Genomic DNA, 72,089 nt, shown 5'->3' with positions numbered 1-72,089 from the left:
ATGATCCATCTATAGCATTCCTAGGCATATATCCTAAGGACTCTTCTCACTACCTTAGAGATACTTGCACTGCAATGTTTATTGCTGCTGTATTCACAATAGCTAGAAAATGGAACCAACCTAGATGTCCCTCAACAGATGAATGGATAATAAAGATGTGGAACATTTACACAATGGAGTTCTATTCAGTGGTAAAGAAAAATGAAATTATGAAATTTTCAGGGAAATGGATGGATCTGGAAAAAGCTTTTACTAAGTGAGATAACCCAGGCCCAGAAAGCCAAATGTCAAAATGTTCTCCCTCATATGTGAATACTAGCTACAAATATTTAGACTTGTGTGTGAGTTGGAACCAAAAATTGGTAACAGAGGCCAGTCAGCTAGTAAAAGGCTATAAGGAGGGTAAAGAGGGAAGGACTTAAGATGATGATATTGTATATATGTAAGTAGAAGAACAGATTACAGGGAGTGGAATGACCTAAAGAAGGCCAGGGGCACAGATTGAGGAAAAGAAGAGGAGAATCAATCAAAATTCAAAATATTCTGAATAAGATATACAAAAGCCTTTTTTTTTTTTTTTTTTGATAATGGCACACCCAGAAGCCAGAGTGTTACTAGAAAATTTTCAGTGCTAGGAATTGGATACCTTCCAGTTAGTTGTTCGCCAGGGAGTTCCCTGTTGCCTCTCTAAAACATTTCAGGCCATTGGTAGGGACCAATTCCCACCAGGAATAGATAGTAAAACCCTATTGCTGAAGACTCCACATGCCTAGGCAATAAATTCACTGAAAAATCAAGCTGGAGCTGACCTTTAAAACCTCCTCCATGTAGACTAGCTGATAGAAGGCTGGAAAAAGCCACACTGCATGCAGTTCAATGGAGAGAGAGAAATTACCAGGGAAGATACTCAACAGTGGACACTACAAGCCTTATATTTGGCCAGCCAGGCCAAATGAGCCAATGGGTACAGTAGTGGCATGTCTGTTATGGGGGAAACCAACTGCCCTCTAATTTGACTGGAGACCCACTCCATGGGAAGGAATACATCCCTGATACTGAAAACCCACATCAGGGCTAGTCATGAACCCTAGGGGTATAACATCTGCTGCTCTCTGTCTAAATGTATATACTATGCTCACCAAACTGCCAAGTAAGCACTTCTGTTAATGTTCATACCCACATATTAATGCTATTCTCACTTTTGATTAGAGAACCTTCTCTTTTCAGATGGCAGTGACCCTGGGATGACTCAGAAGACATCATGGTACTGAGAAGTGACAGAGGAGTTCTCAGCACTGAAATATCTCTATCACACCTTCCAAGGCTCAGGATCCATTGTGGAAGAGGTGGTGGAAAGAATATAAGAGCCAAAGGAAGGGCAGGATTCCTTACAATGTGCTCCTTCAGACACAAAATGGCCTGGATATGCATGACCTCACAGTGCCTGACACTACCTACACAAGACCATCATAATAGGAGGAAAAGATCATAACATCAAATTAAAAGGGAGACTGATTTAGAGGGGGGAGGGGATATGATGGAGATTGGAGTTTTAAAGAGGAAAGTGGGGGAGGGAGAGAATTACCATGGGATATTGTTTAAAATCATGGAAGTTGTCAATAAAAAAGGAAGAAAAAATTAAAATAAAATAAGGTGGAGAGTGATAGTAAAAGGTACCCAACCATCCTCTGGCCTTCACATGCACACACATGCACACTTACATGCACACATACACTTATGTGCACACTCTTGAACAGGTACACACATACAACATATGAAAAGAAAGAATCTGGGAGCCATATTACAGAAGGAATATGTTGCCGAATGTTAGTTTTGAGCTAATAGAACACCAAAACAACAGGCTTATAAGAAGCTTTACCAGTGGATTCAAGCTACAGATTTCAGTTCACTATAAGGGAATTGTTTTGTACTTTGAGTCTGTTCAACATGGAATGAGTTGCCCAAGAAACATTTCAAGAGGAATTCAAGCAGAGCCTATCTGCTTGCCTTTGATAGTTGTAATGGGTCATTTCCAGTGGGGCTAGAAATGTGTACTTGAAAAGACTTTAATAATGTAAAATGAGCTAAAATGCAAAAAGTCAATGATGAGTGGACATAGGCCCTATGGGGGTAGCTATGGCTGTTTTTCTAAAGAGACATGACGTGCCTGCCAAACTACCTTCTAAATATTTATGTTTATGTCCCTAGATTGGAGCTGCTGCCTGCTTTGGTCAGAGAAGCTTCTCTTTTTTTTTTTAATTTTTTTTATTTATTTATTTGAGAGAGACAGACACAGAGAGAAAGACAGATAGAGGAGAGAGAGAGAATGGGCGCACCAGGGCTTCCAGCCTCTGCAAACGAACTCCAGACATGTGCACCCCCTTGTGCATCTGGCTAACGTGGGACCTGGGGAACCGAGCCTCGAACTGGGGTCCTTAGGCTTCACAGGCAAGCGCTTAACTGCTAAGCCATCTCTCCAGCCCCAGAGAAGCTTCTCTTATGCAGGGGTAGGTGGTTACTACAGAGAACAAGTGGCTGCTGAATGATCACAGAGGACATCTATATTACCCACTTCCAAACTCAAGGCCCACCTCAACATTGTGAAAGAAGGGGTGGAAAGAACGTAAGAGCCCAAGGCAGAGGTGAAGTGATATAGAACACCTCTGGGCACTGGAGCTCTCAGCAACTGTGATTGCTTGCCCAAGACCTGCACCAACTAAGCCTGTCAACATTCTGTCATCGAGGGGAGGGTCTCACAAGGCCCCACCCACCTCTGAAGAACTATAGGCTCCAAATGGTTTCTGGAGAAGGAAGACGCATTGTAGTTTTGTTTTTTTTTTTTTTGAAAAAAGTAAACAGTAAGACAATTTAAAAAATTGTTCTTTGTATTTTTATTGTGTGAAATTCGTTGGCTTTCCATAAATTCTTGTCCTTTGTAGTACTTTTATTTTCTCATTGTAGGGACAAAATATTCAACCAGAAGCAGCTTATGGAAGGAAAGGGTTTATTTGGGCTACAGTCTCAAGTGGAAATGTTAACATGGTGGGAAAGCATGGCAACAGCAATGTGACAAGTCACGTCTTCATATCAGCAGGAAGGAAGTCAAGAGAGAAAGCTGAGTACAGCAAGCAGCGCTGGACTGTAGAATCCTCAGGGCACCTACACTGATGTACTTCCTCCAGCAAAGCATCTCTCTGGTATTTATAATACAAGACCACTAGGTTTGAGGTGGGTAGCTTACAAGGAAAGCTTAGCAACCCAGGGCCCCCACCTGCATTGTCCACACTCACACACCCTTCTCCAAACCAAATAGTCACTCTATCCTATAACCCTTTTAATTCCTTAGAAACATCCTTTTTGTGGTTAGGTTCCATTTGGACACAACCAGGAACTAGAGACAGGAGGCTTGATCTGGTCCAGACTTGTTTTAGATGCATGCACAGTAAGGTCAACTATGTCCTCAAAATGGATTTTTAGGGAAACCCCCTATTTATCATCGTATACCTATGCATATTTGGGTGTACATATAATTAAAATCATTCATGAATAAGGACATGCACAGTAAACAAAAGCTTACATAACCCAAAACTGTCAATTAAAACAAAATGAAAGAAAATGACTCATATCTCACTCCTAGCAACAAACTCCTTCTCCTCTTAGACCCATAAATAAACCCCTGAGGCTGGAGAGATGGCTTAGCAGTTAAGGCACTTTCTTGAGAAGCCTAAGGACCCAGGTTTGATTGCCCAGTACACACATAAAGCCAGATGTACAAAGTGGCACATGTGTCTGGAGTTCATTTGCAGCAGCAGGAGGCCCTGGCACACTCATTCATTCCCTGTCTCTCTCTCACCCTCTCTCTCTCTCTCTCTTTCTCTCTCTCTCTTTCTCTTTCCTTGCAAATAAATAAATAAAAATATTAAAAAGAAAGAAGAAAGAAGGAAGGAAGGAAGGAAGGAAGGAAGGAAGGAAGGAAGGAAGGAAGGAAGGAAGGAAGGAAGGAAGGAAGGAAAGGAGAAAAAGAAGCCAGCCCTGGCAGTAGGGTGACTCTCTTGAGCAATCTTGCTCAAGTAGCCCACTGCCCTCTCACAGGGTATCTTGTAATGTCACTTTAAATAAAACTTTCTGGTGCTTTGCTCTTTGTGTGCACTTTTCAATTCTCTGAATTTGTCAAGAACCTGGGAATACCTGGTTCAGATAAGACCACCAAGAACATACTCATTCCCTAACAGCCATGATTACAACAACCACTTTATTCCAGACTCCTTGGAACTTTTTTAGCTTAACTAACTTCTGTTTCTCCCTCCCTTGATCTGCCAGTAATCCACCCTCTACCTATTACTAACTACTACACCCTAAACACTTGTATTATCAGAGCCTGTGTGGGTCAAACTTGACTACAGCATGAAGCTGCTCTGGACTCACAGCCCAGCATGCCTGTCAAACACCCATCTCTATCTGAACCTAGGCTCAAGGCATGCCATATAATTCACATGAGCAACTTGTGTTATAAAAACTTTAAAATTTTTTTTATTCATTTTTATTTATTTGAGAGTGACAGACAGAGAGAAAGAGGCAGAGAGGGAGAGAGAGAGAGAATGAGAATGTCAGGGCTTCCAGCCACTGCAAACGAACTCCAGATGCATGTGCCCCCTTGTGCATCGGGCTAACGTGGGTCCTGGGGGATCGAGCCTCGAACCGGGGTCCTTAGGCTTCACAGGCAAGCACTTAACCACTAACCCATCTCTCCAGCCCCAAAACTTTTAATACTCATTATTAGGTAACTTAAAAATAGAATAATTGAGCTGACCTTGGAATGTCAGAGAGAACAAGACTGCTGGGATCAGGAAGTTACTTATTAACATCAAAATCTTCCTTCTTCTGCGGTCCTCATAAAATTATACACCTTGCTTCTCAATGCCTATGGAGCTGATACAAGAAGTTTTTGTTTTTGTTTTTGTTTTTGTTTTGCTTACAGCTATGATGGAGGGGGAAACTACAATTACGTGTGTCTACGGTGTTAACTTTTTCTTACTTCTAACCTTGTATGAATTGGTCAACTTTGAGGAAGCTGGGTCATCTGCAAAACTAAATGTAAAGGATTTTAGGACATGTTTGCAGAATTTAGTAAGATACCATGCCTAGCTCTCAGCCTCAGATGTGGAAATGAATTATGGGAAAGAACTATGAGAATATATCTTATGGACCTGGAAAAAACTTTTCTGAAAATATTTCTGTGAGATTCTTTTTCTGCTAAATTTTTGACTTGTAAATTTGCCCTGAAATTAATCTTACAGCCATGAAATCTTACAGCAGTGTGACTAGGTTCCCTCTGCCTTGATGTACCTTTGGCCTGAACAACCCAGATGACCAATATTGACAAGAAATATTTAGAGATGCTGACTGAAAAAAATGCTATGCTTTTGGCCCTACTTCCTCAGTGACCTGGCTGCACTCACCTCAGAAAAAGCATACTTGTGTGAGAAACGAAGACCACAGCATTGAAGACAATGTGGTCAGTAATGAATTGCCCACAGAATTGCCATAGATCTGTTGAAGGCAACAGGTGTGCTTAGTGTGCTTGTATGTGTGAACAGTGTGCGTTCTAGATCAGACGAGCCCAAAAGGCCATAGCCCTAAATCCCTTCCCTTAACAAATGGTTAAAGATCACCCAGAATGGTAAGTCTCCTTGACATTTGCCCATGTAATGTTCAACCTGTTCGTGTATTACTGTTCAATAAAAACCCCAATGAGTGCCTGCCAGTGGAGACTAGAGCTGTAGACATATGTTAGCAGCAATGACAGCAGATGCAGCAGTTCACCCTGATTCCCAGGGTCAGTTTTCTTTCCCTCAGGCTCTGCTCCTAGAAGCAGCTAGCCCACTCTTGGAAAATTGACTCCAAGGGTTGCATTTTTCTTCTTTCAGGTTTTGCTCTAAGAACCAGCTAGTCCGCTCTTGAATAAACAAACCCAGCAGGGAGCCAGCTCTTTCCTGTCTTCCGCATGTGTGCACACAGCCATCGTCCCCTCCACAGGATGCAGCAGCTAGGTGCTGTTTGGAAGCAGAGACTGAGCCCTTATCAAACGCTAAACCACAGGCCTCATGTTGGACTTCCCAGTCTCATTGCTATGAGCAGAAAACATATACTGCTTATAAATTATTCACTCTATGGTACTTTATTATAGAAGCAGAAATGAACCCTTTTAAAGAGTCCCAGGCAATTTAATGTTCAATTAGAGTGGGAACCCTTCATCTCATTCAGTAGACACCCCCTTTAGCCCCAGTATAGGCTACGCCAGGCAGAGACATAAGATTAAAGGCACCAGAAAGATAGATTCCAACAACAGAATGCCTTTGTGTCCAGAAAATTATGAGAGGTTTATTCAGTGAAGACTCACCAATGTGAGCCAGAGATAGTGGCATATACTTGTAATCCCAGCACCCGGGAGACTTAAGTCAGGATGATCATAAATACAAGGCTAGTCTAGACTGCAGAGTTCCAGGCCATTTGAGTGTGGCCTGCCCCAAAACAAAGCAAGCAGACTTCAAACCTCCTCAGTCCTCATCATATGTCTTTCCTTCTATGGAGGAAATGAAAACATGTATTCTGATTAAAGGAATTGAGTGAAATTAAAGGAATTGTGAAATACACTGGTTAAATTTGTAAAACAAAGCCTTCAAATGATTTCCTCTTTGCATTTTTACATCTGATGCACAAAACGTGTTAGGAAACAGTCTTCAGCCCCCACCAGGTTAATGCTATGGTGAACACAAATAGGCAGGCAATGCCATCTCTGTCTTTCAAGGTCGTATGGATTAAATATGTTCCCCCACATTCCCTATGGTACCATGATCAGCAAACTATGGTTCAGGTGTTAGATTAAGCCCACTTCTGATACAGAAATAAAATTTTACTTGACCATGCCCATTTTTTGAAGTATTGTCTACACTGCGCAGGCCCTACCACAGCAGGGCCAAGAAGCATTGACAGTGAACATGCCTGCAAAGCATAAATACTTAATACCCAAAGAACCGTCACAGGAGAGCTTTAGAGACCTCTGCTCTCACGCACTGACTGCTGAGCGAGTCTCCCACCAAACACTCATCTGATGGTACAGAATTGGGGTGATGTAGTAAGGAGCAGAAGAGGATTTACGGGGATGTAATACACAGGCCTGGTGGACAGATACTCCCCATCTTGATAATTAAAAGAAACAAAGACTACATCAAGTTCTGGGTTTGATTCCCAGTACTGCATAAACTGGGAGTTGTGGTGCATTGCTATAATCTCCGCACTCAGAAGGTGGAGGCAGGAGGATCAGATATTAAAGATTAGGGGGCTGGGGAGAGGGCTCAATGGATGAAGGACTTGCCAAATAAGTATGGGGACCTGAGCTTGGATTCCCAAGACCCCTGTAAGCCAGACACAGTAGTACAAGCATCTGCAATTCCAACACTTCTATAGCTAGTAAGAAAGTGAAGACAAAATCCCCTAGAAGCTTACAGGCCAAATAGCTGCAAACACAGCTGCAAATAAGAAACCTGGGTCAAAGAAGGTGGAAAGTGAGGACAACTCCAAAGGCTGTCTACTGAGCCCCGCATGTGTGCTGTGACATGCACACATGACCACATACACATATAAAGATACCATATAACAGCCGGGTGTGGTGGCACATACCTTTAACTCCAGCACTCGGGAGGCAAAGGTAGGAGGAACTCTGTGAGTTCAAGGCCACCCTAAGGATATACAGTGAATTCCAGGTCAGCCTGGGCTAGAGTGAGACCCTGCCTTGGAAAAAACAAAAATAAAAAAGTAATAAATACATAATGATATCATATACACAGAGAGACAAAGATTTGTAAAAAGACATTTAAGAATATCCTCAGGTACATAGTAAGCTCAAGAATAGTTGGGTTCAAGCCAGGCATGGTGGCGCACACCTTTAATCCCAGCACTCAGGAGGGAAGAAAAAGGATAGTTGGGTTCATAAAAAAGTAAAAATAGGGCTGCAGAGATGGCTTAGCAGTTAAGCGCTTGCCTGTGAAGCCTAAGGACCCTGGTTCTAGGCTCGATTCCCCAGGACCCACGTTAGCCAGATGCACAAGGGGGCATCCGGAATTCATCTGCAGTGGCTGGAAGCCCAGGTGCACCCATCTCTCTCTCTCTCTCTCTCTCTCTCTCTCTCTCTCTCTCTCTCTCTCTCTCTCCGCCTCTTTCTCTGTCTGTCACTCTCAAATAAATAAATAAAAATAAACCAAAAAAAAAAACATGGGTGTGCAAATAGCTTTGCAAGAGCTGTTTCATTTTTTAAAAAAGTAAAAATAAAAACCTCACTTCTTAATTATAACAGAGTTTCAAAACCCTCACTGTAAAGAGTTTCTGTACTTGTATACTAATCTCTAACTAAGACATTATAGACCATAAAATAGTAAGTAATCATTGAATGTAAGGAACAAAAGACAGGGGCTGGGATAAAGCACTTTCTGTGCAAGGGTGAGGACTAGAGTTAGATTCCCAGCAACCATGGAAAGTCTGCCATGGTGATCAGCCGGTAGTTTCAGTTCTCAGGAGGTGGACAGGGAATCCTGAGGCAAGCTGGCCAGCTAGCCGAAAGAGCAAGCTAAACAGAGTTAAACAGAGACTGACAGAAGAGGACAGCCAGCACCAACCTCTGACCTCCATATGCACATGTACCACAGTAACATGCCTACATGAGCACTTGCACATTGTGAGTGAGTTCCCACTCAGACCAAATGCACACAACTGCACAAGAGTGCACAGACACACACACACACACACACACACACACAGAGAGAGAGAGAGAGAGAGAGAGAGAGAAGAGGGAGAGATTGAAAGGGGTGAAATGACAATATATATTGGTTCAGTAGGATCAGGACAAATAAGTTCAAATTCTGGCTTTGCCTCTTTTGTACTTTAACAATAATAATAATAATAATTATGGCAATAATAACAAAGCAACTCCCTTTGCCTAAGTGACTCTACTTTATCTCTAAAACAAGAACAATAATATTTATCCTATTCAGTTTCTTAAATAGGTTCTAAGAGATCTTAAATGAGAAAAGATTTTTTTTCTAAATTAACATTTCTACTGAAAAAAGGGTATGGGCCAAGCACATATGAAATATCTCAGTAAGTGTACCTGAGCTAGAAGCTAATGACCAGAGAAGACTGATCCAAGGAAGCAGAGTTGGTGGGTAGAACTATTGGAAAGAAGACAGAAAGTGGAATGAGCAGGGCAGATTGCTGTTCTCCTGCTCTGTTGTCTGAGAAATACCTTACGTTATGCCTCATTACTCCAAGATGCTCTCTCTGAGAATCCAGACTTATAATAACCCTAGGATGACAAACAGTAGTTCTTCAAATATGATCCAAATGTGTTCCAAACCAGCAGCATCAGTATTTCCTGGGTACTTGTTAAAAATTCAAACCTGGGCTGGAGAGATAGCTTAGCGATTAAGGTGCTTGCCTGCAAAGCCAAAGGACCTTGGTTTGACTCCCCAGAACCCATGTAAGCCAGATGCATGAGGTGGCACATGCGTCTGGAGTTTGTTTGCAGTGGCTGGAGGCTTTGGCACACCTATTCTCTCTCTCTTACTCTGCCTCTTTTGTCTCTCTCAACCTCTCAAATGAATTAATCAATTAATTTAATTTTTTTTAATTCAATCCTTTTATGCTCCATACAACTACTGTGTTAAGTATCTATTGCCGTGTGAAAATTTACTCTCAAAATTTGATGGCTTAAAATGTTTTTACATTACATTGATGAGATGCCTCAGTGGGTAAGAACAATTAATGTGCAAGTATGAAGTCCCAAACAGTAGCTATACTTTAACAACAACAAAAAAAAAAAAAATAACAATGGGCATGGTTATGCTTGCCTGTAACTCCAGTGCTGACTGGGGGAAGAGACAGGAGGAGATCTGCGGCTCACTGGTCAGCCAATTTAACTCAAAATTTGGAAGTTTCATGTTCAGTTCTGTCTCAGGGCAATAAGGTAAAAGAATAGAGGATATCTGATACCTGACATCTTTCTCTGGCCTCCACACACATAGGAACAGGATATCTTCCTCTGACCTGCACACACACACCCATGCATATAACACACACACACACACACACACACACACACACACACACATACACACATACAAATGTTTTAAGCTCATAGTTCTTTGGGGGTCAGGAATATGGTGTGTCTCCACAGGATGCTGCTAGCTCAGGTTCTGTCACAGGTATGGGCTAATAGTCATCTCAAGAACCAAGCTCATTCACATAGCTGATTGCAAGTCCTCCTGTCCTTGCTGGCTTTCAGAGAGGGGCATCAGCTCCTGAGCATGTCATCTCTCCATAAAGTAGTTTACAAAAGGCAGCTGACTTCCCTCAAAGAAAGCAGTACAAGAAACATAGTCCTTGTCATTTAATCTCAGAAGGTACATTCAACCATGATTGTTATTTTCTATAAATCCTGTAAAATCAAAATGCAGGTTACATACTTCTAACACATACTGGCACAGAGCAAACCTTACTATTGAAAAAAAGAAGGTATAATGAGTGACTGGATCAATGTGAGATGAATAACCAGTAGAGAAAACATCAAATATCTGCAGTTCCATATGACATATGGGACCTGTGATGAAGTCTTTTGTCTCTAAGAGATTTCAGCAATGTTTCACCCCTTCACTCTCTCCTTGCTCTCTAAGCAGATCTACCTGAGCTTGAGCTGGCAATTTTCCTTGGTGGCCACCCCATAGTTTTAGTATCTCTAAATTCTGGGGCCTCCATTGTAACCTCTGGTTCATCTTCATAGCTCTATACAATGACCTTACTGGGTCTCCATATAGAGATTTCTAGCTTGCTTCATATTGCTGCATCTTAGTGGCTCCCAGAACCATGTACACTTCATGAACTGCCTTCATTCATGCTTCTAAAATCAGTACCAGGTGGGTGGCAGAGCCAAATTTTTAAATCCAGAGGGGTGGTAATAAAGCTTGACTTTGAAGAGCAGTATACTTCACCAGTCTTTCCTGAAGATCCCTCCTTGCAAAAAGAATTTGTATTCCTACTAGCTTGAGCTTTCTGTGGATTGGGTTTTAATCTCAGGGCATCTTTTCCATGCTACAGTATAAAATAGTTGACCAGCCTTTAGTGGCTATAATCTCTTTGACAAAATCACAGCTTAACTGGCCTAAAACCAGTCACTGTGCTAGTAATTTTAAACATGATTGCCTTGATTTTTGTGATAAACTGTACATCTTACATATCTGTCTGTTCATACTTCTACCAAGAACACTAGCCCATTACTTTTAAATTCAATTTTGTTCAAATTTTCAGGACATGGAGGACATGGGCAGAATGCATGCAGCCTTTCCACTAGTAGCCCAATTCCAACAAAGTTCTATTCTTCCCCTTTGAAGCTTTGTTGGACAAGCCTTCACAGTTCACAACTTTCTCTGCAATAATGATTTTCAAACTTTTACGGGCCAGCTCATAGCACTTCACGGCTCCTACTGTCCAACGTACCAAATACTTCTATATTTATTCCACAGACACATTTCAAAAGACCAAAAACTACATGGTCAGAGTCATCACAGCCAGATCCCATTTCTCAGTACCAATTTTTCTGTTGCAGTTACCTTCTGAACATTACTTTGACAAAAAAAAAAAAAAAAAAAAAAAAGCTGTTTATGGGAGGAAATGTTTATTTCAAGCTTACAGTTTCCAGGGGAAGCTTCATCATGGCAGAAGAAGCTGGCTCACTTCATCATACATCCACAGAAGAGAGCAAACAACCAGAGCTCAAGCTGGCTCTGAACACACAGTAGGCTGGACTCAAATCTGTCCCCAGGGACACACCTCCTCCAGAAGGACTCTGCCTGCTAGAAGCTTCTGAAATACCCAAGGCTATGGGGAACATTTACACTCAAACTACCACATACTTGTACTGGGCTGATGTATTTTAAGACATCCTCCACTTAGTCCTTCCAAGAGCCCAATAAGAAACATTCCTTTATTCTCATTTGGTGTATGAAGATGTCAAGGCTCAGGGAGTTACATAGACTATCCAGGATTCTACATATATATGATAGGTAGCCAAGTTACAATCAGGCCTCCCAACTGCAAACCAAATGAGTATCTAAATATATGCCCAAAAGCCAATGGCTAGGTAAATGGCACTTGTGTGTGTTTCTGTTAGTGGTATTTCTCTCTTGAGTACCACAAATAATCAAGTTTCAAACCTTGGCCTCAATCACTGGCAGACCTCAGAAGTCCTACCTGGCCAGTGAAAAAGAGCAAAAGTGCAAAGAATAAAATGGAAAACTGCAGGTCTCCAAATCTTGTTTCTCTTCTGGAGTTTTCCAGACCATGGGGACGTTTTGGGATGATTCCTTCTACTTTTATAAAGGGCAAAATTGGATCACATACTGAAAACAAACTTTTCTGCCTGAGTTTGTCACAGAAAACTCAAATAGGTTCCAGCACAAAGTCTTCAAATTCTCCCCCAGCATATACCCCAAGCCATGCTTATTCTCCCAGAGTCCTTGAGTCACCTGGGGACATTCAAACCCCTGGTGGTGACATAATTGCAGAGATCATGCTGTGATTATTCCTGTGAGGGGCAGCAGGCACTGTGCCCCAAGGAAGCTTCTTCCACAGGCATCCTGTGCCTGACTCCAAGACCCTGAGCCAGTGTTTCAGATGTTCTTCAGAGTTGCTACAGAGGGAATATGAAGTCCTTCGTTCTCCTAAAGCCCATCACCAAAGGGACAGAGAAGCAGAAACCAGAACGCATGGGTTCATCTACTCTTTCCGCAGCCCAAGTACTCCAGTGGAAAATAAACCAGCACTGCTGGTGCTAAGGTTTGGAGTAGTTTACCCCCAGGGGTTGTGTGCTGCATGTTTGGTCCTCAGTGAGGCCGGGCTGAGGTGGATCTGGAGTCCTGGGTCTTGCTGGGGATGCTACCTTATAAAGGGATTCAAGTAGTTCTCAGGAGGCTCTAAGTTAGTTCTTTCAAGAGGAAGTAGAACAAAGTAAAGCTGTCCCCTGAAGTACAAATTGGCTTTCTGTCAGGGCACACCTCTGCCACTGTGACTAACATTCACCATGAGTCTTGGGCAGGTCAAGCTGGTGCTTGACAACATGCCTCTGAACCTTTGAATAAGTAAATAAATAAAGTTACTCAGTCTCAGATATTGCAGCTAGCAATGAAAAATGAATTAATACAGCAAAATAAGCCCTAAGAATAACTACTTGGTAAAAATCACTGAATATGTACTGCACTAGTACATATTTTTTGGTTTTTGGCACTTCATGTTTTTTGGCACTTCTCTATGTGTCTGACACAACTGATAAATACACATGCTCCTATGATCTAAAAGCAGGGATGTGCCATGAAAACAATAATGATTAAAACAAGCAAAATAAACAAATAAAAACCAAATCATAACACAATGTGATTTTCATTCACTGAATTAGAAGGTCTGATTCATTCATTGATTCATGATTCAATGCAATAGGTAATGAGTCTGCAATGGCAAACGTAAGTGAGTAAAACACATTATTTCTACTTTCATACCCTAATAGCCTATAAAGAGCTGGACTGATGGCTTAGAGGTTAAGGCACTGGCCTACAAAGCCTAAGGACCTAGGTTGAATTCTCCAGTACCCACGTAAGCCAGCTGCACAAGGTGACTAATATGTCTAGAGCTTGTTTGAAATGGCTAGAGGCCCTGGAGCATCCATTTTCTCTCTCTCGCTCTCTTTCTCTCTCTCTCTCTCTATCTCTCTCTCTCTCTCTCTCTGCCTCCCCCTTCTCTCAAGTAAATTAATAAATAAAATATAAAAAATTAAAATACAGATTATTAAATATACATGGAAAAACTCTAAGCCAGAAATATGCGATAACTTTTAGCATAGAAATGAGCCAGCAATGGCTCTGGAAGAGAAATAATAATGTCAGACAAAGGGGTTCAAATCATGACTGCAGGTCTGAGAAGATGAACTGAAAAAATTAACCAAGAAGGCATTCCTCAGACTAAGTACATGTGCTAAGGTGAACAGGAAGAAGGCATGTGAAGTGTCCAGGAGGGGGAAAGAGGTTGGTGTGTTACAGAAAAGCTAAGGGAAGGTGAGTGAGCTGCTGTGTGTGAGGTAAGAGAGTGGGAGAAGCTAAAGGAATCTGAGAAATCTGAAAGTAGGTCTTTAGAACTGAGGCTTGAAATTCATCAATCAAAACAGGTCTCATGGAAATCAAAGAGAGATTTTAATGAAAACCCACTAAGGCAAGTCTAAGTTCTGTGATGCTTAGAGCTTATGAAGTTGTAAGGTAAGGAGCCCAGGTATTAAATTTCTGGGGGCACCTGTAAGTATCTTAGACGGTAAGGGTAAATAAGGGGTTGTGTTGCTGCTACCTTTTCATTGCAGGTACAAAACACCCAACCAAAAGCAGCTAAAGGGAGGAAAACTTAAGCCTAGGTGGCTTCCTGATGAATTTATGCAGCTTCCTCTATCCAAACTTCCTCTCTTCTGCTGTAAGTCTCATGGGAGTAACTAATGAGGTTACCTAATTAAGACTTACCATCCGATACCTCCAGTGAGTTGTTAGCCAGGGAGGTCCCTGATGCCCCCAAAACATTATAGGCCATTACTGAAGCCCTTGGCTTCCTACCAGGAATAGATAGTAAGACCCTATTGCTGAAGACTCCACATACTTGGTGTGCAAGGCCACTGAGAAATCCTGCTGGAACTGAGCTGATAACCTCCTCCATGTAGACCAGCTGACAGAAAGCTGGAAGAAGCCATTCTGCATGTAGTTCAATGGGAGAAAAAGATACCAGCAGTAAGGATACTCAACAGTGGACACTGCAAGCCTTATAATTGGCCAGCCAGGCCAAATAAGCCAACCGGTGCAATAGTGGCATGTCTGTCATGGTGGAAACCAACTGCACTCCAATTGGACTGGAGGCCTGCTCCATGGAGGGGAATATATCCCTGATACTGAAAACCTAAAACAGGGGTAGTCATGAGCCCTAGGGGTGTAACATCTGATGATGTCTGGAGAAATGTATATACTATGCTTATCAAACTGCCCAGTAAGCACTTCTCTTAATATTGATACCCTTATATTATTGCTCCTCTCACTTTGGGTAGAGAATCTTCTCTTTTCAGATGGCAGTGACCTTGGGATGACTCAGAAGGTATCATAGTGCAGGAAAGAAGTGACTGGAGTACTGAGTAACATCTCAATCACACTTTCCAAGGCTCAGGAATGCGGAAGAGGTAGTGGAAAGAATATAAGAGCCAAAGGAAGGGTATGACTCCTTACAACATGATCCTCCAGACACAAAATGGCCTACATATCCATGACCTCACCATGCTTGACATTACCTACACAAGACCATCATAATAGGAGGAAAAGATCATGACATCCAAATAAAAGAGACTGATTGAGATGGGGAGGGGATGTGATGGAGAATGGAGTTTCAAAGGGGAAAGTAGGGGCGGGTATTACCATGGGATATTTTTATAATCATGGAAAATGTTAATAAAAATTGAAAAAAAGACTTACCATTCATTTCATAACAACTTTATTCAGGCCATATCCTGGAGAAAACAATAATGTGGGATCCACTTAATCATTTACCAAATACATATAATTATTTGTTAGACTAAGCCTAAAATTTCACCGAGAATTACAGAGCTATGGGCATGAGCTTGGGGCATTTCACTGCTCTGTATACTAGGTAGAGAGCTGCATACTGGGTAGAAAGATCGGTATGTATGTTGTGATCTGAGCCTCTTCCCTCAATCGGTCTGACAATATTTGAGTAGGAGAAGGCTTTAGGGATTGCTCCATGGATAGTTTAGGCTAATGATCTGGTTATTACAGCTGACAACCTTATAGAGAGTTTGATCCTATAACAACAGGACAGCCTCAAAGAATTCCATGAAAAGACAGTCATATGTGTAAGGGAAATTATGAGCATGATCTTTAGTAGTCTCCTGCTTGATGTATCATGTATGGAATATATATGAATATATATGTATATAATGTCCAAAGATCTGCACGTAGGAAGTGCCAGGCATTGAGTCTATACATTGAGTTTGTTCCACTGGGTAGAAAGTATATTTCACTACTAGTCTAATTCTCTTTAGGTGGAGTTAAGAGTTGGGGAGGGGCCAGGCATGGTGGCACACGCCTTTAATCCCAGCACTTGCGAGGCACAGGTAAAAGGATCACTGTGAGTTCAAGGCCACCCTGAGACTACATAGTGAATTCCAGGTCAGCCTGGGCTAGAGTGGAACCCTACCTCAAAAAAAAAAAAAAAAAATTAAATTAAATTAAAAAGTCTGAGAGGAAAGGAGGAAAAGAGGGAAGGATAGAGAGAAGGAAAACAGGATAGACAGTTTCTGCAAGGCCTCTCATGTCCCTTAATGACCATATGACCTCTGTGGGTAGGTTTGTGTGTGTTGTTGATCTTTCCCAGCAGAGAAGGTTGAGGACAGGATTTGATTGTGACAATGAAGGCTAGGGTCCCAGGAGATAATTATAGCAACTGCAGTGAAGTAGCAGGTAAATGATTTTGAGAGAAGAGGGAAAATGTAAGATGACCCCTCACTTCCCCTCACTTTTCTACTTTAAAAAAGCATCTACAGGGAGACAATACCTCAACAATTACCATTATCAGATGCATAAAGGCTAATGTGAGTGCAGGTTGGAGGCTCAGTGGATTAACTTTGAATGTCCCTTCAGTGGGAACAAGTTGAAGAGTTTACAGGTTTCCATAACTTAGACGCATAATTTGGATCATCAAAATCTGTCTTCTTTTTCTTCCTTCCCCAGGACCTCAATTGGCATCTGTTCACTGACCTCTTAGAAGGGTGTAAATCAGAATTAGGCACTGAAGTTTCACCCAGAACAGTCCAATCACCATTGCCCCAACTGGATGAATTATATTCAACATACTCAGAATTCCTGGTGTTTGCTTCCAGTGTGAATTAACTTTATGGGGCATAATTGTTTAGTACAAGGTAAGAGCCTTTAATAAAATGTTCTGGTATGATCTGTTTTTGAGACTATTCCAACAGTCTTAGTATATGACTTTAGGTGACCGGGGGCCCCGTACCCTTATGTGTCACCTCCTAGCTATTAGATAAAACAGAAATATAAGGTAATTTGGAGTATATTAGGGACATAAAGAACCCAGGAAACCATACCTTAGAGACATCATCAAAATGAAGAATGCAAAAGGAAACTATTTTGCTGGGGTTTGGCTTTTTATTTCTGAACTTTGCACATAAAACAATTCCTCTGAGCCTTAGCAAGTGAGGTCTAAAAAGTATCATTTTCCTTTAATATTTATTGAACACCAAGTAGACATAGAGCATGACTCCAGGAGACATACAGACATAAAATGCAAGCTGTGCCCTTCAGAAATGAGCAGTCTGCTTAGGAAGCACAAGAAAGGGACAGGAAAGATAAATGACAAGACCAGCTGAACACCATGAGGATCACAGACAATGTGAGCCTAAAAGGTCAAACACAAAGCACCATCCCTAATAGCTTAGGGGCAGGTGACATGGGCAGAATACTAATGGAGAATGAGAAGCATTTGAGTGGAAATATAGGGCTGACTTAAACTTGTAAGATGGGTTTCAATCAAGTGGAGTGATCAAAGTAAAGGAGAGAAGATGTGTGGTAATCTCAGGGCTTGGTCAATGACAGGTCTTGGTGGTGATTTAGGATGGCTCTTTGTCCCATGGGGTACTTACTCTGATTCAGCACCACTTTTACTCATCCTTGGAATCCCCTCATCACAGGTGCCTTGTGACAGGAGCTACATCATCAAAATCATGTCTTAACCTTCCCCAGCTGCTAGGAATTTCCACCACAGAGAAGCTTTCAACTCCTTGTGACAAAATTAAAGTACTCAAATATTGAAACATCATTAATTCAACTGCTAAGACAATGCCTTCCTTTCCATATCAGAATACTAATGAACCAAAAAGTTATTAAAGCTAGGCTCCTTGATATGGATAAAAGCACAAGTTTTGACCTTTGCATTGTCCGTTCAATTGTCCCCTGGGCAGCAGCACAGCACACCCTACCCAGGCTTCTGATCATAAGCACTTTCAAGTCTACATTCAAATCAGGAAGAACTGACATCAAGGAGGCCCAGCGCTGAAGAGCTGTGATGGCATGCTTAGCAAAGTAAAATGATAATGGAACCATTGTTTCTTTTCCATGCCTCTCCTAAAGCTGACATGACCACCTGAGCTAAGCCATCTGTGTTCAGCTCATTAAGTGAGAAAAGCTGAGCTCCAAGCCACAAAGGCAAAAGGCAGGGTCCTAACTCCTGCCCAGCCCTATAGAGTTACTCCATCGTATGGCTACAGACCACACTTTATGTCTTGCTCTCAGGAAAACTTATTCTACTTCTAGAATATGTGACATTCCCAGGGGTGGGTCCTATCATATTCACACATTTGAATAACTGTACTCTGAAACTTATGACATCCCTAAGAATGCCCCTCCCCTTCACCTCTGAACTATTTTGGAGTAACAGGCTCATATGCCCCCTTCATGTGCCTTGCCAAGTGAGACATAGGTCTGGAGACTGGAAGAAATTACCTCAGTTCAAATTTCAGTTTTGCTGTCAACTCAATTGGGAGTTTAGGCTTCAGTTCCTTGGCTGTTAGCTGAAAATGAGGCAAGGTCAATCTTTTGTGTGCTTCTCCATTAAAGCCCCTCTGTTATCTGGGAAATGGGAACAAAGGCCATCTGGAAATGACAAAGAAAGTTGTATCTTTAGCCAATATTGTCAGTCTATAAGCCTCAAGTTTAAGCCTTTGTACTCTGAGATAGTGTTCCTTGAGGGGTGGAGGGGACTCATGAAGACCACTGAAAACTCAGCCTGTGGGCATCCTGGCCTCTGGAACTTACAACTATGCAAAGACACCTCCAGGGCACTTCAGAGTAACAGAGCATGAAACCTGGACTCTGGCACCATTGCACTGCCCAGGCTTGTGGCTTGTTCCTCTGATTTCTAAGCCCCTACCTGCTGAGCCCCAGGGTGATCCCCTGTAGCTGCCCCCTCACTCTCTTCAATAGTCCCTATGTTCATTTGCCCCATGGAATACTCAAGAAGCCAACTATAAACCCCCGAAAATGCCCTTTTGTATTTCGACACCTCCAAGAACATGCCAAAATTTAACTTTTTCATACCTTAGTGTAGGGCATAATGCAAAACTCTACCAAGCATTTCCCTAGAGTCATTAGGAAAATTGCTACAGACATACTCTGTGTCTGCCTCTGATGATATCAATATAACTTCATCCCAATTTCTCCCCAGATGGAACCAGATGCTACTGCAATTTTCTAGTTGGCCACAGGGACCCATTTTCCACCTTTGCCATACTTCTGTGACCCCAAGAGATTGCTCCATGCATGGTGTCATCTCTGCCTTCCAGCTGGTTTCAGACAACCGTCTCACAAGGCATACACTCCTGCCCCAGCCAGTGGGGAGTCGAATAAGGAAACGAGGGGAAAATTAACCTGAATGAAAAAAGGCAAACAGACAAGGAGACCATGCTAGATGTTTGTCAAGGCCTCGAGAGTTTATTCTTACATGTAGATTTATATAGGGTTGTAGGGTGAAGGGGACATGGTCAGGGCAAGGAGTTGTAGGAGGAAGGGGACGTGGCTAGGGCAAGGAGTTGTCAGGAAACCTAGAGGGATGTAAGTAGATGTTCATCTAATCTTGCCTCACTGGCTTAACATCCTGACTGCACCAGGCTTCACATCCTGACCATAAACTGGCCTTTTGCAAAAGATAAGATTCTGTAAGCAGCCTGCTGACCGGTTCCAGAAGTACCTAACAGAAAGCTGGATAGACCAGCTTTCTGAGTGAAATGAGTCAGTTTATGAGCAGGCCCAGGCAAAATGGAGAGGCTTTTGCTCTATGGTTCCTGACACACTCCTCTCATTCCTTTCATGGGGGTTTTGGCTTGGGCAGTGGCTTTGTTCCTCTCTGTAGGACCCCATGCCTGCCTGGGGCTTCCCACACTGCACTGGCCTCAACAGAGTCAGGAAAAGCCCCTTCTACTTGCTGAGTCAGGTTTAAAGGCGGCTGTTCACCTTTGGATGTGCCATTGTAAGGCATCTACTCGATGGGCTGGAACCCAGTGGCTTTCACGTGCAGTTCACACACCAAAGAAGAATTAAGAAATGAAGATGGGGATGTGAGGAGAGCAAAAACTAGGCTTTATTTAGGAAAATAGAGAAGAAGACTCCTGAGAGAATAGGAGGACTCCCCAAAAGAGAGTGGACTGCAGGATCAGGGACTTGGAGCTGGAAATAAACACCACAAAATGTCGGGACAGGCATGCTTCGATTTCCACCAGCACCCAAAGAAGGAAAATAAAGAGGACTTAAAGAAAAGGCTACTTTTTTTTTAGTACAACTCAGAAAAGTAGTCAGGCACAGCAGTGAGGGTCTGTAAGAACTGCACCAAGGGAGTGGCTTCTGTGGGTTTAAGTACGTTATCTCATTAAGAGGATAACTAAGGATGTTTGTGGCTGAGGGTGGTCTCTTGACCTGGTAAGTGATTGACAGGCTCCCACGACTGGAGGACTTTGCTCCTTCATTTAGGGGGAAGTGTCTCTTCCCTTTCTAATGTTACCAGGGAAACATAAGGCTGGGTCCTTCCTTCAAAGGCCTGTAAGCTTAATATCTGTCTAGCTACAACATTCCCCCCTCAAGAGTTAAGACCCTAAGATCACGTAGGATATGGGAATAATTCAATCTAGCCATTTTAGGCTGAAGCAATGCATAGAGGGACTATATCTTCTGTAATCTCTGCTTTAATCTTGTAGGACAGATCAGAATCTATGTTCTCTTGCACTTGTGTCCCTAGGTGACTTCTGCAAGAGAAAATTACTGTGGTGATTTGAATCACATGTCCCCCATAAACTCATGTGTTTTGAATGCTAGGTCTCCAGGTGGTGGCAATTTGGGAGATGGAGCATTGGTGAAGGAGGTGTGTTGGAAGGCAGACTTAGAGGTGTTAAATCCAGCTCCCTCTTGCTAGAAATCAGCTCACTCTCCTGCTGCTGTTTTCCACCAGAGGTGATGTCCAGCCTCTGCTCATGCCATCATTTTTCCTGCCGTCATGGAGCTTTCCCCTTGAGCCTGTAAGCCAAAATAAGCCTCGTTTTCCCACAAGATGCTCTTGGTTGGGTGATTTCTACCAGCAATGAAAACCTGACTATAACAGTAAAGTGGTACCAAGTAGTAGGATTGCTGCTAGACACCTGACTGTGTGGCTTTGGCCTTTTGGAGCTGATTTTCAAGATGAATGTAGAAGGATTTGAAACATTGGCCTAAAAGATGCTTTGCAGGGCTGTAAATATAGCTTGATGGACTATTCTGGTCAGAATTGAAAGACCTGAATACAGTAAGATCTATGGACTGTGAGGTTTGGCTTATGAGGATAAGAAAGAGCTTTGCTTGGACTGGACTAGAAGCAGTTTGAGAGACTTGCTGTTATGGCCATGTCCTGAGAAGTTGTGCAGGGTTGCATTGTGTAGAAATGGACTTGTGTGAGCAGAGAAATATGGCACAGAAAAAAAAAATGAAATATTTGGGCCTAAACTGCTGCCCGTTCACCTGCAAATTGTTTGAGAGATTAAAACCATTGAAGTTGGACCAGCTGGCCTACACTGGGTAACAGGAAGAATGTAGACTCTTTTGAAGGGCCTGAGTGCTCAAGGAATGTCTTGTTCTTCAAAGTCTACTTTATTCCCTGCTGGATTAACAAATTTGCACCCTACCTGATATTGTGGAGTATAAGAAATGCAAGAAAGAGAGGGTCATTGAGTTTTCAACACTGTCTTGTGTTTTGGAAATGGCCACAGGCAGTGTGAAGCAAGTTTACTGGATGCCTGCATGGAGACCCAAGGGAGCCGTGAGGATGAACTGTGGGTTGCAGTGGAGACCCAGTGGAGATGCTGGGACCACAAGCTGGATGCTGAGAAAAGCTCCCGGCCCAGGTGAAGTTTTCCAGGTCTATGAGTAGCCTAGATGGAGGGGCAGAATTAGAACTCCAGAGACTTGTTGCTGGTTAGAGTTATTGGACTTGGAGACTTGTCACTGGCTAGTTGTTGGACTTGGAGCTACAGAGTTTGGTGTTTGCCCTATTCAAATCATGTATTGCTTGAGTATTTTTTTGCTATGCCTAATGCCATCTCATGCAGTGTGAATGTTTATTCTGTGCTATTATGGGTTTTTTGAAGTTATTTTTTAATTAATTAATTTATTTTTTATTAACAACTTCCATGATTGTAAACAAGATCCCATGGTAATGCCCTCCCTCCCCCCACTTTCCCCTTTAAAAGTCTACTCTCCATCATATCCCCTCCCTTATTATGATGGTCTTGTGTAGGTAGTATCAGGCACTGTGAGGTCATGCATATCCAGGCCATTTTGTGTCTGGAGGAGTATATTGTAAGGAGTCCTACCCTTCCTTTGGCTCGTACATTCTTTCCACCACCTCTTCCACAATGGACCCTGAGCCAAGGAAGGTGTGATAGAGATATTTCAGTGCTGAGCACTCCTCTGTCACTTCTTCCCAGCACCATGATGCCTTCTGAGCCATCCCAAGGTTACTGCCATCTGAAAAGAGGTTCTCTACCAAAAGTAAGAGTAGCATTAATATATGGGTATGAACATTAAGAGAAGTGCTTACTGGGCTGTTTGGTGAGCATAGTATATACATTTAGACAGACACCAGCAGACGTTACACCCCTAGGGCTCATGACTACCCCTGTTGTAGGTTTCAGTATCAGGGATGTATTCCCTCCCCCCATGGAGCAGGCCTCCAGTCCAATTAGAGGGCAGTTGGTTTCTACCATGACAGATGTGCCACTATTGCACCTATTGGCTCATTTGGCCTGGCTGGCCAAATATAAGGCTTGCAGTGTCCACTGTTGAGTATCTTCACTGGTGATTTCTCTCTCTCCCATTGAACTGCATGCAAAATGGCTCCCCCAGCTTTCTGTTGGGGTTATTTTTTGGTATTGTGGCTCAGTTAAAAGATCCTGTACTATGGTAATGTTTGAACATCATTGGGATTGATTAAAAACTATGGGAACTTTTAAAGTTGGACTGAATGCATTGTATTTTACATCATTTATGGATATCAGTTTATGGGGCCCAAGGGTGGAATATGGTGTTTTGATTCAGGTGTCCCCCATAAACTTAGGTGCTCTGAATGCTAGGTTCCCAGCTGATGGAGATTTGGGAACTAATACCTCCTGGAGGCAGTGTATTGTTGGGGGTGGGCATATGGGTGCTACAGTGTCCCCTTGCCAGTGTTTGGCACACTCTCTGGTCCCTGTTGCCCACCTTATGTTGGCCAGGGGGATATGTCCACCCTCTGCTCATGCTATCATTTTTCTGCCATCATGGAGCTTCCCCCTCAAGGCTGTAAGCAAAAACAAACCTCTTTTTCCCACAAGCTGCTCTTTGTTGGGTGATTTCTACCAGCAATGTGAACCTGACTGTAACAGATGATGAACAGAGTCTATCCTATGAGAAGGATGTGGTTACCTGGATTCATCCATTTTTCAAGTATGTATGACTGAGATTAATGCATTTCAATGTTTGTAAATTTTATCTCAATCAAAAAAAAATACTAATAGCATCATGAAGGGAAGCAGAGGGAGGTTCAGATTATACAATTTAGCAGCACACTGATAATTTTCAAGCCTAAATGATGGGTATACAGGAATACATTGCACCTATTTTCTAAGTGTTGTTCCGTTTACTTAACCTAAATTTTAAACCCCTGGGATGGCTAGCTGCATTTTACTCATTCATAAAACTGAAATAGGAAGGCTGGAAAGATGCCTTAGCAGTAAAGGTGCTTGCCAAAGGACCCAGGTTCAATTCCCACAGACACACATAAGCCAGATGCACAAGGTGGCATGCATCTGGAGTTTGTTTGCAGTAGTAGGAGACCCTGGCATGCCCATTTTCATTCTCTCTCTCTCTGTCTACATGCCTCTTTCTCTCTCTCTCAAATAAAGTAATATGAATATTTTTTTAAAAAGAAAAAAACTGAAATAGGAAAAAACAGAACCAAACATCCTACCTGCTGGTAACTGAAGATGGTCATAGGATCCTGGGAAGGGTGGTGTGATGGTTAAGTTTGTTGTCAACTTGATCTGCTTAGTAATCCACAGACATTCCTTTTGAGTGGGTCTCTGAGCTTGCTTCCAGAAAGGATTAACTGAAGGAATAAGTCCTTACCCCAGTGCAAGTGGCCCCTCTCAGAGAGTGATTTTATAAAAGGAAGCTCTGGGAGAAAAGAATCCCTCTACCTCACCTGGCTGCTCGCTGCCTTCCAGTGTGGACTGAAGGCCGGCAGCTCTTCAGAAAGCCTCCAGGCCTTCAATGCTGTATTGGGACTACTGAGGCATCCAGCCTCATAGACCCGGTTCCTTGACTCTCAGGCCTACAAACTACTATTGGACTGCCATAAACTAATCCAATAAATTCCCTTTCTCTTTTTTTTTTATTATTATTATTTATTTATTTGAGAGCAACAGACACAGAGAGAAAGACAGATAGAGGGAGAGAGAGAGAATGGGCGCGCCAGGGCTTCCAGCCTCTGTAAATGAACTCCAGACGCGTGCGCCCCCTTATGCATCTGGCTAACGTGGGACCTTGGGAACCGAGCCTCGAACCGGGGTCCTTATGCTTCACAGGCAAGCGCTTAACCACTAAGCCATCTCTCCAGCCCAGTAAATTCCCTTTTAATACAATTCAATTAGTTCTGTTCCTCTAGAGGACCCTGCTAATACAGGTGTCAAGGGCAGATGGGAAAAGGAAGATAAAGAGTAATGGGAAAGATGAAAAGGACGGGGTACTGACAAATTTAACCAATAGGAGTAAAGAGAGGCTGTCCTGGGATGGATGCTCAAGGGATCAGGCAGGGTACTAAGCTGGGCCTGGAATATCTGAGAGTCAAGATGAACCATGAAAAGATCTCTTCTGTTAGGACCATACAATGTACTAAATGTGTCACCCTGCTTCCTAACATCTTATCTTGGGATGCTGGATTCCTGAGATGTTGGAGCCAGTTAACTGGAAGATTCCAACAAGGAATTGTCACTAAATATGGCATACCTAACCAGAATTCATTTGTTAAATCCATAATCACAATGTCTATAGAGATGGGCCTTTAAGGAGGTAAAGTTAGAAGAGTGGAGCCCTCCTAAATGGGATTCCTTTCCTTCTAACAGAACAGAGGATTGTTGAGTCTTTACTATTTGAGGATACAAGATAATTTCTGTAAGCCAGAAAGGGGTCTTGGCAATACACTGACCTTAGTCTGAGAAGCCTCTAGAACTGAGAAATATCATTAGTGATGACATTTTGTTACAGCAGCCTAAGCTAAGACGCCTAAGCTAAGACAAGTCATCTGCCTGTCATCTGAACTGTGTTCTTTTTATAAAGCCCCAGGAAGTTCCACCAAAGAACATTTGCCTTCATGGTGACCTTAAATAGAGGTATGAGTCAGAAAGAGTTCCAGTGGTAACCAGCCACCTAGTCTGTGGTGTCAGCCTAGGATGCGCCAAGCACACTAGGGGACATATGTTCTAATCAGGTGCCCTGTAAGGTAGGTAAGTCATTATTTCTATTTTCCAGGTGATGGAACAGCAGGGTCTAAAGTCTGCTAGACTCCAAAGTCAGTTTTGGTGAATCTTCCAGATCTGGGCTGACACTGCTGGGCTAATCTTCGTCTTCTTGGCCTGCAGAGCTGACCCCTGAGCCTTGTACCCTCGGCAAAAGCTCTGGCAGTCAGGTGAGTTCTCAGATCATCATTTCCCAGACTCTTAAAATCTCCTCTAACTCCTCCAGGGCACCTCAAAATGAGCTCTGCCTCCCTATCTCTGCATGGGCTGTTTCACTGCCTGAGCACTTGTCCTTTTTGCATGGCTGGTTTATGTCCAGCCCTTAGGTCCTCTCTCCAGGAAGACTCCAAACAGCTTTTCTTCAGGAGCATATCTGTAATACTACTATTTGAAGTTACATGATTTTTTTTAATTTTTTTATTTATTTGAGAGCGATAGACACAGAGAGAAAGACAGATGGAGGGGGAGAGAGAGAATGGGCGCACCAGGGCCTCCAGCCTCTGCAAACGAACTCCAGACGCGTGCGCCCCCTTGTGCATCTGGCTAACGTGGGACCTGGGGAACCGAGCCTCGAACCGGGGTCCTTAGGCTTCACAGGCAAGCGCTTAACCGCTAAGCCATCTCTCCAGCCCAGTTACATGATTTTTAGAACAATTGTTTTTTCCCTTCTAGAGTATAAGTTAGGGTTAGGTATGTCATATTTAGTGACAACTGCTCACTGGAATTTTCCAGTTAACTGGCTCCAACATCTCAAGCTATGATATAGTCTCTGGAAGGATAGAAGATGGCTCTCTGTAGAACCATAGCAAAACAGCAGTGAAGACTCTCTACTTCCCAGTAAGGCAGACACTGGAACAAGATGAGCTCCTGCTTCTAATCCAGATGGCAGTGATAGTGGTGGTGATAACAACTGGTTTCCTTACTACAAGCCTGGGACTTCAGGCATTTATCTCTAACTATACGAAGTTCTCTGGATGATGGAAACTTACATATACACATTAGCTAGCTATGATTCAGAGACCAAAGATCTATGTCTAGGACAATTAGACAAATACCATACTGAATCATTACAGTCTCACTCTGTTAATCTGCTACACAATGTTCTCTATAGTACCATTAATATTCTCTCTCTCTCCCCACTCTCCCACCACATTGCAACAAACAAGTCTGAAAACATGTTGAAATCAAATGATAGATTTATTGTCCATCTCTGCTATACAACAGGTGAAAATATCTCAGTTCAGGCCATTCTAACCCTTGTCCAGGCTTTGCTGTACTGAAAGGCCAGCATCAGGTGCATGGCCTGACTCTGGACAACAGCAGACTGCGGTGGCTCAGAATCTATCATAACTCAGGCAACAGCTTGAAGAACCTTGTGTTTTCTCTTTCACAGCATCTTCCTCTTTTCAAATTCCTTCAGAAAGAGAAGAGAGGGAACAAAGAAGAAAAAAGATCCACATTACAATCATGAACAAAATGATTCTGAGACTGCTATCTTTAAAATCCTTTTACCCAAATTACAGAAAGAAAATGTACCAGGACAAGGACACTTGAACCTGAAATAACTGCTTTCAAATTAGTCTGTCAACCTGAATCCCACTAATAAGCTAGATACAAGGCTTCAACTCTGAAACAAAAGCCAGGAGGGAGGCTTTGAATAATGCATATGTCTTCACTGTAGTATTATTATTAGGAGTTGATGAACTTCACTGTTTACCCAAACCTATAGCTTCATGTACATAAATCATAACAGACTCTTTCAGATAATGGAGACAGACCTGCTTACATTTACAAAGAATAAAACTGAAACAGATCCAGTTAGAATTTGAACAAAATGTCAAGAATCTTAGAAATACTTGGAACAAACAGTATTAGGAATCAGACTGTAACAATGAGAGTAGATGCCTACTGCCACTTACTGGAGCAAAGTGGTAAAACATACTTCCAAACTGAATTTAAGCTTTCACATAAAATTCTGCCTCACCTACTTTACTAACTACCTCACTTCCTTCAAACATTAGGCCTTATATTAAAAAACAGGATATAAAAAAACTTGGTAAGACAAGGAATACATCTTAAAATCCCTAAGACAGGGCAAAGATTACACCCAATCAACACATATCCATTCTCTCTGAAAACTTTTGCCATCTGAGTAAACAACCTGTGCCTGTTTTCAGCATGCCTAAGAAGCAAACAGGGTTTCACTGCTGTGTTTGTTGGTTTGCTAAGCTCACAACTATCATAAAAGTAAAGAGTGAAACCAAACAAAAAAGAAGAGAGAACTTTTAGAATACTTAGAATATTTTAAACCACAATGTCTTATAAAAAGGGAAATGTGCCTGGCGTGGTGGCTCATACCTTTAATCCAAGCACTCGGGAGGCAGAGGTAGGAGGATTGCCATGAGTTCGAGGCCACCCTGAGACTCCATAGTGAATTCCAGGTCAGCCTGGGCTAGAGTTAGACCCTACCTTGAAAAACCAAAAAAAAAGGGAAATGCAAAACAATCATTAACAAGTTGCTCCTCTAACCTGTAAGTAATGTGACATCACCACACAGCCAGGCACATACTCAAGGCTTCCTGCACACCCTCCCCCCTCCCAGACCTCCCACTGCTCAACCTGGTCATTCTTTGGACACAGAAACTCATGGAGTCAAGGTGGCTCTATCCCAAGGGCCCTCTCCAGAAAACAGCAAACATGGGACACATGCTGCACACAGCCCTTTCACATTCCAAAGTGTAAATTGTGGCTCTCATTGCCTCCAAAATGTATGTTTGTATGTTACATTTTGTCATTTACAGAGGAGCAAATCACAAATCTTAAAGTTATTAAATCAGGAAGATTTTAAGTTCAGACATTAGAACATAAATAGAGTACTATAAGATCACTAAATAATGGAAAGAGGAGATAAAACAAACTTCGACCCAGAAGAAAAGGCCATGGTTTCCAGGCACCCATAGACCACAGTGAAGCACTGGGGTGTCACCTTCCTCACCTTGTATAATGTGGTTCCCAGCTGTGCAGGAGACATGGTGACCACGACTCCAGCATCCTGAAGGGCAGCAATCTTCTCTTTAGCTCCACCTTTTCCTCCAGCAATAATTGCCCCTGCATGACCCATTCTTCTGCCAGGAGGAGCAGTTAAACCAGCAATGAAGGACACTACAGGCTTGGCTGTTGGACCCTGGGGAGACATTTTAACTACTTTAAGAAGTAGGCAATCAAAACTGGACCTCTGACTCTGGGGATAAATAGTAAATGGCTTGGGCGGGAACACCATCACTCAACCTAAGAAACCAGCCCAACACTAAACTGTCAGTGGAAGCACTCACCTTCCCATACAATCTCAGGGAAATGACCCTGAGCAAATTTCTGTATCTGCTGATTTTCAATGATTTCACTCCTAGCACATATGTTTACGTGAAAGCATCCCTGGAAAGGTATGCTCTGTGACTTGTGAAAACAACACCTACGACCCAAGATCGGGTTCTTCTACTTCAACCTGACTTTAAGTCTGAGTCATTATTAATTCACCCTTCACAAATGTGCTAAAAGAAAAAGGTAAGAAAGGAAGGGATACCAGGAAGGTCCTAGACTTGGACTCAATTTCCTACTGACTAATGCTCTATATGTCCTTGAGCCAGGCACATCACTTCTGCAGACCTTTGCTTCCTCATCTGTGAAGTGATACAGAAGAACTAGACCGATGGCCAATAGCTCCTTCTACTTTTGAAATTCTATGGTATCTAAGAAGGAAGATCAAGATTGTATATTAGAAAATATTTTTGTAGAATAAAACCAAAGGAAAAAATATACATATGTACACACAAATCACTGTACTAGATCTCAAGATTGTTTTTGAAAAAGCTCACACACAAAAATATGTCTGTATTCTGAGCTTATAATTGATTAATATAAAATGCTTATATACCAATCAGTCAAGAGATACTCTACAGCAATAAATGAACAGAGGTTAAGTTCCACAATGAATGAAAACATTATAAAACATCAGAGATCCAGGGAAAAAGAAACATCTGCAGAAGGCAGAAGTGGTGTGCCATGGAATCAAGAGACTGCATTCAGACACTACCATCTCCCCACAGACCATCTCAGATCCCACTTAAGTAGCTGAGCATCTCAAAGAGCTAAATAACAATCCACTCTAATACACACCTCTATGTATACAAATACCACTGCACTAAGTTCTGAGGTATTGATTGATTCTATGTAGATTCCATCCAATGATACTTACTATATTGGAAACTGAAACTGAGAAGTTCTACAAATATTTTTAGATTCACTTTAAAAGCTTTAAAATGACATTTTAAAGCAATTGTGAGAAGAGTGGAATTTTACAACAATTTTTTGCAACTGAATCAATGGCAAATGTTATCTGCTTATGCAATCAAACTGTTGTGATAAGTTATTTGAGCTGAGGTTTAAGAAGAAAATGTAGGTAGTTGGAAAAGGGAGAAGATATGAGCTACCTTATTAAGTTAATGAATATTCTTTTGACACCACACAAACTTCTTCATGTAGCAATTTCTCAAAATTTAGATGCAATGCTGGGATCTGAAACCACAGCAATGAACCCTTTGCCCTTTATCACTCAGAAATCTAGTTGGTCTCATACTCTGAATGTCAGGTTTTCTACCCACAATGAGTTTGTAATATGAATTGTTAAATTGGAAAATATCAGTATATTAAGTTATGTGACCTTCCAAATGCTGACGATTCAAACAATATCAACAAAGCCCAAGCCAGTACTAGTATCACCATCAGTCTCATCAGAAAAGCCTTTTATAAGCTTGGGATGGAAGAAAGCAGTTTCCTAAAATTTTAATATTCAACTAAAAGCTCAAATTTTATCTTTAGCAACAAGTATTCTTCTTAATGTGGCAGGCTTGCTCTATTTTATTATGATTAGCTGCCAAACACCCAAGTTTCAAGTAAAATTAAGATACTGTAAAAGCAGCTCTGTTCCAGTCAGTTTAACATGAGAGTGCTTTACATCCCAGCTCATCACAAAATATTGACACAGGGTCAGAATTTAATCAAATTAATAACTCCTATTGCTTGATCAAGAACATTCTTAAGTAAAACTGACTTTTTAATCCTCAAGTACCTGGTAGTGATGGACCCAAGTACTGACATTGCTCTGACTCACACAAGATTCTATGTGGTCTGACCTGACTGCTCTTGCCTCAAGCCCCACTGCTCTTCCCCTTCCACCTGACCTTCCAGGAACTGGACTCTGCCTCTGTGCCTTCATCCTTCTTGGGTACCTAAGTGATTTTACTAAACTTTCAAGACCCACTTCAACCTTTTTCACCCCCCATAAGCACTTCCTGACTCTTCCTCCCACTCTCCATAAATGTCCTCAGGTGACGGTGGCTTCAGTGGCCCATCTCTTCCTGTGCATCTACTGCCATACTCACTACACTGGATGAGACTAACTTGCTATGTCCTCCTGCTCAACAACGAACTCCATGAACACAGAGATCAGGTTCACTCATTCTGCTAGGCCTAGTACCCACTGCATTACTTGTGGTAAAGAATTTAAAAAAAGAGACCCCAGGAGTCATTCATTCATTCATAATGTCTCTGCAGACAGTATGAGAATCTCATATCTGAGTGTTATTTTCACTTCATTTGTTCCCCCTACCACTTCCAAAGGTAGAAATACTGTACTAGGAAGAAAAAGATTACCAATAAGCTTAGCTTCTCTAACAAATTTATACAGTGTCTCATTAATGAAGAGTCATTGGATGTTTCTGAAAGATAGACCAAAGCACAATTAGACTATGGAGAAAGTGTAGTCTGAAAACAGTACAGAAAATGATGAGAAATGTGAAAGCGAAAACAGAAAGACCCTCTATGATGGCTCAGTACAGTGTGAGCCTACCTGTCATTTGACCTGCAGTCTGCCTGTTCAATCCCTGCACTGTGACGTCTACATCGACAGACTGTGTGGAAGAACCCACCTCAGTCTCAGGACTGGTATGTCCACCACTGGCAAGTTGCTTAGCTTACTTGTGCCTGTTTCCTCATTCACAAAAAGAAGACAAAAAGCATCTTACTCAGAGGGTCAAGATTAAGATTAAATATCAAAACTTTTACAAGTAATTATTGCCATTGGAACAGTAACAACAGCAGTAGCAGCAAATGCCAAGTACTTTGTCAACTGTTTTATGTAACACTAAATTGCTTACCCTTGAGCCATATGCATATGAGGTTCTCAAAAAATAAATAGTTCTGTAAAAGCTAACCAGAAATAAAACATAAACCAAATGAAATAAAATGTGCATGTTCAGCTTTTCCATTAGACTCTTAAGCTATTCAAAGTATTCAGAGTAGAACCTAAATATGTTTCAATATTCACTTCAACAACACAATGTCATTAATCTAAATCTTGTTCTAAGCAAAGAAAGGTGAATGCCAGTATCTAACAGCAGCAAGCAGCTCAATGAGAGGGGTGACTTAGTGCCAGCCACTACTCTGCTACCTACTACTAGGTGACCTTACAATCCTTATAACTCTAGGATGCATGTACCACTGTGCCCCTAATTTTCTGATGAGGAAACAGAAACAGTGAAGAAACAGTCTTGAGGTCGCCTAGCTTATAAGAGGCAGGCAGAATCTAGAATGCTGATGAGAGTGAAGGGCAAAGAAAAAGATATGGACATGAGGAAGGTTGTGTCAATCTTTATCAATTGTTTAAGTCACCACAGAAATCAAATATTCTCAGAACTGCCCTTGAAAATTCCTTAAGGCACAAGTAAGTGAACACTGTTTTATGTGCACCAGCCTAAAGTTGACATTATGGATTCCTTTAACATGACCACACTTGTTATTTTCTCCTGCATTTAAGTCATTCTCTCAATTCTTTTCACAAGCATTAAGAGAAAGTTACTTCCATTCTCCTGCCTGCCCTCCTGAAGACATTTTCTTGTCAGAGTCAGAGGAACATTGGAAGCCAATGGCACGCTTCCCCCACACATTGTCCATAGCAGAGCAACTGAGTAGGGGCCAGGGGCTGGCTTCAGACATCCCTGAATCTCCTCCTAACTCTGCTACCACCATCTTCACCCAAAAAGAGAGCTTAATTCCTTGCAGCTAAATGGGATTATAACCCAGTGCCACAGTACTCCTTTATACATTGATCTGTAAGGCACAAGCCTCAAGGAAACCCTAATGTATACAGAAAAATTTTCTACTTCGTCTTTGATGGAGAATACCATTCTGTAAGGAAAGGCTAAAACTAGAAGGAGACAAGATTATGGAGAAGGAAGGTCAGCCTTGAGAAAGAGAAAATGACATTTATTTCCTCTACAACCTGGAGAAAGAACACCCCCAAGCACGGGTGTGAATGTACGCCTGCAGGTCAAGTGTGGGCTGTCCTGAAGGTGCTCCATTCACCAGAAAGCCAACGTAACCACCACGAAGTGATGGAACCTGGAACTGAGGCTTACGAGCAGAGAAGCAGAAAACAGGCACTACAGGAAAAAGAAAAAGAATCCAGAAATTTCTGAGTCTCTGGTATAGAAAGCCCAGCTCAGAAAATTTAGTCAACTTTCAGTTTTCTTTAAAAAATCATCTATGAAAAAATGAAAATTACTTCTAAAACAAGCCTATGAGGATAATTAGGAACAAAAAGCATTATTTTTCCAAAACCAAACTTACTGCATTATGTTGCTTCAGAAATTCTGCAGCATGCTCTTCTGCATGACCACCAATTTCCCCAATCAGTATGACGCCTTCTGTGCGTGGGTCATTCAGAAAGAGCTCCAGGCAGTCAATAAAGTCAGTTCCATTAAAAGGATCACCTCCAATGCCTGAGAAGTTCAAACAATGTCAACATCAGTTAAAAATTTGAGGATAAACCATGGAATATAAGTGTTACAACTGGTTTCTTCCTTTGCCTACCCTTCCTCCCTAATCTTTTAAAATTTATTACTCTTTCATTTTACATTCAAAAAATCACCAATAGTATATTGTTTGTAATATTATATGCATGCAAGCCACCACTAATACATTGTAATATTATATATGTGTAAGTCACCAACACTACACTGTTCATAATATTTTATGCATGTAAATGGTAGTCAGCTGTTGCACCTCACAAAGGCAACCCACCCTCTGTTGTAGCTACTTTACACATGATTCTTCCCTCCAACAAAAAGTACTCCACATTCACTCTTCACAAAATGTGCAATTGCAGAAAATGTGCATTCAGGGTGCCTGTCTCAGTGTTCACACTTGATTTTACTTCTTTGATTGTATACTTAATAAACTTTAAAACTTTTCCCCCAAGGAGGGAAAAAAAACTGAAAAGAAAGAAAATGTGTGTTTAGTATAAGCTGATGTTTACACTACAGGAAAAGATTATGTATTTGGAGAAAAACCACTCCTGAGTTTTAAGGCATACAGGGTCTGCCCTTCTTGCTTTACATGCAGAGTTGGGTAATGGCAGAACCTGGACATAGGAAATCTATGAGCCCCTGACATTTAAGACAAGAACTTAAATGGATATAAAATAAATGTTCCCTACAGAATATTTGCCATTTTTTTAAATTTTAAATTATAAACTTACTGATGGCAGAATTTTTTACCTTTCAATGTATCTCTGAAAAGTGAAAGTTGGTACTGACTAGGTATCAAAAGCATGTCAAATCTGTGTGTTGCTTAGCACAACTCAGACCTATCATTTGCTAATCCCCCTAACCTCTTTGTGAAATGAGCATTATTATCTACTATTTACAAACTAAAAACTGCACCTCCACAAGACAAAATGGCAAATGTTTAAAAACCTATGCTTATTATCCATCACACCAAATTATCTTGTGCCTAAGATTATGTTTTTCCAGTAGAAAGGCTCAATTCATGTTTACAACCTGAATTCATGAACTTAGGATACACAAAGAATATCCCAAGGCTATGTTTTATAATTTTTGTTGTGACAATTATTCTTGAAAAGTTTTTATAACGGATTTGAAGACATAATTTAAAAAATACGAAATTTGCCTGGTTTGGGCCAAAATAAAATTTTAAGGTGCAAAAACCCATTGAAATTTTTTACTTTTTAAAAGTGTTAGACAGTATGAGATGACAAGAGAAGTTCTAGGAAGCCTACCCCACTTCAGTGTTGACCTTCTGAAGCTCAATAAGGCTGTAACATTTCACCCTATCACCTCAGAGGTGCCTAAAGGTCTGCCCAAGAATGAGACAGTGAGTGGCAAGAACTCTATGTCCATGAAGCAGAGACCATAACCACAAAGCTAACAAAAGACCACATATGAAGAGCAATTTCTTCCTAGCAAGCACCTGTCCTAAGAGATAAGTTCTTCAACCAAGAAATCAAATCTTGGACCAAGAGTCTTGAAAAATATAGAAAGCAAATTAAATTTGATGTAACAACTTTTTAATAAAGTCATATCAAGACCTCTTACAAATAATCAAGTAAGTCACTATTGCTATATTCATTCAATGAAAGAATTTTAGCAAAACTCCCTCACCAATACATAAAGACTGCCCCAATCCAACTTCTGTTGTTTGGTGAACTGCTTCATAAGTCAGAGTACCAGATCTTGACACAATACCTGAAAAGGAAGAGAAATAAAAATTCTCAGATTGTGTTTATAGACTAGATCATGATATGATAAAACTATATTACAAATTCTTTGAGTAACATGGGTATGTATAAAATTTATCTATGGCTGACTACCCAGATCAACAATATCTTCAAATATTAAGACAACAAAAGGTTCAAATTAAGACAGAGAGGACTTTTTTTTCCCTTTTCCCTTGAACTCACAGCGATCTACCTTTTCCTCTCATGTGCTGGGATTAAAGATATGCGTCACCACGCCCAGTGGAATTTTTTTTTAATTAAACAAAGAAGAAAATGCATTATTAGTTAAGGTTATTTTATGACTACAAAGCTAATACAAAAAAAAAAAAAAGAAAACCACATGAACCCTAAATTACATCTTTCAACACTAACAATAAAAATATTCATAACAAGCTGGGAGTGGTGGCACATGCCTTCAATACCAGCACTCGGGAGGCAGAGGTAGGAGGATCACCATAAATTTAAGGCCACTCTGAGACTACATAGTGAATTCCAGGTCAGCCTGAGCTAGAGTGAGACCCTACTGCGAAAAAAACAAAAAAATATACATAACACATGGGCTGGAAAGATGTCTCTGCCATTAAGGCACTTACTTGCAAGGTGTAATCCTCCAATACCTACATAAAGGCACATGCACAAGGTAGCACATGCATCTGGAGTTTGCACAGAAAAGAGGCCCTGTCACACCCATTATTTTACTCTCTCTCCCACTTCTCTTTCTCCTTACAAAGAAATAAATTTAAAATACTTAAAATTTTTATAACATATAGTTGACAAATATACAGGGCAATATATATGCAACAACCAAAAAGAAAAACAACTTAATAAAGAATAATGTCCAGGAGTGGTGGCACACGCCTTTAATCCCAGCACTCGGGAGGCAGAGGGAGGAGGATCGCTGTGAGTTCGAGGCCACCCTGAGACTATATAGTGAATTCCAGGTCAGCCTGAGCTACACTGAGACCCTACCTCAAAAATAAAAGAATAAAAATAAAAAATTTAAAAAAAGAATAATGGGCAAAAACTTAAAATTCTATGCAAAAGATGTCATATGAATGGTCTGTAAAAGAATGAAGGGGTGTTTACCCCATTATTCATTCAGCGACAAATTGAAAACATAATACAATACCAGTTCACTAAGAAATAACTAATTAAAAAAGAAAGACAACAGTATGTTTGTGAAGATGTGGAGCAACTGGAATCGTCACACATTGATGACAGAAGGCAAAATTCCATAGTAACATCCCAGAACTTTGTGGCAGTTCCTTTAAAGGTTGATTACATTCACCATATGATGAACGACCCTAAACACAGCAACTAGGTTCCAGGTGAAACCAGAGGAACTGGCAAGAACAACAAGAGTGCTGTTTCCATGAGGAGCCTGACAGCCTAGGCCAGGATGATGGAGACAGACACTGAGGATACTCAAAACACACCAAAGCAGAGATACAAAAGCTGCTGAGAGCTCAACACTAATGTAGACTTAAAGCACACCCACCATGGCTCAGGGAATTTTGTGGGGGTGGGGAGAGAATGTAAAAGCCAGAGGGTGGGAAGGAATATCCAAAGGCATCACTCCCCTTCAATGACTGATTCCCTCACATCTCATAACCCATAACCCCAGGGGGAGTACCAGCAATCCCACTAAGGAAGGCCTTCAGTGGAATGGGGCAGGGAGGAGGGAAATGATGGTACCACATATGTATAATATGTCCATGCAAAGTTTCTACTTAAAAAAAAAAAAAAACTCCCTTGGTATAATTCTGCTGAAGTTAAATTAATTAAAATAAAATTGAGGGCTGGAGAGATGGCTTAGCGGTTAAGCGCTTGCCTGTGAAGCCTAAGGACCCCGGTTCGAGGCTCGGTTCCCCAGGTCCCATGTTAGCCAGATGCACAAGGGGGCGCACACATCTGGAGTTCGTTTGCAGAGGCTGGAAGCCCTGGCACGCCCATTCTCTCTCTCTCTCCCTCTATCTAGCTTTCTCTCTGTCTCTGTCACTCTCAAATAAATAAATATAAAAAAAAAGAAAAAAAAAGAAAATAAAATTGATTTGCATAGTTGGAGACTCTGACAGTTTGAAGCATATTTTTTTTTTTACTCTATAAGAAAATCACAAACATACTCACCAATTCTCCCTTTCTTATGGATATGACCGGGCATGATGCCAATTTTGCACTCTCCAGGCTGAAGAAAAGTAAAATGTAGTTTAGATAAGTTTATTAACATTTCTAATTCATAGGTCACACCACACAAAGGGGCTAAATCTGGGATTTTATTTTTTTGTACTCACATTGATGACTCCAGGGCAGTTTGGTCCAACAAGCCTCGTCTTTCCTTGGTGTGACAGTTTGTGCCTAACCCGCACCATGTCCTGCTGGGGGATGCCTTCAGTAATGCACACAACCAAGGGAATTTCTGCATCAATGGCTTCAGTAATGGCAGCAGCGGCGAAAGGAGGAGGGACATAAATGACAGAAGCTGTTGCTCCTGTCTTTTCTTTGGCCTGAAACATTAAGTACAAAGCACTTAGATTGGTTAAATTACAAACACTATAAAACATATTCAACAGTGTCATTTTACTAATGACTAGAGGCCAGGAAAGGATATATCCAGGAGACACAGGCTGTCTTCATTTACATCTCAACACACTGTCAGGGAAGAGCACCACCACGCAGGACTCTGTCCCCTTTGAATGACACTGTCAATTACCAGGTTCTGTGACATCTCACTCCCTCAAATGACAGCATGCTGGCAAGAGCTGAACAGTAAAGAAATAAACAGTATCTGTGAAAGAACTTGGAAAATAATCCCAATGTCACGTGTCTGTGTCACTGCAATACCTGAACTCATGAGCAATAAAACTTTCCTTAAAAAAGGGGGGGGGAGGGGCTGAAGGGATCGTTTAACAGTTAAGGAGCTTGCCTGTAAAGCCTAATGACCCAAGTTTGATTCCCCAGTACCCATGTAAGTAAAATGCACAAGTGTCTAGAGTTGGTTTGCAATGGCTAGAGGCCCTGGTGAACCAATTCTCTTTTTCTCTCGTACTGTCTCAAATAAATAAATAAAATAAAACTACAAAAAAAAAAAAAAAAAACCACAAAGGGAGGGTAAAAAGGTTTAAGTCAAAAGGAAAGTCTTCACAGAAGAATTTTGACAAACATCTTTTCTATACATTTTTAAGTTATAAATTCAAGTGTAATAGAATTTTAAGAGATTAAAAACTGAAAAATGATTTTCAATTATTTATCTATAGGCCTGTAGTTTCTATTTTTTCTTACATTTTAGGGTTAGTTTTTTTTTGTTTTTTTTTTTTTGTTGTTTTTTGTTTTTTCGAGGTAGAGTCTCACTCTAGACCAAACCGACCTGGAATTCACTATGTAGTCTCAGTGTGGCCTCGAACTCATGGCAATCCTCCTACCTCTGCCTCCCCAGTGCTGGGATTAAAGGTATGCACCACCACGCGGGGCCCTTTTTTTATATTTTAAAATACAGCACATTATGCTGGAGAGATGGCTTAGCAGTTAAGTTGCTTGCCTGTGAAGAACACATGGTTCAAATCTCCAGGTCTCAAGTAAGCCAGACGCACAAGGTAGTACATGCACCAGGAGTTTGTTTGCAATAGCTGGGGGCCCTGACGTGCCCATTCTCTCTTTCTCTCTCTCTCTCTCTCTCTCTCTCTCTCTCTCAAATAAACAAAAGAAAATGAATTTTTAGGGCTGGAGATAGTGTACCAGTTAAGGCACCTGCCTGCAAAGCCAAAGGACCCAGGTTCAATTCCCCATTATTCACATAAAGCCAGATGTACCAGGTGGCACACGTCTGGAGTTCATTTGCAGTGACTAGTGGCCCTGGCACACCCTTTTTTTTCTCTCTCTCTCTTTCTCAAGCAAATAAAATATTTAAAATTAATTAAATAAATAAAATACAGCACATTTAAAACACAAATTCAGACAGAACATGTATCTCCAAGTCTAAAGTAAAATGTTTGGTTTTATCCCTGTGCTTTATAGGAATCAAAGTACAAATGGACCTCAATCTGGTTAGTATTCAGGAAAAAACTAGGTCTGTAAATTTGTATTTTATTTTATTTCATTTTACTTTTTAGAGAGAGAGAGAATGGGCATGACAGGGCCTTTCAGCCACTGTAAACAAACACCAGGGGCATGCACTCCCTTGTGGACATGCATGGTATTGCATGCTTGTATCACTGTTGTATCTGCCTATAGTGGGATCTGGAGGATTGGAATGGTTCTTAACCACTAAGCCTTCTCTCTAGCCCTGTAAATTTATATTTTAAAAACTTCAATACTCTTAAGATATACCTGTAAAATATGCTTACAAAGATGGGAAAGACAGAACTTACTAAGAGTAATTTTATTTCCTAAGTTTTTTATTAAATACCCAAATAATATATCTTATTGTTTATATTAAATACTACTTTTTTTGGTACAAGTTCATGTTAGGTATACAAAGCGGATGGAAAAACTTGAGCTTAAAGAAGGAAATCTAAGATTTGGAAAACACTAAAATTTAACTTTACCCTCAAAAAATGTGAATTTTATAAGTACATATTTTTATGACAAAACCTACAGTTTAACTTTATTTTTATTCTTTAAATCTTCTTTGCATGAGTATGTGGGGGTGGCATACCAGGACCACTGCAAAGGAACACCAGACACTTCACTTTTTGCCTCCAGTGTTATCTAGCTTTATGTAGGTGGATTGGGAATTGAACTGGGCCAGCAGACTACCAGGAGCATCTTTAATCACTCAGCCATAGCCTCCACCCCAACTTTAAACATTAAAACATTATTTTAAGTGGGTGGGTAATGACAGGTAAAAGCACCTGAGTTTGGAGCCAAAGAGAGCATATAAATACTGGGAACATGGTGCATACTTGTAACCCCAGTGCTTAGTAGGGTGAGATGAATGGACCCCCAGGGCAAGCTGGCTAGCAAGGCTAGCCAAATGGGTAGAGTCTGGGTTCAGTGAGAAGCCCGGCCTCAAAAAAATAAGGTAGAGGTCTGGAGTGATAGCTTAGTGAGGTATTTGCCTGCAAAACCAAAGGACTCAGGTTTAATTCCTCACTACCCATATAAAGCCAGATGCACAAGGTGGCACATGCATCTAAAGTTTGTTTGCAGTGGCTAGAGACCTTGGTGCAACATTCTCTGTGACTCTCTCTATCTCTGTCTCTCTCCTCTCTCTCTCTCTTTCTCTCTCTGTCAATTTCTCTTTCTCCTGCAAATAAATTTATATATTTATTTTAAGATATTATTTTTTTCAAGGTAGGCTCTCACTGTAGTCCAGTTGAACCTGAATTTCACTATGCAGTCTCAAGGTAGCCTCAAACTCATGGTGATCCTCCTACCTCTGCCTCCCAGTGCTGGGACTAAAGGTGTGCACCACCATGCCTAGCTAAAATATTTTTTTAATGAGGTAAAAGTCATTGAGAAAAACATTCAAATAAATCTGAGCTACACACACCCACACAAGCACATGTACAAGTACACATACACACACGCAAAATCATTTTTAAAGCAATCCATGCCAGGTGTGGTGGCATATGTCTTGCCCAGCACTCAGGAGGCAGAGCTAGGATTGCTGTGAGTTCGAGGACACCCTAAGAGTACATAGTGAATTCCAGATCAACCTGGATCAGAGTGAGACCCTACCTCGAAAAAAAAAAAAAAAATCCATAATTTGGTGGAGAACTTCCTGTGTGGTCTGTCGGCCTAATTCTACACCGCAGTCTGCTCACACAAGACCACACTACACTGAGCCAGTCTATTTCTATCATGTATCAGCTATAAGACCTCAGGCAGGCCTCTACACTGGCAACATTTCTGGCTTCAGAATGAGGGTAAGAGTGCCTGCTTCAGAGGGCTGTGGTGAGGCCTGATGAAGACAATGTGCTTGAAGCACCTAGCACAGTGTCTGCCTCATAGTCCACACTCACAACAGGGTGGCTGCTTGCTTCTGCACTGTCACCATTCTGGAAAAAAAAAAAAACAGTAAACAAAGAGTGAAAAGCCAGACAGAAGTCAGGCCACTGAATTTCTTTCCTTAACAGGTGATACAAGTTGTTGCAGTCAGGTTTGCATTCCTGGCAGACACTCAACCAAGAGCAGCTTGTGGGACAGGAGGGATTTTTTTGGCTTACAGACTCAAGCGGAAGTTCCATGATGGCAGGGAAAGCAATGGCTTGAGCAGAGAGTGGACCTCACCTGCTAGCAAACATTAAATGGACAACAGCAACAGGGCAGTGTGTCAAACACTGGCAAGGGGAAATTGGCTAGAATACCCATAAAGCCCACCCCCAACAATGCATTGTCCCCAGGAGGCTTTAATTCCCAAAGTGTCATCAGCTGGAGAACTAGCATTCAGAATAGCTAAGTTTATGGGGGACACCGGAATCAAACGCCACACAAGTCTACAATAAAAATCATAGACTTGTTTTTATCACATTTCAAGTTTCTTTAGGGTACTGGACAGTCAGATGTTCTCAAATGATCTTCTGAAAAAGAACATGATGAAGAACTCTACCCAAACAATGCTTGCCTTTCCCCTGCTTCTCTTTTCTTGTCAAGCTCAGGTACCATTAGTTACCTCCTTCACAGAATCAAAGACCGGTAATCCAAGGTGCGTCATGCCTCCTTTTCCTGGCGTGGTTCCTCCAACAAGTTTGGTGCCATATTCCAATGCCTGCTGGCTATGAAAAGTGCCCTGAGGAGCAAAGGCACAGGACACACATGAGAAAAAGTAGGCTGGGAAGCTACAAAGAAGCAACTTAGGAAAGGAAAACAAACATGTTATCTAGTCCCAGGCAGTAACATACATCCAGCGTTCTTGTCCACTTATTAGGCATAGCTGTCAGCCTTAGAGCAAAGCTGCCTCTGCATAGCCAAAGGAGCCATTCATTAAGTCTTTTTATATGCAGTTTCCAAGCTTGCCTGGCACTCAGAAACAACCTACTGCTTAGTCAAAGAACATCACAAGCCTTCATTCCCATGAGTCCTCATTCCACTCTACCCAACTTCAAATCCCAGAGGGTCCATACTCACCCAACACCCTTGGCTCTCTCACTTCAAATTTACATATGGCAAAACCACAAGTTTTATCAATCCAATTTTCTTTTTTAAAAATATTTTTAACTACTTACAATCAGTGAGAAAGAAAGAGAGAGTAAATAGGCATGCTAGGACATCCTGGTACTAAAAATGAACTCCAAATGTATGTGCCACTTTGTGCATCTGGCTTTACATGGGAACTGGGGAATCAAACCCAGGCCATCAGGCTCTGTAAGCAAGTGACTTTAACTGCTGAGCTACCTCTCCAGCCCCCTCAATCTAATTTTCCACCAACATGAAAACTGTACATGTACAGCCAGTCAATTACTAGAGAAAACAGGAAATGGTACTAACTGGTCTCACTTGAAACTAAGGATCAGTCACTGGATGAGTCTTTAAAATGCCCAGCCCACATTCTGTATTTCCCTATTCACTCACTCCCCTTCCTTACCCACAGCATAGCTGGCAGTTTTGACACAGTACACTGTACAGGACCTTTAATAGATCCCATCTCTTCCCACTGAATGCCAGTACCACACCCTTACTTCACACCCATCTGTGGTAGTTCAAATCACATGCCCCCACCCATAAGTTCATGTGCTATGAATACTTGGTTCCCAGCTGGTAGGGCCTTCTGGAGGTGTGTTGTTAAGGATGGATTTAAGGGATTATAGCCACCTCTCCATTACCAGAGCTCTGTTCGCTGTCTCACTGCTGTTTTCCACATGCTGTGGCAGGAAGTGATGTCCAGCCTCTGCTCTAGGACCAGCCCTTCCCTGCCATCATGAAGCTTCCCCTCAAAACTGTAAGCTAAAATAAGCCCTTTCTTCCCATCAGCTGCTGTTGATCAGGGGTTTTGTCCCAACAACTGGTCTCAGAGGAGAGGGGTCACTGCTGATAGAAACATGACTATGTGGCTTTTGATCTTTTGGAATTTATTTCTAGGAGTATTGTGAAGGATCTGAAGCCTTGATCAGAGTCCGGTGGACCATTCTAGTGAATTTGAAAGACCTAAGTACAAAAACAACTATAGACTATGTAGGCTTGGCTTATCAGGGAAAGAAAGGACATTGTCTGGACTGGCTAGAAGAGCAATCTGTGAGAGTCTAGCACTGTTTGGCCCTTGTCCTGAAAGCAGGGTTGAGTTTAGAAGAAATGGACTGGTCTGAGCAGGAGGATATGACACAGAAAGAAATGAAAGTTTCAGGCAGGAGACAGCAGCCCAGTTCAGCTGCAATTATTTGAGATTACCAGCACTAAAATTAGGCCAGTTGTTTTACACTGGCTCTTCAAAACCAGCTTTATTCTCCATTGGATTAACAAATTTGGTAGGCCACAAAGCAATATGGAAGTATAATAAAGGGTCTTTGGACTTGCAAGGTTTTGTTTGTTTGTTTGTTTTTTGTTGTTGTTTGGTTGGTTGGGTTTTCAAGGTAGGGTTTCACTCTAGCTCAGGATGATCTGGAAGTCACTATGAATTCTCAGTGTGGTCTTGAACTCACAGTGATCCTCCTACCTCTGTCTCCCGAGTGCTGGGACTAAAGACATGCAACACCATAGCCGGTGTTTTGTTTTAGTTTTTGTTTTGTGATGGGGACTAGCCATTGGGCAATGTGACCCTGGATTACTTAAGTTCTGTGTGGAGGGCCTGGAAAGCCATGGCATGGATAAGCCATAGGTTGCAGTGGGGACTCCAGGACTTTGGAGATGCCAGGACTGTGGGATGGCTGCCAAGGAGAGCTGCTGGCTCAGGATGGAGTTCTCCCTGGGCTTTGAGCAGTCCAGGTGGACAGTGGAATTGGAACTCTAGAAAGCAGAGGTTCCAGCTGCTGAACATGGGAACTGCCGAATTTGATACTTATCCTGCTTGATTTGGATCTTGCCTTGCTATTCCCAATGCTACCTTTTGCAGAGTTGGTCATTTATTCTTCACCTTTATGTGTACTTAATTTTACAGGCTTAAAGTTTCTGTCTTGAGTGTCAGATGAGACCTTGGACTTGCAATCACTGGGATTGATTAAAAAAAAAAGCAAGAACTTTTAAAGTTGGACTGAATTCTATTTATACATCTTGAAATGGTCATGAGTCTATGGGGACTAGGTATGGAACGTGGTAGTCTAAATCAGATGTTCCCCATAAACTCAGATGTTTTGACTGCCTGATTTACAGCTGGTGGCAACTGGAAAGGTAGAGCCTTGCTAGAGGTGGTGTGTTCCTGGGGTGGGCTTAGGAATGTTATAGTCAGCTTCTCCTTGCCAGGGTTCACTTCACTCTCTCCCTGCTGTTTTCCACCTGCTGTGGCAGGGATTGATGCTCAGCCTCCACTCTAGAACCATCCTTTTCCTGCCATTGTGAAGCTTTCCATTGAAGCTGTAAGCCAATATAAACCAGAGAGCTACTTTTGGTCAGGTGTTTTATACCAGCAACAAGAAGGAAACTGTACCACCACCCACTTTTAACAACAACAACAATATTATGTGTGTGTGTGTGTGTGTGTGTGTGTGTATGTTTATATTTTTTTCATTAGCTTCTGAAAGTCTGCTTCCTCTAGCTTTCCTCTTTTTCTTTTTTTCTCATTTCCATCTAAATGTGTGTGACAGGTGTTGCCATCCTTACTTTATCATGGCAATAACACCTATATTGTAATCCTGACCATACATATACACCCCACACACCTAGCCAACCTACTCAGTCACCTGCCCACCTAACATCACCACTTAAGAGAAATTGTTCGCATCTTAGACTTAATACACCTCAAACTCAGTTCCTCACTCCCCTCTCAATCTATCCCATCTCAGTTAATGACAATGTCACTCTTACAGATATATACAGAACAAAAACATAATACCATACTAGATGATTATCTCTCTTCTATCCCATATCAAATTCATTCATAAGTCTTACTAATCTTAATTCAAAACAATTAACAATTTCTCTCCCATATTTTGCTGGCTACTGCCTTGGACTAAGTCAGTTCAGTCCTGGAACATTACTGACCTCACTTTGAATTTGTTCTCTGTAGCCAGAGTGATCCTGTAAAACTTAAGGAAGATTGCATTGCTTCACTGCTCAGATCCTCCAATCCTTTTCCACCTTACTTGATGAAAGACAAACTCCTGATACAAGGCTATGAGTTAACATGCAACCTTGTCTCTTCACATCAGACCTTCATGCCTACTACCTCTAATTTACTGTTATCCAGTTGCTTACTTCTCTCCAGCCACTTTTACCTTGCAGCTTCCACATCCCTGCCTGATGGCTTTGCTGTGCTTTGTGATTCACTTTAATGTCTCCTTCACATCTTAACTCAGAGTCAAACCTTCCCTGACCAACTGATACAAAAGCTTCTTTTCCCATTATAAGCACACAATCCCACGTGCAATATATACACTCTTCCCTTTCCTGATTTGTTTTTCCACAGCAATTATACTTTCTAATATAATTTACTCGTGAACTTTAATAATGTATTTCCTCCTCCCCCCTACAAGGCAGATCCCATGAAGATAATTTTGAAAGAAGGAAACTGTTCACTGCAATATGGCAATAATCAAACACATTACATAAAACTGGCACTCAACAGTTGGTGAAAAATATGATTATTCTACAGGGACATAAAACTGCTGAACCAACTATTTATTAATTAAGACAAAATATAAACAGGCCTTCAGAAATATTAAATTTCCTTTCAAAGTAGAAAACTTGGGATCAAGCATATAATGTGTCTGGTTTAAAGCTAATGACAAGTTTTAGAAAGAACCACAGGTTAGTGTTTCCTCCTGTTAACTGTGCTTCTTTAAGTAACATGTATGGCCTGCAGACTTGTTTACTTACATGACATAAGAGCAAAATGAAAGAAAAAAGAAAATGACCCAAAAGGGAGTGTGGGGAGTGAAGAAGAAAGGAGAAAAAGAACAAAGGAACAATACAATCTAATTTAAAAGGAACTGTTAGTAAGCACAGCATTGTCACTGTATTTTACAAAGTACAATTAGCTTTAAAGCAATCTCCCCAGCTGCTCCTCCCTATACAGCTGAAAAAGCACTGGCCAAGGCTACACTATCAGGTAAATTCAAGTGAACCAATTCTTTTTTTTATTCCTAATGTGCTGCAAAACAGAGAACATTTCCATTCAAAACAACCTTGACCTTATTTTTTGTTTTATCAGCAGCCAGTACACAGCTTAAAACAGGAGCAATTTTAGCAATTCATAAAAGGTAGTAAAAGAAACCTGAGGGTATACTGCTGGGATCTACTTATAATACAAACATCTCTCATTTCATGTGGGATAGGAACAATGTGTCACCAAGAAATAATTACTATGACAAAATGCAAGTTTCCATGGAGGTAAGCCCTAAATTTCAGACCTTATCATCACCTCCATGACAGAATCTAAGTCAACAAATGTAAGACAGGCTGTCAATTACGTAAAAAGCAAAAACAAAGAAAGTGAATGAGAAGCAGTTTAGTAGAAGGTAACCAAGATTCAAATACCAACATCAGATTGAAGGATTTAGGCAGTCAGTTGCAAATATTGCTTGTACCACAGACAAGAGTTTTTACAAAAAAATAAAAATAAAAACCATAGGTTAAAATGTTAAAGGATCACATACAGCTTCACAAATAGGAAAAAAATCATAAATGAGATATTTGGGTTAGTCAAGCATTTGATTACATGCCAATACTATTTATATTACTAAAATAGACTGAATATAATTGCAATACAGAAGGATATGGTAGGATGCACTTCCACTCTTAGAGGAAAATCTATTCTCCCTAGAATGTATAGTTTATATTTGTGAAATTACTTCTATGAGAAAGTTTTATTTACAAAATACCTGCTACATCACACCACTCTCTAGATTAAGGTTTGACAAACTGTAATCAGTGAGATTTGTCACCAACTGTTTCTCTAAATTATATTTTATTGGAACATAGTTCTATAGCAATTTGTACTATATAAAAAAATACAAGCACACACACACACACAGAGCTGTACAATATAAAGTATGTAATGATTATATAAATAGTGTTTGTAAAAATAAAGAGAAAGAAGACAGGCGTGGTGGTGCACGCCTTTAATCCCAGCACTCAGGAGGCAGAAGTAGGAGGATCGCCATGAGTTTGAGGCCACCCTGAGACTACATAATGAATTCCAGGTCAGCCTGGACTAACGCAAGACCCTACCTTGAAAAACCAAAATAAATACATAAATAAAAATAAAGAGAAAGAGACCACAGGAATAAATTACAAAAGCATAGAAACTCCACTCTCCTCTCTAGAATCTTCTCTTCACTGAGAAACACAATCTTACAGCTTTTTCAGAACTTCAAAGGAAATGCTCAATTCCTCAGAAAGAAAACTCAGGTACTAGTATTTTTCATCTGAAAAAAGCATGTGCCAGGAGGTTCCAGGTAAGATGGTGGCGTAGGAGCCATACCAAACCAGCCTAACAAGGGTTTTAAGCAAAACCACAGCAAAATATACTCTTCTTCTGAAAAGTGAAGGTGTAGTAGGCTTTTCTTAACTACAATGAAGGAGCAGGAGAGACCAAGATCCATCAGAAAGGAGAACTGCCAGAATCCTGCCAGGCGCTTGTGGCCCGATCCATGTGATCTGCACACCTGCCTGGCCCACTGCTGAGCTGCAGAAGCAGAGACCAAATGGGATTTTCCAACCTGATCACCCTCCTTGCAAAGTCAAGAAACCTGAAGGGGAGACCACAGAGATCAGCTAGGAGCTGCTGAAAGGGATACAGGTGGGGCCAGCGGAGCAGTTCCAGTACAGCTCCAGCTTCCTGCACTCTCCCACCCCACAACCATCAGAACCACAAAACTCCAGAGAACCCATTCAGGCCCCAGCAACAGGGCATCCGCACAGCTGATCAGAGCACCAGCTACAGAGCACAACACAGAGGATCAAGGTGGGCACTCAGCATTATTGAGATGGGAAGCCACCCCAAAAAGCAACGAGGCCAACTGACAAAAACCAGGTACACCGGCCTACACTGGAAGTGCTAATCTCTCTCTTCCATGTCAGGGCAGGTTATGGGTTACATATTCTTGGTTGGCTTTACCATTATTAATTTAACTATATTTGGGGGTTGACTATTAAGGACTTTTGTGCTTTCTCATTTATAGGGCCTTTATCTATTGCTTCTGTCATCTTCTGGGATCTTATTCAGATCCCAGTTGACCTGGAACCCAATTCAGAACAGAATTCTCAACCTCCCAACTGACAGGATTAAGGGTGTAGAACAACAGACACCTTTAGGAATGTTGACTTCATAAGGTTATCTGTTTTGTTTTAATCCCCACACTTGCATACTCTGTGCTACTTTTTATTGAATATAGATGTAGCTCAGTTGAGTTTAAAATTTGCCAGTAAATTGTTCCATGCATCCCACTAGAATACTTGAATAGTAGGCAAACTCACCACCTAGAATTACTTCTGTGGTTGGATTGGGCTACACTTGGCACCTTAAACTCATATCCTGAAGGGGTGTGTGTGTGTGTGTGTGTGTGTGTGTGTATGTATGTATGTATGTATGTATGTATGTGTGTGTGTGTGTGTGTGTGTGTATATATATATATATATATCATATATATATATATATATATATATATATGAAGTTAGATCTCCACATCTAAGAACACTGCAGATAAGCAGAAAACCCAAGCATTAAATCAACTTAGGATGCAAAAGATGCTATAATACAAGAAACACAAAGAACCAAGGCAATACAGTCCCACCAAAAATTATAAATCCATTAGAAATGACCCACAATGAAACTGTTTTAGATGAAATGCATGACAAACATTTCAAAAAAATGATTTTATCTATACTCAAAGGAATCAAAGAAGAAAAAAAACTCTTGAAACCAGCATAATGAAATAAGGAGGTCATTACAAGACATGAGTAAGGAAATAGAAATACTGAAAAACCAGGCAGAAATACTAGCAATGAAAAACACAGGAAGTCAAATAAAAAGCTCTGTAGAAAGTCTCACCAGTAGAATGGATGAAGGAGAGAACAGAATATCTAAACTAGAAGACAAGGTGGCAGACCTAATACAGTCCAACAAAGAGAAATACAAGCTAATAGGAAGGTATGAATGGGAATTTCAAGATATTCGGGACACTATGAAAAGATCAAACATAAGAGTTCAGGGTATAGTAGAAGAATTTCATTCTAAAGGCATAGTAGACATTTTCAACCAAATTATAGAAGAAAATTTTCCCAAGTTGGGAAAGACATGCCTATAAGGATACAGGAAGCTTTTATAACACCAAACAGACAAAAACTGGAAAGAATCTCTCCTCGCCATGTTATAATTAAACTACTAAACACACATACCACAGAAAATATATTGAAAGCAGTTAGAGAGAAAAAGCAAATCACCTATAAAGACAAGCCCATCAGAATAACTGCAGATTACTCAACACAAACTCTAAAAGCCAGAAGGGCTGGGAATAATGTTTTCCAAGTTCTGAAAGATAACAACTGTCAACCAAGATTACTTTATCCTGCAAAGCTATCTGTCCAAGTTTATGGAGAAATAAAGACATTCCACAACAAAAACAGGCTCAAGGAATTTATGACAACTAAGCCACCTCTACAGAAAATACATGAAGGAAACCTTCACCCTGAAGAGAAAGCAAAGCACATGTAAGAGGAAACAGGAAAAAAAATAATAAACCATATCCAAATTAACAGTTAAAACAAGTGAGTAAAGGGGAAAAAAAGGAAGTACTATATAAAATAAAAGGAATAGAGAGAATAAATACAAACCTATCAATAATAACTCTTAAAAACAATGGCCTCAATGCCCCAACCAAAAGACACAGGCTTGCAGACTGGATTAAAAGGCAGGATCCTGCTATTTGTTGCCTCCAGGAAATTCAACTCTCAGTAAAAAATAGACACTGGGTGAAAGGATGGAAAATGGTGTTTCAAGCAAATGGGCCTAGGAAACAAGCAGGGGTTGCTATCCTAATATCTGACAGGACAGACTTCAAACCAACATTAGTGAGGAAAGATAAAGGAACATTCTAACAGGAGGACATTACAATCCTAAACATATATGCACCTAAAATAGGAGCTCCCAATTTAATCAAACAAACACTATTAGACTTAAAGATACAGATAATGCCAACACAATTGTAGTGAGTGACTTCAACACCCCACTCTCATCAACTGACAGGTCATTCCGGCAAAAAATAAATATATAGACATCTGGATTAAATGATGTCATGGAACAAATGGACCTAACAGATATCTACAGAGCATTCCACCCATAAGCTAGAGAATATACATTCTTTTCAGCAGCACATAGGACATCCACTAAAATAGACTGTATATTAAGACACAAAGCAAATCTTAACAAACACAGGAAAACTGAAATAAACCCTTGTGCTCTATCTGACCACATTAGGATTAAACTACAAATCAGCAACAAGAAAAACTACAGAGCATATACAAATTCATAGAGACTAAACAGTACACTATTGAATGATGAATGGGTCATGAAAGAAATAAAAAAGGAAATCAATAAATCATAGAATCAAATGATGATAAGAACACAACACACCAAAACCTTTGGGACACAGCAAAGGCAGTTGTAAGAGGAACATTTCTAGCGCTAAGAACCTATATTAGAGAGCTCACAAGTAAACAATTTAATGCCTCACCATAAGGCCTTAGAAAAAGAAGAACAAGGAAAACCAAAAATTAGTAGATGGGAAGAAATAATAAAGACTAAGGCAGAAATAATGAAATAGAAACCAAAACAAAAATTTAAAGAATCAATGAAACAAAGAGTTGGTTCTTTGAAAAGATAAACGAGATTGATAAACCCTCAGCAAATCTAACCAGAAGAAAGAGAGAAGAGACAAAATTTAATAAAATTACAGATGAAAAAGGCACCATTACAACAGATACCAAAGAAATTCAGAAAATCATAAGGATATACTTTAAGAATATATATGCCTCTAAATTTGAAAATTTGAAATAAATGATTTCCTTGATTCCTATGACCTACGAAAACTAAATCAAGATGAGATAAACTACTTAAATAGACCTATAACAAGCAGTTATAAAAAGTCTTCCACCCAAAAAGACTCCAGGCCAGATGTATTCACTAGTGAATTTTATCAGACCTTCATGGAAGAACTAACACCAATGTTTCTCAAATTTTTCCATAAAATAGGAAAGGAAGGAATTCTACCAAACTCCTTTTACAAACCCAGCATCAGCCTGATACCAAAACCAGGCAAAGACAGAACAAAAAAAGAAAGTTATGGAAGAAAGAGATACCACCAGTGAAGATACTCAACAGTGGACACTGCAAGCCTTATAATTGGCCAGCCCTCCAATTGGACTGGAGGCCTGCACCATGGGGGGGGGAATATATCCCTCATACTGAAAACTTAAAACAGCGGTAGTCATGAGCCCTAGGGGTGTAACATCTGCTGATGTCTGGATAAGTGTATATACTATGCTTATCAAACTGCCCAGTAAGCACTTCTCTTAGTATTTATACCCTTATATTAACGCTACTCTCACTTTGGGTAGAGAATCTTCTCTTTTCAAATGGCAGTGACCTTGGGACGACTCAGAAAGTATCATAGTGCTGGAAAGAAGTGACTGGAGTACTGAGGAACATCTCCATCACACCTTCCAAGGCTCAGGGTCTAATGTGGACGAGGTAGCGGTAAGAATGTAAGAGCCAAAGGATGGGTAGGACTCCTTACAACATGCTCCTCCGGACACAAATGGCCTGCGTATCCATGATCTCACTGTGCTTGACACTACCTACACAAGACCAACATAAGAGGAGGAAAAAATGATGACATCAAAATAAAAGAAAGACTGAGTGAGATGGGGAGGGGATATGATGGAGAATGGAATTTCAAAGGGGAAAGTGGAGGGGGGTATTACCATGGGATATTTTTTATAATCATGGGAAATGTTAATAAAAATTGTGAAAAAAAAGTTATACAGAAATTCTAGGTAATTATTAAAGAACTGTAGTGAGGGCTGGAGAAATGGCTTAGCAGATAAGGTATCTGCCTGCAAAGCCAAAGGATCCAGGTTCGATTCTCCAGGACCCATGCAAGCCAGATGCACAAGGAGCACATGCATCTGGAGTTCATTTGCAGTGGCTAGAGGCCCTGCATGCCCATTCTCTCTCTATTTCTCTCCCTCTCTGCTTGCAAATAAATTAATAAAATAAAATTTTTAAAAAAAGAAAGTTATAGACCAATCTCCCTCATGAAAATAGATGCAAAAATTCTCAACAAAATATTGACAAACAGAATGCAAGAATATATCAAAAAGACTTCTGGTTAAGATGGCGGCGTAGGTACCACGCCAAAGCTGCCTAGGGGGGAAAAAGACCAAAAAAACTCAGCAAAATACACACTTTTACTAAAAAGTGAGGTGTATAGGAAATTGAGGCGGCAGCAGAGAAGTAGAAGAGTTATAGAGCATCCAGAGCCTACACAGGCGGGAAAAGCAGCTCCGGCAGCTAGGCCAACCGCCGCAGCCGAGGCGCAGCAGAAAGCCGCCAGACTCTCGGCTCGAGCCGCAGGAAAAGCCAGGTACGGGATTTTCCTCTCACACCGCGCTCTCCACAACTCGGGAAACGTGAGGGGAGAGCGGCAGCGAGCAGCGGAGGAGAAGACCGCGAGGTAGAAGAACACGTGGAGCAGCGAGAGATCCAGAGCAGCCGCAGCTCCCTCTCCTCCCCCAATGCCTGAACCCAGCTCCAGCGAACACAGCAGCGGCCCGGGACACGGCCACGCCAACTTGGGCTGACAGCGGGACCCAAGCAGGAGCAGAGTTCGGCAGCAACTTCAGCGGCTCCAGCACCGGTACCAGCGGCCCCAGCAGCAGCGGACCCAGGAGCGGCAGCGGCGGCAGACCCCGCAGCAGCGGCTTCAGGGAGAGCAGCGGTGGTGGACACGGCAGCGGCAGCTTCAGCAGCGGTGGTAGCTCCGGTGGTGGCAGCTACGGCAGCAGCAGAGGCGGCAGCAGCGGCTCGGTTTGCCCCGTAGGAAAAGCAAGTGCCCAGCTCCAGAAATCAGAACAGCAGCCCGACGACCCAGGCAGCAACTTGACTGAGACCAAAATCACCCAAGGTAAATGGAATTGCACCAGGGAAGGGTCTCACTTGGTCACAAGCTGACTTGGATCCCTCAACAGACCAGAAATCTAAACCTCTTTGTTTACAGAGGATCTGGTCATTATAATAACTACTCTTGCATACATACTCGGGGCTGTTTTTGATTGAATGTGTACAGTGTTTAGTTAAATTTTAGAATCTACCTGTATTTTATTCCACTCAGCCTGCTTGAATACTCCTATAGCAGGGAAACTCAACCCCTAAGAACATCTTTGTAGATACTCTGAGAGTCTTAAGAGCCACACCTAATACCTTAAGGTCCTACCCTGAAAATATATTACATCAAATCAATTGATACAGCTAAGAATACACAGCTAGCTAGAAAATCCAAGCATTAACTTAATCCAAGATGCAAAAATATATACATTATAACACAAGAAACACTAAAAAGCAAGACGATATAAATCCACCTAAAAGAATTAATGCATCAGAAATGTCCTCCAGTGAGAAAGAGTTAGAGGAAATGCCTGAGAAAGAGTTCAAAAGAATAATTATAAATATGTTCAAAGAGGTCAAAGAACACATGAAAACAATCAAAGAAGAAATCAAAGAGGAAATCAAAGAGGAAATCAAAGGAATCAAAGAAGAGGCAGGACACCAATTTAATGAAATAAAGAAGGCAATACAAAGGCTGGAGAGATGGCTTAGCGGTTAAGCTCTTGCCTGTGAAGCCTAAGGACCCTGGTTCGAGGCTCGGTTCCCCAGGTCCCACGTTAGCCAGATGCACAAGGGGGCGCACGCGTCTGGAGTTCATTTGCAGAGGCTGGAAGCCCTGGCGCGCCCATTCTCTCTCTCTCCCTCTATCTGTCTTTCTCTCTGTGTCTGTTGCTCTCAAATAAATAAATAAATAATTTTAAAAAAAAGAAGGCAATACAAGACATAAATAGGGAAATAGAAATAATAAAGAAAAACCAGTCAGAATTACTAGCAATGAAGAACACAGTTAATGAAATAAAAAACTCTGTAGAAAATCTCACCAGTAGGATGGATGAGGGAGAGGACAGAATATCTAAGCTAGAAGACCAGGTGGCAGACCTAATGCAGTCCAACAAAGAGAAAGACAAACTTGTAGAAAAGTATGAGTGGGAATTTCAAGATATCGGGACACTATGAAAAGATCCAATATAAGAATTCAGGGCATAGTAGAAGGAGAAGAACTCCACTCCAGAGGCATAGTAGGCATCTTCAACAAAATCATAGAGGAAAATTTCCCCAAAATTGGGAAAGAGGTGCCAATACAGTTACAGGAAGCCTTTAGAACCCCAGCCAGACAAAACCCAGAAAGAACCTCTCCTCGACATATTATAATCAAACTTCCAAACACACAAACCAAAGAAAAAATATTGAAAGCAGTTAGAGAGAAAAATCAAGTTACCTACAAAAGCAAGCCCATCAGAATTACAGCAGATTATTCAAAACAAACTTTTAAAGCCAGAAGGGCTTGGAGTGATATATTCCAAGTTCTGAAAGATAACAACTGTCAACCAAGGTTACTTTATCCTGCAAAGTTATCCATTCAAATAGATGGAGAAATAAAGACATTCCATGACAAAGGCAGGTTAAAAGAGTATTTGAAGACAAAACCAGCTCTACAGAAAATACTTGAGAGAATCCTCCATGCTGAACAAAAGGAAAATCACACATATAAGGAACCTAGAAAAAACAAACTATACTCAAATACCAGTTAACAGAAGAGAGCACAGGTAGAACCAGTAACACACACACACACACAAAAATGGCAAACATAAATACACAGCTTTCAATAATATCTCTTAATATCAACGGTCTCAATGCCCCAACGAAAAGACATAGATTTGCAGACTGGGTTAAAAAGCAGGATCCTACAATTTGTTGTCTCCAAGAAACTCACCTTTCTACACAGGATAGACATTACCTTAGGGTGAAAGGTTGGAAGACGGTGTTTCAAGCAAATGGGCCTAGAAAACAAGCAGGGGTTGCTATCCTAATATCAGACAGGGTAGACTTTAGTCCGACGTTAGTCAAGAAAGATAAGGAAGGTCACTTTATATTGATTAAGGGCACACTCCAACAGGAGGACATTACAATCCTAAACATATATGCACCTAACATGGGGGCTCCCAAATTCGTCAAACAAACAGTATTAGAACTAAGGTCACAGATACCACCAAACACAGTGGTGGTGGGTGACTTTAACACCCCACTCTCATCAATTGACAGGTCATCCAGGGAAAGAATAAACAGAGAGGCATCTGGACTAAATGAGGTCATAGAAGGAATGGACCTAACAGATATATACAGGACATTTCATCCAAAGGCTGCAGAATATACATTCTTTTCAGCAGCACATGGAACATTCTCTAAGATAGATCATATATTAGGACACAAAGCAAATCTTAACAAATTCAGGAAAATTGAAATAATTCCTTGCATTCTATCTGACCACAATGGAATTAAACTACAAATCAGTAGCAAGAAAGGCTATAGAGCATACACAAAATCATGGAGACTAAACAATACACTACTAAATGATGAGTGGGTCAATGAAGAAATCAAAAAGGAAATCAAAAAATTTATAGAGTCAAATGATAATGAGAACACAACATACCAAAATCTCTGGGACACAATGAAGGCAGTTCTAAGAGGTAAATTTATAGCCTTAAGTGCCTATATTAAGAAATTAGAAAGGTCGCAAGTAAACGACCTAATGCTTCGCCTTAAAGCCTTGGAAAAAGAAGAACAAGGCAAACCAAAAATTAGTAGACGGGAAGAAATAATAAAGATTAGGGCAGAAATTAATGAAATAGAAACAAAAAGAACAATCCAAAGAATTAATGAAACAAAGAGTTGGTTCTTTGAAAGGATAAACAAGATTGATAAACCCTTAGCAAATCTGACCAAAAGAAAGAGAGAAGAGACACAAATTAATAAAATCAGAGATGAACAAGGTAACATCACAACAGATTCCAGAGAAATTCAAAAAATCATAGGGACATACTATAAAAGCATATACTCCACAAAGTATGAAAATCTGAAAGAAATGGATGATTTCCTTGATCTATATGACCTACCTAAATTAAATCAAAATGAGATTAATCACTTAAATAGACCTATAACAAACATGGAGATCCGAACAGTTATCAATAATCTCCCAACTAAAAAAAGCCCAGGCCCGGATGGATTCACTGCTGAATTTTACCAGACTTTTAAGGAAGAGCTAACACCATTGCTTCTTAAGCTTTTCCAGGAAATAGAAAAAGAAGGAATTCTACCAAACTCCTTCTATGAGGCCAGCATCACCCTGATACCAAAACCAGGCAAAGATAGAACAAAAAAAGAAAATTACAGACCAATCTCCCTCATGAACATAGATGCAAAAATTCTCAACAAAATATTGGCAAACAGAATACAAGAGTATATCAAAAAGATCATTCACCCTGACCAAGTAGGCTTTATCCCAGAGATGCAGGGATGGCTCAACATACGTAAATCTATAAATGTAATACATTACATAAACGGGTTGAAGGACAAAAATCACATGATCATCTCATTAGATGCAGAGAAAGCATTTGACAAAATCCAACATCCCTTCATGATAAAAGTCCTACAGAGACTGGGAATAGAAGGAACATATCTCAATATAATAAAGGCTATTTATGACAAGCCTACAGCCAACATATTACTAAATGGGGAAAAACTGGAAGCTTTTCCACTAAAATCAGGAACAAGACAAGGGTGTCCACTGTCCCCACTTTTATTTAATATAGTTTTGGAAGTCTTTGCCATAGCAATAAGGCAAGAGACACACATAAAAGGGATACAAATTGGAAAGGAAGAAATCAAGTTATCATTATTTGCAGATGACATGATTCTATACATAAAGGACCCTAAAGACTCTACTAGCAAACTGTTAGAGCTGATCAAAACCTACAGCCATGTAGCAGGATACAAAATAAATACACAGAAATCAGTAGCCTTCATATATGCTAACAACAAACACACAGAGGATGAAATCAGAGAATCACTCCCATTCACAATTGCATCAAAAAAAATAAAATACCTTGGAATAAACCTAACCAAGGAAGTAAAGAATCTATACAATGAGAACTTTAAAACACTCAAGAGAGAAATTGCAGAAGACACTAGAAAGTGGAGAAACATCCCTTGTTCCTGGATTGGAAGAATCAATATCGTGAAAATGGCAATCTTACCTAAAGCAATCTACACATTTAATGCAATCCCTATCAAAATTCCAAAGGCTTTCTTCATGGAAATAGAAAAAACAATCCAAAAATTCATTTGGAATCACAAAAAACCTCAAATATCTAAAATAATACTGAGCAACAAAAAAGAGGCTGGTGGTATCACCATACCTGATTTTAACCTATACTACAGAGCCATAGTAACAAAAACAGCATGGTACTGGCACAAAAACAGACATGTAGATCAGTGGAACAGAATAGAGGACCCAGATGTAAGCCCAAGTAGCTATAGCCACCTGATATTCGATAAAAATGCCAAAAATACTCATTGGAGAAGAGACAGCCTCTTCAGCAAATGGTGTTTTGAAAACTGGATAAATATCTGCAGAAGGATGAAAATAGATTCTTCTCTCTCGCCATGCACAAGAATTAAGTCCAAATGGATTAAAGACCTTAACATCAGACCGGAAACTTTGAAACTGCTAGAGGAAAAAGTAGGGGAAACCCTTCAACATATTGGTCTTGGCAAAGACTTTCTGAATACAACCCCAATTGCTCAGGCAATAAAACCACAGATTAACCACTGGGACCTAATGAAATTACAAAGATTTTGCACCGCAAAGGACACAGTGAAAAAAGCAAAGAGGCAACCTACAGAATGGGAAAAAATCTTCGCCAGCTATATATCTGATAGAGGATTAATATCTAGGATATACAAAGAACTCAAAAAGTTAAATAATAAGGAATCAAACAAGCCAATCAAAAAATGGGCTATGGAGCTAAATAGAGAGTTCTCAAAGGAAGAAATACGAATGGCATATAAGCATCTAAAAAAATGTTCTACGTCACTAGTCATCAGGAAAATGCAGATTAAAACTACATTGAGATTCCATCTCACTCCTGTCAGATTGGCCACCATCATGAAAACAAATGATCATAAATGTTGGCAGGGATGTGGAAAAAAAGGAACCCTTCTGCACTGCTGGTGGGAATGCAATCTGGTCCAGCCATTGTGGAAAACAGTGTGGAGGTTCCTAAAGCAGCTAGAGATTGATCTACCATATGACCCAGCTATAGCGCTCCTAGGCATATATCCAAAGGACTCATCTCATTTCCTTAGAAGTACATGCTCGACCATGTTTATTGCTGCTCAATTTATAATAGCTGGGAAATGGAACCAGCCTAGATGTCCCTCAACAGATGAGTGGATAATGAAGATGTGGTACATTTATACAATGGAGTTCTACTCAGCGGTAAAGAAAAATGAAGTTATGAAATTTGCAGAAAAATGGATGGACCTGGAAAGTATTATACTAAGTCAGGTAACCCAGGCCCAGAAAGCCAAGCGCCACGTGTTCTCTCTCATATGTGGATCCTAGCTACAGATGACTGGGCTTCTGCGTGAAAATGAAAATACTTAGTAGCAGAGGCCAGTAAGTTGAAAAGGAGACATAAAGGGTGGAGAAAGGAAGGGAGGAGGATACTTCATAGGTTGATATTGTATATATGTAATTACAATGAATGTAATGGGGAGGTAATATGATGGAGAATGGAATTTCAAACGGGAAAGTGTGGGGGTGGGGAGGGAGGGAATTACCATGGGATATATTTTATAATCATGGAAAATGTTAATAAAAATTAAAAAAAAAAAAAGAATATATCAAAAAGATCATTCACTCTGACCAAGTAGGATTCAAGAGATGCAGGGATAGTTAAACATATATAAATCAATAAATATAATACACTACATAAATGAACTAATGGACAAAAATCAAATGATCATCTCAACAGATGCAGAAAAAGCATTTGACAAAATCCAACATCCCTTCCTGGTAAAAGTTCTAAGAAACTGGGAAGAGAAGGAACATATCTCAACATAATAAAGACTATTCTTGACAAACCAACAGCCAACATAATACTAAATGGGGAAAAACTTGAAGTTTTTCCACTAAAATCAGAAACAAGACAACGGTGTCCACTGTCTCCACTCTTATTTAACATAGTACCTGAAGTCTTGGCTATAGCAATAAAAGAAGAGACAAGAATAAAAGATGATACAAATGGGAAAGGAAGAGATCAAATTATCATTATTTGCAGATGATATGATTCTATACATATAAGACCCTAAAGACTCTACCAGGAAACTATTAGAGCTGATAAAAAGTTCTAGCAATGGAGCTGGAGGGATGGTTTAGCAGTTAAGGCATTTGCCTGCAAAGCCAAAGGACCCAGGTTCTATTCCCCAGGACCCACGTTAGCCAGATGCACAAGGGGGTGCACACATCTGGAGCTTGTATGCAGTGGATGGAGGCCCTGGCACACTCATTCTCCCTCCCTTCCTCTCTCCCTTCCCTCCCTCCCTCTCTCTCCCCCCCTTCTTTCTCTGTCAAATAAATAAATAAAAATAAAATATTTAAAAATTCTAGCAATGTAGCAGGATACAAAATAAATACACAGAAATCAGAGACTTTTCTTTATACTAACAACAAACATGCAGAGGATGACATCCAGGAATCACTCCCATTCAACACTTCCTCAAAAAAATTAAGTACCTTGGAATAAATCTAACCAATGAAGTAAAGGAGCTCTACAATGAAAATATTAAAACACTCAACTGAGAAACTGCAGAAGACACAAGGAAATGGAAAGACATCCCTTGTTCTTGGATTGGAAGAATCAATATTGTGAAAATGTCAATCTTACCAAAAGCAATCTACACATTTAATGCAATCCCCATTAAAATTCCAATGGCATTCTTCACCAAAAAAAGAGTAAAAACAATCCTAAAATTCATTTGGGAGCACAAAAAACCTCAAATAGCCAAAACAATTTTGAAATAAGGCTGCCTGTGTGACCATATCTGATTTTAAACTATATTGCAAAGCCATAGTAACAAAAAACAGTATGATACTGGCACAAAGATAGACATATAGATCAATGGAATAGATCAGAGGACCCAGGTGTTAATCCAGGCAGCTACAGCCATCTGATTTTCAACACCCCCCCAAAATAAAATCATTAGAGAAAAGACAACCTCTTCAACAAGTGGTACTGGGAAAACTGAGTATCTGTATGTAGAAGGATGAAAATAGATCCTTGTTCTTCTCCTTGCATAAGAATCAAGTCCAAATGAATCAGTTACCTTAATATCAGACCTGAAACTGAGAAACTGCTAGAGGAAAAAGTAGGGGAAATCCTTCAACATACTGGCACAGGCAATGACTTTCTGAATATATCCCCAGTTGCTCAGGAAATAAAACCACTAATAAACCACTGGGATCTCATAGAATTACAAAGCTTTTGTACAGCAAAGGACACTGTGAATAGAGCAAAGAAGACAACCTACAGAATGGGACAAAATCTTTACCAGTATACACCTGACAGAGGATTAATATCCAAAATATATACAGAATTCAAAAAACTAAACAATAAGAAATAAAACAATCCCTTCAAAAGATGGGCTATGGAACTAAGTAGAGAATTTTCAAAAGAAGAAATACAGATGGCATATAAACACCTAAAAAGGTGTCCTATATCCTTAGCCATCAGAGAAATGCAAATTAAAACTATGTTGAAATTCCATCTCACTCCTGTCAAACTGGCTATCATCAAGAAAACAAATGACAATAAATGTTTGCAAGGATGTGGAAAAAGGGGAACCCTTCTATACTGTTGGTGGGAATGTAGTCTGGTATAGCCATTGTGGAAATCACTGTGGAGGTTCCTAAGACAGCTAAAAATAGATTTGCCATATGACCCAGCTATAACACTCCTAGGCATACATCCTAAGGACTTTTCTTACTACTGTAGAAATACTTGCACAGCAATGTTTATTGCTGCTCTATTCACAATAGCTAGGAAATGGAATCAGCCTAGATGTCCTTCAACAGATGAATGGAAAATAAAGATGTGGTACATTTACACAACAGAGTTCTATTCAGCGGTAAAGAAAAATGAAATTTGCAGGGAAATGGTTGGATCTGGATAGAATTATACTAAGTCAGGTAACTCAGGCCCACAAAGCCAAACATTGCACATTTTCTCTCATATGTGGATCCTAGTTACAAGTGTTCAGACCTGTGTGTGAGTTGGAGTGAAAATCGATAGCACAGGCCAGTAAGCTAGAAAAGGGCTATAAGGGAGGGAGGAGAGGAGTAGACTTAAGGGAATGGTACCTTATATAAGTACACAAACAGATTACTGTGGGTGGAATGGTCTAAGTAAGGTCAGGGAAAGAGATTGAGTAAAAGGAATGTGGGAGGAGGGGTAATCAAAATCCAGGATATTGTAAGTAAGCCACATGATAACCTATGTACTGGGTTAATGGCATGCCCAGAAGCCATAGACTAGTAAAATTTCGGTGCCAGGGATGGGATGTCTTCCAGTGAGTTATTGGCCAGGGAAGTTCTTGATGCCCCCAAAGTATTACAGACTATTTCCAAGGCTCTTCATTTCCCACCAGGAGTAGATGATAAAACCCTATTGCTAAAGACTCTACATGCCTGGGTTGCAAGGTAACCAAGAAATCTAACTGGGGCTGAGCTGAACATCTTCTCCTCATAGACTAGCTGACTGAAAGCTGGAAAAAGCTACACTGCATGCAGCCTTATGGGAGACAGAAGCCATCAGTGGTGAAAGCAGTGGGCACTGGTTTGGCCAGCTAAGCGAAATGACTGAATGGGTGCAATAGTGGCATGTCTGTTATGGGGAAAACCAAATGCTCTCTAATTGGATTGGAGACCTGCTCTATGGGAGGGAATACATGCCTGGTACTGAAAACCTAATCAAAAGCCTATGGTGGGGGGGGTCATGAGCATTAGGAGTGTAAGACCTGCTCTTGTCTGGCTAAATGCATGTATTTTACTCACCAAACTGCCCTATAAGCACTTTACTCAATATTCCTACCCATATATTAATGCTACTCTCACTTTTGGTTAAAGAAGCTTCTCTTTTCAGATGGCAATGACCACTGGAATGACCCAAAAGGTACCATAGTGCTGAGAAGACATGATGGAGCAATGTTTAGCACTAAAACACCTCTTTCACACCCTCGCAAGGCCCAGGTTTCATTGCGGGAGACGTGGGGGAAAGAACGTAAGAAAAAGGAAGGGTAGGATTGCTTACAATGCAATCAATCAGACAGAAACTGGCCTTGATATCCATGACCTCACAGTGCCTAGCACTATTTTCATAAGACCCTCATAATAGGGGGAAAAGATGATGACATCAAAATAAAAGGGAGACAAATGGAGAGAGGGAGAGGATATGATGTAATGTAGATTTGTAAAGGGTAAAGTGGGGGAGGGAATTATCATGGTTTATTTTTTCTAAGTATGGAAGCTGTCAATAAAAAGTTTTAAAAAATTGAAAATTAAATGCAATATACATGCCAATATAACAGAAGGATTTTCAGTGAAAAGAATGGGATAAAGGAGATTCTGTCACAGCTTTGTTATAAAATCTAATCACAGCTATAAACTTATGTGCATTTTATGACATAAATAGGAAGAGGAAAAATGTATAAATCAACGTAATAAGGGCTGGGAAGAGGGCTCATTGGTAAAAGACCCTTGTTTACAAAGCCTGATGACCTGGGTTTCATTCCCCAGTACTCTTATAAAGGCAGATGCACAAAGTGGCACATGCATCTGGTGTTCCTTTGCAGTGGCAGGAGGCCCTGGCATGGCCATTCTTTCCCCTCCAGCCATTCTCCCCCTCACCACATTTCTCTCCTCTCTTAAATAAATAATATTAAAAAACTGAAATACCTAATGCAATTTTGCCTGCTGGTTTCTTCAGAGACCACTCGCATCAGAGAAGGTATAAGACAGGAAAAGTCACTGTGCTGGTTCCTCTACCTGCCACACTCACGAGCCTCTCTGTTTGAGCATTCTCCACACTGAGTGTCTCATGTTTAACAATAACTGTCTCTTATATAAGACCTGGACACAAGTATTTTTTTTTCTTTGCACAGCAATGTTTAGTGCTGCTCTATTCACAATAGCTAGGAAATGGAATCAGCCTAGATGTCCTTCATCTAGTACAAAGAAACAGTGACTTGTCTCAGTGTGGAAGACAGTGGGACAGTCTCCAACATAGTCACTCCGACACATTTTCAAGGTAAATTTAAATGCATTTAAATGCTGACTATAGCACCTACCTCCTTCCCATAAGCCAAGCCCCCTTCCATACATTTTTCTGTACTGATAATGCATTATTACTTTCATAATATTAAAGGCAGAAAAAAGTTCTATGACATTAGTGTACACTTTAAATAAAAATCTAGATGCACATACCTGTTTACCAGTGAAACCCTGGCAAATAACCTTCGTATTTTTATCAACGTAGAGATTTTTCCGAGAAGCTACATAAGATGAATGCCGAATTCCATTCTGTTGCACTGAGAAGAAAAGAAAACATGACATGAGAATTTCTCCAGATTTGTGAACCATGAATTCAACTTGGTTGAAAAAAATAGAAAAATTTTCCAGTGTAAGAACTGTACTGTGATCATGGCAAAATGAATTGTCACTTTCTAAATGAGACACAGAGACCACAGAAATAAATTAGAAAAAAAAAGAAAGAAAAAACTCTACTCTTCAGGATCTTCTCTTTGCTGAGAATCACAATCTTGTAGCTTTTTCTGGTCTGAGAAAGAAAAGCTCAAGTTCACCATTTTCCTTCCTCTGAGGCTCAAACTCAGGGACTGAAAATTAGGAATGTTTGCTGTGCAGCCATACATGGTGCTCAATTAACTTGATATTTTTAAAAAATTTTTATTGACAGCTTCCATAAGCATAGATAATAGACCATAAAAAATCAACTTTTTTAAGCCTCCTACCTGTAAAACAGAGGTGAGCAAAGAGGCACTTGTCAAGGGGTATGAGTAAGAACTACTCTGCAACCCATTCCTCGATAAGAACATAGGAAAGTGAAGTCACTGGACACATTTCTCTAAAATACCATCCAAAATCACTTAATTTGATCTCTTCTAGTGTACAATTCAAGTGTTTACATATTCAAAAAGGGCAGGGAAAAGAAAACGGATAAATGAATGAATGACCAAGTAGATGACAGGGAAAAATTTGAAGAAAAAATTACCTAACCTCTGTTTGGCACCTACTCCAAGGGAGACAGAAATCATCATAGTTTCTGTAACCAATACCTACCTCAAAAATCAGCTGGAAGAAGAACAGCACGTGACATACAACTCTGTCATTCTAAACCTCTATTAAAGCCATAAGCCTGCCGTTTTTATGGCCTATCCCCAGCCTCTTCAAAGTAGCCAGACTTTTAACCCACAGAGTAGCCCAAGGAAGCTAGATGCCTCGCATGTTCTCTACAATCTGCCCCACCCTGTGATTTCTCCCAGTCTTCTGACCTCAGATACAACTGAAGGAGCACCTGAAGATGTAGCTGGAGACCTGACAGATGCACCAGGCAAGAGAAAGGCCCACATTTCACCTTGGCCATCTTAGAGAGAAGTGCTGTGTGTACACAGAGCTGCTGGCTAGCAGACTGCTACACTCCTCGACCAGACCATGCTGACCATGAGGGCGCTCTGTATCCGAGTCCCAGAGGACAGCACAGTGGGCACATCTAAGCACCTTCCCTGAGACAGAGGACACCAACAGGGAGTTAAGGTCTGACGGACTGTCCACTGCACTATGCAGTAGAGTCCAAGGCTGCCACTCAAAGACCATCTTTGCTCCAAGCTAGAAGACATACTGGCAAAGGCTATAAATAAACACAACTGAAGACAATGGCAAATCAACTTATAATGAGATGTTGAATTTTACTGACAATGAGAAAATGAGCATTCTAAGTTAAACATTAGGCCAACAGGAAGGCCTCAAGTTGGCCAGCAGGGATATACTGTTGAGGGCTACTGGGCCCACATCCTGGGCCACCTCCAGCAGATGTGCACACATCACCTTTCTTCCAGTTCTCACAAAGTGGTCAGCATAACCTTGGTCCTGTTCCCAGGAGCAGCTGAGAACACTGTCTCAGGATCCAGGCATGCCTGGGCTTGTGTCTAGGCCCTGCTGCTCACCAGTGATGTGACCCAGGCATATCTTTTGATCTCCCTTAGCCTTAAGTCTTCCCATCTGTAAATGGAATAACAGCTGCCCACGAGGAGGCTGTGATGTTAATATGAGGTGATGCCTGTAGACTGGGTGTCAAAGTGCCTGGTACATTCCCAAAATCCTACATGAGCAAAAAGGTAAATCTTTTCCTAAAAAGAGAAAACACAGTTTGTATTTTACAATCAAGTAAGTCCAACCACAAATGTTTCATATACATCCTCATGCACATTCTATATACAAATACACTAACCCATGGCTCCATGTAATGTGCAGCATTCACAAGTAAAGTTTTAGGTACAGGAAGCATTTCTAAAGGTACAGTCTCACTGTCAAAATGTAATATGTACCTCACTGGCCAATGTGGGAAGTAAATATGTTATACGGAGCAGGTAAAACAGTGCCCACAGTGCAGTAAGTGCTATCACTAATTGCTATTTTATCATCATTATAATGGATGCAGAACTAACAGATTAAACTGCTGTGAGATGCTCACTGTCAGGGGCCATGTGGCAAAATGCTATGGATTTGTGAGTGAAGAAGACTGGTGCCTACTCACATGAAGCTGCCAGTACTATAACAGAGCTATCGTTAAATGAAAAGCAAACTGAAATAAAGATGCTAAAGGAAAGGGACCAAGTCACCTGAGAAAGATGTGCTTTCTACAGAGGTGATAGATCTGCATCAGTCAGACACTTAAGGAGTCTCCGACCCACAGATAACAACTAAACCATTATAAAATGGCTGTGTGAGTAATGCTGTAATATATGACCTAAGATCATTTGTTCCATGATTAGTATCATGCCCCAACCAATAACCCAAGACACTGTTCATGAAAATACTTCAAATCACTTCTTAAAACTCTGTCCCTGCCACTCACTTATCTATACATATATTCACAAATTTACCAAATGTATACCTATTACCTGTATTAGCCTATTTTCTGCTGATAAAATAACCAAGGCGAACTCCTTACAAAGAAGTGTTTGTTTAGTTCAGTTTTGGAGGCTTGAAAGTCCAAAATTAGGTAGCCTCATCTGTTCAACCTCTGGTGAGAACACCTTTGACTGTAGTAAAACATGGCAGCGTGACACCATGCAGAATGGGCCAAGTGCATGGGGTAGCTTTATTTTATAACAACTTACTCCTGTGAGAACTGACTCTGAAAGATCAACATTAATCTCTTCTAGGTGTGGTGACCTCAATGACCTATCTACTTTCCCTTAGGCTCCACCTCTTCACCACATTACCACACTGGAACCAAGCTCCCAGCACATGAACTCTTGAGGGAAACCCAAACATACACAAGCCATAACACTGACCATGTGTGTTATGTATATGTAACACACAGGCTATTGTGGTCCACATGTATTGCAGCTTACAATATGTGAGAGTACCTCAGTAGCCACTGACTCCCAAAGCCCAACGAACTATTTAAAGGCAAAATTATATATTCACTTAATATTTACAATATATTTAATAATAACTTGGTTGATTTTAAGAACCACATTCCATCATCTCTAAAACACCACAGGTGTTTAAAAGAACTACTAATAGGAACAGAAAAAGTATTGCCAATTTTTGTAAGGTATCACCAATTAAGAGACAGATTTCAATTTTAGAAATGTTATGAAAAAAAAAGTGGGTCTAAGGCAACAAGATGCCTACCTTTCGGTGAAATGAAATTATTTTCCTATAGTTGAAAGAAATTACTTTTAAACAACTGTGGGAGTTTGAATGTATCTCTTATAGACTCAGGTGTTTTATTAAAGCTTCTCTCCAGCCACCTGGCTGGAAGAGGTGTCACTGGGGATGGATCCTGGAGTCCAGCTCCAAGTGTACTGGAGGTAGATCTGAATTCCAGCCAAAAAGTAGGCAGAGGTCTAAGCTCTGCCTTGGTCCCTGCTATTTGCTGCCAGTTTGTGCTTGCTGCTTCTTTTTATTTTTTTTTTGGGGGGGGGGTACGCACGCACGCAAGTGCATGTGCACAAGCTACTGCAAAATTTTTTCTCTTTGCTTGGATCTGTGATGGGGGCCAGCTTCATCTGCCACCTATGGAACTTCCCCTGGATCTGTAAGCTTGAAACACTCTTTCCTCCCCTAAACTGTACCTGGTTTAGATGTTCATGCCAGCAACATGTCTATAACAACATCCTTAATATGTCTATAAAGTCAGGAATTCAAATAAATAACTCATAGCTACATTGGTACCTTTGGATAAAGACTACTTTAAATTTCTGAAATATGATTTGATTATAAGATGCAAATAGCAACAGATACTACAATCAGAAATATTGCTATTCAAACATCTCCCTTTCCAAATTACACTTTTAAATGCTCAAGTATAAAAAAAAAAAAAAACCAGCCTGTATAACCTGTTAAAGACATGAAAAAAGCAAGTGGAACCTTTGGACAGGGAAGTGAATCATCTTCTTAACAAGAGGTTCAAGCTATCATAAGGACACTGCACAACATGAAAAGTTCCAGGACACATACAACATGGGTTCCAGGACTCACTGTGACACTTGGCTTGTTTATAATTCTAAGGTTAGTAAAATACTTGTTTTTATTCCCTATTTATCCTAAAAGGTTTGATTTATAGAAAGTCCTGATATCTTTTTAAAGACCTTACAATATTTAATATTTCTTTTAATAACCTCATCATTTCAATCTCAGAAGTGCTCATAAAATTCTTAAATATTATCATGGAAGAAATACTTCTCTTTTTTTATTTTATTTCCTCTCAACTGTGGATTAGAGGGCAGCTTGGGAATTCCTACACATTCTAAGCCACCCCTGCAACACAACTCTGGAAGGCACTTGTGAATGCCTTTTTTTAAACTCGAATCAACACATTACCTAAGCAAATAATGTACCATCAAGTGAAACTTAAGGGAACAACAGGGATAAAATTTCCCAGCATTTCTACAGTTCTTCTAATCCCAGAGCCTACATAATGAGACAACCTTAAAAAAAAAAAAAAAAAAAAAGTTTGCAAGATAGTGTTGTAGCTTGCTGTTTTCCTTATGGAAGTGAAAATAAGCTTAGAACAGTGGCAAGTGGAAGATGGCTTCAACATTCACCAACTGAAAGGTTTTTAATATATTAAACATCATCTCTAATGCCAGATGTAATGTAGAAGATAGATTGATTTAGACTTTAGACTTCTCAGAACTTTAGTAACATGTTAGTCACAAGACTTAGATAATTCAAGAAGACTCCAGCAACAGAAAGCTCAACAGAATAATCTCTGTAAGGCATTGGTCTTGAAGCCTACATGAAAGACTTCAGTTCTATGTGATGAATATCGTTAAGTATTGCTAAAAGTGAACTAAGTAACCAGATCTTTTAGACACTCTCCCTTTCTTCTCTGGGTACTTTCATTAAGACAGCAAATCTACTACAGGATAGGATCTTTCAGAACCTTGGACCAGCAAGACCTCAGCAGAGAAAGTGGGTGGGCCACTCTGCCCAGCTTTCCTACCACTCTGGCTAACCTTCCACATTTTAATCAACAACTTATTCTGATTAAGCTGGCTTAAGTCCATAGTCAACACACTGGTGCTCAAACTCTACCACCAAGATGATTACTGGTATAATTAATCCTTTTTTCTTTTCTAACAGCTGCTCAAGTGTCCTTTAAGTTATTCAATAAGAATTGCCTAAAACTTTCCCAAAAAAACTCAACTCTTTCCTATTTGGCAAAGTTATCTGGACGGACCTTTGTCCTGGAGCGATTTGGTAACTACGTGTAGCTGTGGTGTGCGCATTCCTCACTGCCCATTTTCAGGATGAAATCAAGAAAGGAAAGAAGTTTCATGCAGTATTTGAAAGAAGCAAAATCAGATGACAAGCAGAAACAAGGAACAGAGGAAGGAACTGACTTCACTTGAACGTCCACTACACAAGCACGGACTCCCTTATTCTGCACAGTGAGCCCATACCAGCCTACACATCATCTTTTCACTTTTGCACATCACTTAAATCGGCATGTATCTGACAGCCAATGGCTTGTCAGTTTTATATAACATTCACTTCCGCTGTTAATGATGGGCAAAACAGTGGTGCACGGTACAAGCGACGATGTCTGTGATTCATTAAACTATGGTGGTGTTTCCTTGTGATCTGAAGCATTCCTTAAGATACCAATTTAAAAAAATGGGTCTGGGTTACTACAGAGATTCTGAAAGGAGTAAACTTCAACCCCTGATATGACAGAAGATTTTGTCCTACTATAATGTACCTAGTGCAGAAAGACTTTGAACGGGATGAGAATGTTAAGTCAGCATAACTGAAAGACCGGCAAGCTTGGGTACTAAGTTTTCAGAAACGGATGTGTTCGTACCACCTGGTGGAGATAGTACGAATAAGGTCGTTCAATTGCCTGCTAACCCTAAGAGTCCGCAGAGCCTCGCTGACTCTGGATGGAGCAACCGCCTTTCTGTTGACCCGACAATCCACAGAACGGACAATGCCAAGCGCAGACTCCTCCTGCACAAGGCACAGCCTCTTCCCGCAAAGTACTACCCCAACACTTCAAGCCCGGCCTCTCCCCGCTGCAGAGGCCATCCCGGACCTCCTCACCGCCCCCCACCCGCTCCAAGTAAGGGCCAGTGTGCACGACACCCCCACCCGCCACCGAGACTGCAGGGCTGCCCCACTTCCCCTGGACATCCAGCTGTCCGCGGACAAGGTCAGCCGAGCTCCGTCCACCGCGGAGGGCTCGCAGTCGGGGGTCAGGATCCCCCGCCCAGAGAGGCTCCAACGCGGCCTGGGGCAGGACGCGGGGCCCGGTGGGCCCGGGAGCCGGCGGAGGCTAGCAAGACAGCGTCCCGGCCCGACTCACGGAGGAAGGTGCGCGACAGGAGGCGGGCGGCGGACAGGCCGCGGCTGCCGGAGACCATGGCGGCGCTGGCGGCGGCGGCGGCTGCAGCGAGGGCTGCGGTCATCCCCCAATGACACTCCAGGCCCCGGGGACCTGGCCGGGGGCCGAGGCACGCGGACTGCGGCGGCCACGGAGGCCGCCTGAGCAAACTGCTCTCCACCGACCTGCTGTTCCGAACAGTGAGGAATCGCAAGTGGAGAAAACAAAGAAACGTCCCATTAAAAAAGCAGATAGTGGCTAAGCTCCTCCGGGAAATGTGAGTTTGTTTAACCTTCCTTGCCACGGCAGCTCAGGGGAAACCCCGTGCGAGGCCCGGTCGGCGCGTGGCGTTGTGGGAAATGTAGTTTTTGGCTCCGAGGAGGGAGCTTGGTTGGAGCGAAGGTACTAGAAGTGGGGTGCAAAAAGTAAAGCTGTGTCCCAGGCCAGGGCGCTGCACCCCGATGTTCCCAGACTGACTTGTGGATGGGCTAAAACCTCTCGCGCCTCCTCAGTAAGGATTGCCTCTGATAACAACGACTCAACTGTTCAGGCAAAGACCACGCTGGCGAAAAAGACCACAGGTTCCCTTACTGATAGTTACCTGAAATGCCAATCTTTAGTTTAAACAGACAGCCATGCTCCTTTGCCCTAGTATTGAGAGTATGAGTGCCTCTTCCCTGGGAATTCCAAGGAATGGAATTTAAAATCAGATGTTGTTTTTGTCCCCTGTTTGGACAAAACCTGTAAGAGCTTTAGAAGAAACCTCAGCATATCGGATTAAGATAAACAAGGGGTAATACGCTAGCATGTCTAAAACCTCTACAACCATGTTCCTTATCATTTACCATTAATAAAATTATTGTACCAGTTTACTAAGGCCATGGCTACAATCTGACCAAGTTAAGTGATAAGATATTTAGAATTGCCCAGAAATTGCACAATATTTCTTCTCTGACTTACACCGTGTCAGTCTCAGGCTGGACATTATTTTTATTTAATTTTTTTTGTTCGTTCTTATTTATTTGAGAGTGACAGAGAGAGAGAAAGAGGCAGATAGAGAGAGAGAGAGAGAGAATGGGCATGCCTGGGCTTCCAGCCACTGCAAACGAACTCCAGACTTGTGGGCTCCTTTGTGCATCCGGCTAACATGAGGTCCTGGGGAATGGAGCCTCCAACCCGGGTCCTTAGGCTTCACAGGCAAGCGCTTAACCGCTAAGCTGTCTCTCCAGCCCAGGCTGGACATTAATGCAAACAAATTCCTCCCTCATCTGGTGGGTCTTGTAGTTGTGCTAGAGCTAAATAGTATCAGTGGTCTCCAATTTGAAGACATTTTTTAAAAATATTTTATTTTGAGCG

General features: G+C 41.0%; 1 protein-coding gene across 3 annotated transcripts; it reads right to left on the bottom strand.

Moving 5' to 3' along the window:
- Nucleotides 1-26,898: 26,898 nt before the first annotated feature.
- Suclg1 (succinate-CoA ligase GDP/ADP-forming subunit alpha) lies at nt 26,899-70,988 on the bottom strand. Of its 3 annotated transcripts, XM_045153058.1 has the most exons (10): nt 70,716-70,802; nt 65,839-66,021; nt 64,082-64,185; nt 41,962-42,078; nt 37,643-37,855; nt 37,479-37,536; nt 35,236-35,319; nt 33,404-33,555; nt 28,716-28,904; nt 26,899-27,134 (listed from the first exon to the last, which is right to left on the bottom strand). In XM_045153058.1, exons 2-10 carry the CDS (start codon nt 65,891-65,893, stop codon nt 27,108-27,110), a joined length of 999 nt encoding a protein of 332 aa, XP_045008993.1. In that variant the 5' UTR covers nt 65,894-66,021; nt 70,716-70,802; the 3' UTR covers nt 26,899-27,107. The 3 variants fall into 3 exon arrangements, with proteins under 3 accessions (XP_045008993.1, XP_045008994.1, XP_004660591.1); XM_045153059.1 differs by lacking the exons at nt 65,839-66,021; nt 70,716-70,802 and adding an exon at nt 70,919-70,988; XM_004660534.3 differs by lacking the exon at nt 65,839-66,021 and having other exon boundaries at nt 70,716-70,833.
- Between the last annotated feature and the right edge of the window lie 1,101 nt (nt 70,989-72,089).

Source organism: Jaculus jaculus, chromosome 6, assembly GCF_020740685.1.
Source record: "Jaculus jaculus isolate mJacJac1 chromosome 6, mJacJac1.mat.Y.cur, whole genome shotgun sequence".
Taxonomy (NCBI): Eukaryota; Metazoa; Chordata; class Mammalia; order Rodentia; family Dipodidae; genus Jaculus; species Jaculus jaculus.
Note: the sequence above shows the minus strand (reverse complement) of the source record. Positions and strands in the feature narration are given on the sequence as shown.

Bases quoted from the DNA above. Each gene is read 5' to 3' on its own strand.
- Suclg1 (XM_004660534.3), bottom strand. From the start codon at position 70,818: ATGACCGCAGCCCTCGCTGCAGCCGCCGCCGCCGCCAGCGCCGCCATG. The intron at 33,556-35,235 runs GTGAGGGAGTTT...TGAACTTCTCAG, and splicing joins GGGGCAGTCTTTATGTATTG to GCATTGGAGGTGATCCTTTT. The intron at 28,905-33,403 runs GTAAGTTTGGTT...ATGTCTCCCCAG, and splicing joins TTCTGAAGCAACATAATGCA to GGTCCAACAGCCAAGCCTGT.